Source organism: Miscanthus floridulus, unplaced genomic scaffold, assembly GCF_019320115.1.
Source record: "Miscanthus floridulus cultivar M001 unplaced genomic scaffold, ASM1932011v1 os_2477_3, whole genome shotgun sequence".
Classification (NCBI taxonomy): domain Eukaryota; kingdom Viridiplantae; phylum Streptophyta; class Magnoliopsida; order Poales; family Poaceae; genus Miscanthus; species Miscanthus floridulus.
The window spans coordinates 35,255-105,223 of NW_027098322.1; the positions used below are offsets into that span (position 1 = coordinate 35,255).

The 69,969-nt window shown below is 47.6% G+C and overlaps 5 protein-coding genes, 1 non-coding gene and 1 pseudogene across 11 annotated transcripts; 4 read left to right on the plus strand and 3 right to left on the minus strand.

Moving 5' to 3' along the window:
• Positions 1 to 1,146: 1,146 nt before the first annotated feature.
• Positions 1,147 to 12,463, minus strand: LOC136535017 (phosphoinositide phosphatase SAC3-like). 2 transcript variants are annotated; one of them, XM_066527366.1, is made up of 16 exons: positions 11,893 to 12,461; positions 10,764 to 10,968; positions 10,511 to 10,676; positions 9,822 to 10,044; positions 9,487 to 9,563; positions 9,216 to 9,397; positions 9,042 to 9,139; positions 8,803 to 8,930; positions 8,604 to 8,726; positions 8,085 to 8,490; positions 7,200 to 7,321; positions 6,959 to 7,060; positions 5,338 to 5,541; positions 2,530 to 2,658; positions 1,888 to 1,963; positions 1,147 to 1,614 (listed from the first exon to the last, which is right to left on the minus strand). In XM_066527366.1, the coding sequence occupies exons 1-16, from the start codon at positions 11,950 to 11,952 to the stop codon at positions 1,528 to 1,530; spliced, it is 2,388 nt and encodes a 795-aa protein (XP_066383463.1). In that variant the 5' UTR covers positions 11,953 to 12,461; the 3' UTR covers positions 1,147 to 1,527. The 2 variants fall into 2 exon arrangements, with proteins under 2 accessions (XP_066383463.1, XP_066383465.1); XM_066527368.1 differs by lacking the exon at positions 2,530 to 2,658 and having other exon boundaries at positions 11,893 to 12,463.
• A 14,019-nt stretch (positions 12,464 to 26,482) lies between these two features.
• On the minus strand, positions 26,483 to 27,448 carry LOC136535016 (18.6 kDa class III heat shock protein-like). The gene is made up of 2 exons (XM_066527365.1): positions 27,063 to 27,448; positions 26,483 to 26,958 (listed from the first exon to the last, which is right to left on the minus strand). The coding sequence occupies exons 1-2, from the start codon at positions 27,309 to 27,311 to the stop codon at positions 26,689 to 26,691; spliced, it is 519 nt and encodes a 172-aa protein (XP_066383462.1). The 5' UTR covers positions 27,312 to 27,448; the 3' UTR covers positions 26,483 to 26,688.
• A 7,411-nt stretch (positions 27,449 to 34,859) lies between these two features.
• LOC136535013 (uncharacterized) lies at positions 34,860 to 39,030 on the plus strand. Of its 2 annotated transcripts, none has more exons than XM_066527358.1 (6): positions 34,860 to 35,235; positions 35,636 to 35,729; positions 35,923 to 35,993; positions 36,077 to 36,139; positions 36,921 to 37,223; positions 38,678 to 39,030. In XM_066527358.1, exons 1-6 carry the CDS (start codon positions 34,891 to 34,893, stop codon positions 38,801 to 38,803), a joined length of 1,002 nt encoding a protein of 333 aa, XP_066383455.1. In that variant the 5' UTR covers positions 34,860 to 34,890; the 3' UTR covers positions 38,804 to 39,030. The 2 variants fall into 2 exon arrangements, with proteins under 2 accessions (XP_066383455.1, XP_066383458.1); XM_066527361.1 differs by having other exon boundaries at positions 36,077 to 36,127.
• Positions 39,031 to 43,207: 4,177 nt separating this feature from the next.
• Positions 43,208 to 52,121, plus strand: LOC136535015 (probable NOT transcription complex subunit VIP2; annotated as a pseudogene).
• Positions 43,909 to 43,986, minus strand: LOC136535018 (small nucleolar RNA snoR35). The gene has a single exon (XR_010778903.1). It is a non-coding gene; the product is annotated as a small nucleolar RNA snoR35 (small nucleolar RNA).
• A 79-nt stretch (positions 52,122 to 52,200) lies between the features above and the next one.
• On the plus strand, positions 52,201 to 55,249 carry LOC136535014 (alpha-1,3-arabinosyltransferase XAT3-like). 4 transcript variants are annotated; one of them, XM_066527363.1, is made up of 4 exons: positions 52,224 to 52,564; positions 52,650 to 53,013; positions 53,109 to 53,195; positions 53,829 to 55,249. In XM_066527363.1, exon 4 carries the CDS (start codon positions 54,541 to 54,543, stop codon positions 55,054 to 55,056), a length of 516 nt encoding a protein of 171 aa, XP_066383460.1. In that variant the 5' UTR covers positions 52,224 to 52,564; positions 52,650 to 53,013; positions 53,109 to 53,195; positions 53,829 to 54,540; the 3' UTR covers positions 55,057 to 55,249. The 4 variants fall into 4 exon arrangements, 3 of the variants coding, with proteins under 3 accessions (XP_066383459.1, XP_066383460.1, XP_066383461.1); XR_010778902.1 differs by lacking the exon at positions 53,829 to 55,249 and adding an exon at positions 53,322 to 53,382 and having other exon boundaries at positions 52,201 to 53,013; XM_066527362.1 differs by having other exon boundaries at positions 52,223 to 53,013.
• An 835-nt stretch (positions 55,250 to 56,084) lies between these two features.
• Positions 56,085 to 56,693, plus strand: LOC136535012 (alpha-1,3-arabinosyltransferase XAT3-like). The gene has a single exon (XM_066527357.1). It carries the CDS (start codon positions 56,085 to 56,087, stop codon positions 56,691 to 56,693), a length of 609 nt encoding a protein of 202 aa, XP_066383454.1.
• The last annotated feature ends 13,276 nt before the right edge of the window (positions 56,694 to 69,969 follow it).

Below are 69,969 nucleotides of genomic sequence, written 5' to 3' on the forward strand. Positions count from 1 at the left end.
CATACAAATGCCAAAGCTTTTGTGCATACAAATGCCAAGCTTTTGTGCATAGGAATGACCGCCGTGGTTACAAATGCAAGCTTTTGTGTACAGCTGCTCAAACATGCCTTCTTTTGTGTATAGCTGCTTAGGCATGTAAGTCTTAATCTAGCTGGAATCATGTACAAATGCCTCTGGATATGCTAAGTCGGACATGCCTTCTTTTGTGTATAGCTGCTCAGGCATGCAGGTCTTTAGTAATCTAGCTGAAATCATGTACAAATGCCTCTGTATATGCTATCAAAAATTATCTCTAGATATATTGTCAAAAATTGCCTCCAAAATGCTATTGTGTCTTCTGTCTATTTGGTGCCAAAATGAGCAGACAATGAAACTCCTGGAGGAAAATACCCATCCCTTGCCACCAAAACAAATGGCCTAGCGCCACCATGTCGTTCTCTGCCACGGTGGATTGCCACCTGAGCAAAACAGCCCCTCAAAACCACCCTAAAACCAACCAGGGGGTTAGTTAAACGGTTTAGGAAAGTTTAGGGTGTAGATTAGACAGTTTTAAACCTCAGGGGGTGGATTAACCGGGGTGCCAAACCTTAGGGGATGATCTAGACTTTTTCCAAAAACAAAACAAAACTAATCTATTATCCTACTGTTATGCACTTCTCAATGAAATCTGTACACATTCTAAGTGGCCTTGCTGACATAAAACAACTCTAGCTGTGTCTCTCCAATGGGCTCCTCGAGAGACGTTTCCGTTTTAGCTGAGGCTGAGCTGTTGAAATGTTGAAACCAGCCTAGGCTCATTTTGAAATCAGCCACAAGGCCGGTTTTCTCTACCTTGTGAGGGAACAAAAGACACCAACCTCTTTTGGTAAGAGGAGTCTTACACCTCAAGCATTTGTTTCATCGGAACAGGAGTACTAAATTTTATTACTTCAATAACACTCTTATTACACAACTTGAGCTAAGCATGCATCAGCTAGAAATAGATATAAGTATAAGCCAATGACAAAATTAAGCCTTTAACAAAGAATATGATATTTTGGGTATCAGAATATGTTCTCGTGCTAAAGGTTATGGTATAGCCGTATAGGGAATCAAACTGCATTTTTTTAAGATAATGTTTCACAAGAACACAACAAAAAAGATGTGGGGAAACAAAAGCAGTGTTTTCCTCACAACCTCCACCAAAGGCACCTCAAGCATATATATTTACACAAGAAAAATGGCATGTTCCCATGAATAATGATACAGTTTCAGGTCAACAATAATAAGCCTATCTATCTCTATTTATTTGAAAAGAAACATATCTATCTACTCACTCATAGTAAAAAAACATGTGAACCAATAATGCTTCCCTAAATGACTCTGGGATGGTGTGGAGTATCACGGGAGAAATGCATTGACTGCTGCAACATCCATAATTCCATATCACTCTCTAATCTACTACTCAGATCCATCTTAATACCACCCTGGGAAGCTGGGTCTTCTAGGTAGCTGGCGATATATCACTGAATTGCAATAATTGCGTTCTTAATACCAAAAGGTATCACTGTCATTAACCCACTGCACAAAATTCCGAGGTAGCTTCTGAGACTGCATTTCAGCAAGATGGTTTTCCTGAAAAACACCAACACAAAAATTATAGATGAGGTAGTGCATCATGAGTTCAGTCCTCAAATTTGGTGGAATGACTTCATTTCTCATACTAGTACTATTTAATATTTATTAGCTTATGAGGAATGAGGTGATGATGCAGCAACCTATTCCATTCCACAAACCAAACAAAAAAAAGTGAGGAATAAATAGATGATGGACTAAGTCATTCTCCAAACCAAACATGCTGAGAAGGATTGTTTTATACAGTACAGATTTTGGGGGCCATTTCCTCACCATGATGTCAGGAGCTATGCCACTAATGACATTCTCAGTTGATAGGTTCACATCTGGCGTGCTAGTTGCAATAGACCTGTTCCAGCATAGTTGACCAAGAAAGGTGAGAAAAGAATTTATTTCTATTGATGTCTTCAAAGCAGCAACAATAACCAAATATTGGATGAACAAAAGGCGCATGAAAATAAAATATATACAATATGGTTTTCAGCGTATAAGATCATATCAAATGTTACCAAAGGATTGTGCTAATCTGTTCTCTTTTCTTTCTTTAATATATAACCAGTAGATAACCCCCAGCAGGGGGTGTGCCCTCCTATTTCTTAAAAAAAATAAACATCCTACATGTCTTTGGTTAGTAGTACAGGGCTAGCTATGTGGTTGCAAGAGCAAGGGAACTTTGCATGCATATGGACTTATGGAACTAAGCACAACAGAAATAATAGCAGAGATAAGTTATAATTATCCTTAATCTCTCTCCTTTTCCCTTGTCAATTTTCCCAGCCCAAGTCCCAAAAGAAAGAAAGGTGCATATATATAACACAATAAAGAGATATTTCTGTTTAAGGCTTTAAGCCTACCGATGGCAAAAATGCATGAGAAGAGAGTTATATAAGATAAAGTAAAAACTGATAATTTGACCTTTCATCACTTGAGTTGCCTGAAGTGGAAAGCCATTCAAGATCCAGAAAGTTTGAATCACCAGAATCATGGCAATATTCAACTTCAGCTCTTGGGACATGAAGCACATCAGAGGCTGTGGGAGTATACCTATAACAAAATTTGGAGAACAAATAAATTGTCATATGTCATGTGGGGGCGCCAATATCAAAGGCGCTCCAAGGCTCGAGACGCAGCCAGGGCAGTCTCCAAGGGGACACCAGCTGTAGTTAATGACAATTAGTAGTCTGGGGAAAGGATATAATTAATGAGAGATTAAGGATGATTAATGGGGAGAGAACCAAGGAGCTTGTGGCTGGCGCCTAGGGGCTGGGCAGTCCTATATATACCCTGTAAACTGTAATCAGCTTATGAGAAGGAAATCAAGAAACAAGTTATCTCCTAATCTACCTCTGCTGCTCTTAATCTCATCCCCTTCATCTTAATCTCATCCCCTTCAACATAGGGCGTCCAGGGGATAAACCCCACGCCATTACCAACCCAAGCTACAAGTTTCGTAGTCAAGGGCCTGCTACCTTGAGCACCGACGCCCTTGACAACTTGGCATCAGCTAGCCGGCGATCTTCTTCCACCTCCGCCCCGCACTCCAACCCTGCTTCACCCACCGCCTCAGCAGCCTCCACATCCTTGCCAATGGCTGAGCCGTCCACCGCTGACCTGGCCAAGATGATCCAGGCCCTCACCACCACCATGAACGCCTCCATCAGTGACCTTCAACAGCAGGTCGCCGTTCTTCAGCAGGCGCAGCCACAGGCGTTCTCTGGCTCAGGATCACGCGGCTCGGGCCACGGTGACCACCACGGGGACCGTCCACCTCGATTCCAGAAGCTGGACTTTCCCAAGTTCGACGGGAAGTCTGATCCGCTCGCATTCATCAATCGCTGTGAGTCCTATTTTCACCAGCAGCGCATTGCCGTAGAGGAGCAAGTGTGGATGGCCTCCTACAATATGGAAGGGGGCGCCCAGATGTGGTTCCTCAAAGTCCAGCAGGACGAGGGCACACCTTCATGGCGCCGTTTCTCAGAGCTCCTAAACCTCCGGTTCGGGCCACCGATTCGCTCCAATCCTCTGGGCGAACTCATGGCGTGTAAGCGGACCGGCTCCGTCTCCGAATACTAGGATCGGTTTGAAGCCCTGGTGCCTCGCATGGGCACGCTGACGGAGGCACAGCGGGTGCAGGCGTTCACCGCTGGTCTACAGCCGCCGCTCAGCCTCGACGTCGAGATCCACAACCCCCAATCTCTCATCATCGCCATGAGCCTCGCCCGCAAGCTGGAGCTGTGCGAACAGTGCGCTGCTGCTGTTGCGCCGCCTTCCGCACCACTGCACGACCAGCAGTAGGGCCTCCTCGCGGTGCCTCCACCACGTCTCGCCCTACCGGCTCCGCCACCTGCCGCGATTGCTGCAGCCACCACCATCACGGTGGAGGGCCGCCCCGTCAGGTGCCTGTCAATGACCGAGATGGAAGAACGACGCCAGCTTGGCCTTTGCTTCAATTGCAACGAAAAGTTCGGGAGTGGTCACAACAAAGTGTGCCAGCGCCTGTGCTTGTTGGACCTGGCAGCGGCGGATGATGCCACTAACGCCGCCTCCGACGACCCCGCCAATCCAACACCGTCGATGTTGCTCCACGCGATCACCGACGTCCACACCAGCAACACCATGCAAGTGCGCAGCGGCGGATGATGCCACTAACGCCGCCTCCGACGACCCCGCCAATCCAACACCGTCGATGTTGCTCCACGCGATCACCGACGTCCACACCAGCAACACCATGCAAGTGCGCCTCCGGCTGGGCGACGTCAACGTCCACGCCCTCATCGACTCAGGCTCGACGCACAACCTCATCGCCGAGAAGGTTGCCAGCCGCACCGGACTCCCTATGGTCGGCTGCAGCTCTACGTCCGTCACGATGGCCAGTGGCGAGCGCGTGCCGTGCACAGGCGTGTATAGGCGGGCGCCGTTCTCCATCAATGGCAATCAATTCTCAGCCGACTTCTTCACGCTCCCCTTGTCGGGGTACGATGTGGTGTTGGGTACCCAATGGCTGGCCACACTCGGCCCAATCCTGTCGGACTTTGCGGCCTTCACCATGTCCTTTTGGCACAAGGACCATCCGGTCTTCTGGCTCGTGAAGAAGTCCGCCGGCACCCTTCCAACTGCATCAGCCACCTGGGAGGACATCGACAGCTTCATCGACCGCTCTCCAACCTTCCAGCTCGAGGACGAGCTGCTCGTCAAGGGAGGGGTAGATGTCATGTGGGTGCGCCAATATCAAAGGCGCTCCAAGGCTCGAGACGCAGCTAGGGCAGTCTCCAAGGGGACACCAGCTGTAGTTAATGAGGGGAAAGGATAGAATTAATGAGAGATTAAGGATGATTAATGGGGAGAGAACCAAGGAGCTTGTGGCTGACGCCTAGGGGCTGGGCAGTCCTATATATACCCTGTAATCAGCTTATGAGAAGGCAATCAAGAAACAAGTTATCTCCTAATCTACCTCTGCTGCTCTTAATCTCATCCCCTTCATCTTAATCTCATCCCCTTCAACATAGGGCGTCCAGGGGATAAACCCCACGCCATTACCAACCCAAGCTACGAGTTTCGTAGTCAAGGGCCTGCTACCTTGAGCACCGACGCCCTTGACACATATGTAACCAGGAAATCTCATATTAATTTTGAAACACCAAATTCTTGCAACCTCAGTATTTTTTTTCCTGCTATCAGTAAAGATAAATGAAGGTAAAAAACACTAAACAAGCATAAACAAACCTTAGGTGTGATACCCCACTTCCACAGGCTGACGAAATTTCATTTTCATGAAGTGAATCAGTTTCTGAAGTTGGGAATTGAAATCCATTCTGGACATCAGGCTGCGATGCACTCAACGGTTCATTATGGCAATGACCAGAGCCAGATATAGAAGCATTGCTTTCATGAAGAATGGTGCCATCTGATTTTACTCTTTTCAATGTACTGTGACATCAAAATAAACAGTCGATGATAAGGATATTGCTAAGTCACCACATGCATGCTTCAAGATAAAATTGGGTTCTCTTCAAATGTCCTAAGAGGTCCTCATGTCTCATGGTGTTCATTAGAGTGTTCAACATAAATAATCACAGTGCTGCAAATTCAAACATATTCTGCAAGATTTTTCGTAATACATCTAAGAACTTCAATCATCGAGAGTATTTTTAGCTGCTGCACTGCAGTACCAAGCCTATATCAAGAATTCAAGATGCCCAATTGCTGTTTGGATGGTTGTGTACAAATATTAAGACACCCTTATGTATTCCAAAGTAGCATAGCATTGTCAGCTAATTAAGTTAAAACAGGAGGAGATTTAATTTGCCATGCAAAAGATGGACTGTTCAGTCCTATCAACTAAGCTTGCCCAAGGAGGCCTCAATTTATGCTTACTGTGATCAAGAAGAATATACACAAAATGGCTGACATGGAAGTAGGATCGATAAATGGAATATCTGTCTAAGCAGGATAAACTGTAAAGAAAAGGTCTCGGTCATATGGTTCCGTAGACCCTATATCTCCAGATTGTCTAGTTCAATTTGCAAGGGAGTTTAGTGCAAGGCAAAGCCTTTTTTTGTAAAAGGAAAAGTAACTCAACCAGACAACAATGGCTACAGACAATTTTGAAAGTTTCTTTTCAAAAGAAAAAATATGAAAATTTACAATGTCATGTAATAAACTAATGAAGACACAATTTCTCTTTTTTTTAAATGAAAATGGAACATTGAAGCTCTACTTGTTAGTGACTTCATAAGTGCACATATTCAGTACAACATGAAGAAATACTGCAACATCATAAAGAAACCATACAGCCTGGAAATTTTTTTTGGATCTAGTACATTGAATACAAACATCTTTTATATAAAAAAATAACTGGACATCAGCATATGACTAGCAAATGTGCCCATGCGCTGCAATGGGACCCACTACGTCTTGATGTCGGATTCCGTACCATCGTTGCATGCAGGTCATTCTAGCTCGTATGAGCACAGGACGTGAATCTAGGTCGCATACGGAACATGGAGTACGCAAGGGTATTTTGGGAATAAAAAAGTAGATTGGAAGAAACTCTTCGCTCTTTAATATTAGGTAGAGGTAGATAGGCAGAGATGATATTAAATAATATACTATGGGTGGACAAAACACATGAAAAGGAATTACGTGAACAATAGAATGCACAAATATGAGGCGCTTAATGGATCATGTACAGCCACTATGCAGTCCTACATTTTAAGGACTTAAGAGGTTAGTATTAGACACTTCCAAGTACAATGAATGTATCAGAATGTCCTTGCAATTATCTCAAAACATGACAATATTCAACAATTGATGTACTATGTCATTAAATATATTCTTGATCTACCTTGGCTGGTCATCAAAAAGATCATTGTTATGCTCCCCAGAAGATGATTCTAATTCCCATAGTGCAGGTTTTCCCTGCTGTGGCTGGAAGTATCCCAAAAACCTGAAATACAAGAAGGCGAACACCACGTGATATATATAACAAACCAATCAAAACACCCGCTCACGTACACACTACGACAGATAAAATAAAGGAAACAGACTACTTAGCCAAACAAACAATGATATCCAGTAAAACATACAAGTTTATAGCAGCCTGTTTGTTAGCATCTATACAGGTGTTGCTGTAGTGCCGCTGAAGTGTCCTAAAGAACTCTTGTGACTGAATAAAAAGCTTCAAGTGACCTCTCTTTGCAGAGAATACCTTCAGAAAAGAACACAGCACAGAAAAAATTAGAGCAATGCTGAAACAAAAACATAGCATAGAGGAAAAAAGACAACATGCCACAAAGCAATGCAGGTTTAATCCTCATTAGAGGATTGGTAGCTTTGCTTGTTGGAGATGTGACATTTTAAATGGGCCCATTTTGTTTTAGCTTGATCATTGAACTGGTAGGTTATTAGCCTATTAGGAGATTGGAACAATGAAAAAGATTGTTCATTATGCATGACTTTTCCCACTTTGCACACAGCTATGTCCAGTGCCATGATTAGCCTTCATCAAGGTTCAGAGAACAGTAATGCATTTAAAAACTGTAGGACAATTATACAATGTGCTACCATTTTAGTGTCACCGTTCAAGTTCCAATTTTATATTTCAACCAGGAGCAGCTGCCACGGCTCACGAGAACAGTTTGTGTACAGCATCTTGGAAATCTGTCTATGGTGCAAATTGCAGATGTCACTTAAATAAATAGATCTGTAGTGCATTTTTCTTTCCTTGTATGAGATAGTAGCTCGACTTTTCAATAGAAACAAATGGTATGAAAACAAGCAAGCCCATTCATTGTCAATTCTAGTATATGCTGGAAACAGTTACTCATGAAAGAGTAAAGCACAAAGCAAGCATCTCAGTATGCTCACGTGCTACACTGCAACTTAAGCTAATGAATTAACCAGTTCTAACAACTCCCAACCAGATATATTCCCTTCCTAGCATTACAACCAAAGAACATGCCACAAATTACCTTGTTATGAGCAGCAGAACCGCTATACTGTACAGCAAGTGTGTCACCCATCCTCTCATAAAAGTGCATCAAATGATGGGCCAAGGGAGCTTCTAAACCTAGTTCAGGAGATTCTACAGAACCAAGCGCATGCAGTTGATGTCCAAGAGCAGCTAAACCATATGCATACTGAGCAACATTTGTACGATCCAGGCAATCTATACAGTTTGTCCGTAAGACACCTTTTTGGAATTTTGGTAGTTTTGGCGGTGGCAGTCCACTATTCTCAAATTTGTCTTCTGCGGTTGCATTACCAGAGGAATCAGAGCTGCCAGAGATATCCTCTTGGGATACATCACCAACAATCTCAGTGCATTCAGTGTCGTCACTATTGTTGTCATCACATAAATATGGATCAAGACCATTCCTGTAAAGCATGAATGAGAAAACAGATTAATTTTTCAAAGAAAAATAGTATCAACTCTTGAGGTAGCATGCAACAGAGAGTGAACCAAACTAGAATTGGGGAAAAAGCCTTACAATAGGGTGGGCCATTGTGTGGAAGTCTCAGAACTTGGTGCAACTTGACAATAGAAGAACTCGGTCAAATTCAGAGCCCGAAATGCCACTTTCAGAAGGACATCGAGTACATTTGTAGGTTTTCTGAAACAGAACTACATCAATAACACACACTACCAAACAAAGAGAGAGAGGAAACGTGAAATATAACAATGAATACCCTTGAGAGTTTTGATGAAGATCCCAATGTAAGAACCTCAGATGATTCTCTTCTGACAGGCTCTTGTTTATTATCTTGATCGCCTTATCAAATTCTCGGCGAAGTATAGACTCTCGCCTCTCGCGTGTCTTCCAAGTAAATAACAATGACAACCATAACAGCAGCATACAGAAAATTATCATTCATGTGCAGATACAATGACAAGACGCTGCTACTCCAGAATAAGAAGGTAAACTCACCTTAATCAAGTTTAAGATAATGATAGGGTTTCCATATCTTGCTCTAAGATTTTCAAAATGAAGCTTGGTAGCTTCATAATTATTCTGCATCTCATGCACTGACAAAATGGGGAAGTTTTACTTGTGGAGTTGATGAAAATGATGGGTGCATCATAGTAAGGTTTTCAAACTTACATATTATATTAGGTTTAAGATTCAATTTTGATGTCTCCTGTGACCAGAATAGTGGAATTGAACCCCTGTTCTGCACAACAGAACTTACTTCAGTAGGTCCAGGCACAGCTTCATAGACAATTTGCTCAGTCTCAACGTCATTTGCTACTCTTCCCTTCTCATTCACCCCCCTCTTTAGATATCTGTTCATTATCCGTTAAACTAAGTCCAAATATCGTGCCAAACTAGAAAAGGAGACAATTTATTTAACAAATAAATTTCAAGCACAAACCTGGTTCCAGCATAATGTCTCGATCGTCTAGCAATGAGTGTGAGCATAATATCCTTGCCAGATATTGAGAATTTATCCTAAACACAAGACAGAAGGGCTTTTTAGATTCAGGTGCAGAATCTAATAATGATATATTTTGCGATGACTGGGTACAGAAAAAGAGAGAACCAATGCTAAGCAATGTAATCCTGGTAGACAGAACAGCCAGACGAACCCAGTCACAGGCTCGCAGATGACTATTGTTGTGCCTCTTTTTTGGAATAAAAGCATTTGTAGTATTTTCTCCTTAATAAGTGAGTACTAATTCAAAGGAAACTAGTTTCTTAAGCATGTACCTGCTGAAAGAAACCATGGACTAATGCGACAGTCCACAAAGTATTTCTGAGACAATTACGGATCCGTCGTGTAAGATACTCATTCCAGACAAAGATAGTCTCGTATAAGGTCCATCCATCCTGTGGATCAGTCAAGTTCTTCTGAAGACTTCTCATAATGTGGTATGAGTAACTGAAAAAGAAATCCTTCCTAAGATCAAGTGCATTCAAGATCTTCCTGTATCTGCAGGATTACAAAAAGAGCTGGCTTATTGTTAAGAACTGCGCTAATGCAGTGTCAGCAGAAGAAAAGTGGGAAAGATTGTTAACAATTCATTACTTAGTTCAAAAGAAATAGTATTATACATAGTTAGCTGCAGATCTGGAGAAATTAAATTACGAATTACAAAGGAAATAAACCTCCTTTGGTATAGTTGATGACATGGATCCTTCAGACAGTGGCCTTTGAGGGCACAGCATACAAAAGAGGAATGGGGGCTAAAAGAGTTCTTAACAATGCTAGACAATAACTCATAGTTTTTCTACTGCTAGATTGTGTAAACAAAAAACGTAAAATAAATAAGCAACAATGACATTTTTCACACAATATTTTTTTCCTCGATCAGCCCAACCATTTTAAGTTAATGATGAAAGTAGTAATACAGTTTGGTACTTTTGGTAGTTTGATACTACAATGGAACTAAACAAACCTGTTCTCATCCTTGGAGTTTTGAAAAGTAGATCTTGTCTTAGAATTTGCTAATTCAACCATTGAAGTCCTAGTCACCTGGTACACTGGATGACCAAAGATTTCCCCAATTCTTTTCTGCTCGGTAATAATCAACATGTAATATGGCCCAAGGAATTTGATAAAACCTGGGAAAACAAATTCATCATCAAATATATGTATACAAATGTAATTCAGTCATGGCTTGTAAAACAAACAAGGAAAAGAACATTTACCAATTATGCCATAGAACTTTGTAACAAATTTTATTCCGCCAGTTGACCTGTGCTCTTCATCAAGACCCTTCAACAAGTCAGGATGTTCGCTTTCAGTATATACAGTAGAACACTCATCTATCACAAGCTCTGACGGCTCTGATCTATCGATCTTGAGTAATCTCCAAAGTGTTCTGTCAGAATTAGTTCCTAGAACGTAAAGTCTCTGCAAAGTAAAGCAAATCATACTTAGAACTAGGGTCAGATGTGATAAGGAATTGCATCGGTTATTGAACGGATAAATTAATCAATTCAATCAACAGTTCGATGACTGAATTGCAAACACAGTGACCAACAACAGGTTATTGTATCCTTTTGATGGAGTATTATAGATAGATACAGGGAAGTTTCACCAAGCTAAGCTTTCGCCGTTCCCACTTGATTCTACCCAGCACTGCTTAAACAATGTCCTTACCGAACTTCATAGTAGTTAACAATTTTGTATATATATTATTCAATTATTGCTAATAGTCTTACTAGGCATTTATTTGCAGACGTGATCAGAGGTGAAAACCAATCTGCTTTGTTCATGGCTTTAGAAACCAATTATCTATCATAGCTCCTAGTGCTAAGATTATCAAGATACCGAGAAAGCAAACAAAGTGGAAGGCAAATTATAACATGTGAATTATAGGGAGACCTTTCTGTTACAATCAAAGAAATTGTTAAAGTCTAAGTAGCATCTAACTTATATTTCAGCAGATCAGAGTTGGATGTGAATCCGTATATATAGTAGAACGAAAACAATCAAACGTTCTGTACGATGAACACCTCCACAACATGTTGTCATACCATGCGTGGGCTAGTATTCCGGATTAATTGTCGAAGAGGGGAGCTAAGCTATTGTCTAATCATCACAAGGGTGGATGATACGAAAATACCAAAGTTTTGCGGCGAAGACACAACAAGAGATTCGACTATAAAACGGTTGGCGCGAATCGACGCGAAATAGCAATTCGGAACAGCACGAACAACGGGGGTCGAATGCGTACTCTGGCCCATACCGAATCAATCAACCGATCCGGAGGCCTGACTGAATGGTTCCCTTCCCTCAGCACGCACCGCGCAACGCACGCATTGGTAGGCTTACCGACTCGCTCTCGTGGAGCTCGAAGCTCTGCAGGCAAGCGCGGTCCGCGTCGTGCTCCATGGCGGGCGCGCCTCCGCCGCCCGCGGCCGGCCCCAGCCGGATCGCCAGCCCGCGCCACCCTCAGGCCCCCCCGCCGCCGGATCCCCGCCGCGGCGCCCCCGGTCGGAACCCTAAATCGCCCGCCGGCAGCTTGAGGTAGAGCATTCCCCGCGGCGTCCCCCCGGCGAATCAGAGCGGCTCCCGCGCGCGCCGGGCTGTGCTGGACCGGACCCCACGCGAAACCGCGCCCCCTTCCCGCCTCGGGGCCAACGGCCAAGGGTCCGACCCGGCCCTTCGCGCCGCGACGTCACCGGAAGCTCCCTTCTCGAGCAGGGGAGGCTCGGGAGGCCAGGAGAATTCCGCAAGGCCAAGGAATCCGCTGGCGCAAGGATGGGAGGAGGAGGTTGCGGCGAATACAGCTGCACGTCTAGAGACTAGAGAAAGAGGGAGAGAGGTTAGGCCTGTGCCTGTTACGGCGTGTGGTTTTTTCCCGTTTAAATTTGGCTGGAAAAATCCGTTCTCTTCGTGCTGCTGCCCTGCTGGGACGGTAACACCAACCAGATAAGCACAGACCGGATGAGTGAGGAGGCATCTTTGGAAGGGGACGCTGGTTTTTGCAGCCTGGCGCGGCCGTGATGACTGTGAAAGACGTAATTAGGGGGGCAATTTGAGTGGTACAGGTCAGTTTCCTGTCTGCGATTCAGCGAGCAAGCAGAGTTTTGCGTGCTCCATATATATCTAATTATTAATTATTTGATTTTTATTATTACACTCCACAAAAAGAAAAAAGCTACTGCTGTAGCTAGCTACTAGGGAGCTGTGCGTTAATACACAGATGGAGGTTAATTTCTTTTTAGTAATTTATATATTGCTTATTAGTCATCTCCACAAGGCAGAAAATGTGTTTGCTTAAATGGTTACGTATATTGTGATTTGAGCTAGGAATTAGGAGAAGAGAGAGTTCCGGCAAATTGGGATTTCAAGGAGCTGTCTTTGTTACGTACTTGCTCCTACGTTCAATAGAATAGTTCTGAGACTTGAAAAACACACAATGCCAGCGCAAGGAAAGGATGCAGATTTCCCGATAGCAACAAAGAATAAATATCGTACTATCCCCTAAAGAAACCAACCGGCGACAAGTTCACATGTTCTTTTTTTTATATTTAGCAACGCCAACTCTGTGTTATAAAACTTCATAAGATTGCTTGGACATTTGTCCATGACTCACTATATCTATCCCGCGTAGTTTTCATGGCTGGTTTATAATAAGAATAATGGCAATATCATATAAATGTCTCCCTCCCAGCAAAGAAAAATAGCATACCAATGCCAGCCGGTGTCAGCTCAATAACATGCCATGAGCTAATCCATCCAGCTCAAAAAAATTATTAACCATAAACTATATATTTCCTCGTTTCCAAATTTTCTAAACTTTAAGTCGTTCTGTCTTTTCTAAGTTCATAAATTTTACTATACACCTAGATATACATAATGTCTAGATACATAAAAGAAATTATGTATTTATAAAAGTCAGAACAACTTAAAATTTGAAATTGAGGAAGTAACAAACTATCCGAGCTCGCAGTGCGTACGGTTAATTAGAAAGATGTGGAGTATTACGGGGCCAAATTGCCGAGGCGACGCCGTTCGGAAACTTAAAGCGGCCGACGATGACGAAAACTTGAATGGACGCCCCGACATCGTACTACCGCACAGTGGCGGGTTAGGCACCGAGCTGTACTCCCATCCGTCCACCACACGTGCGCGATAACAAGGATGGGCCAGCTCAGTGGTTTGGCCTTGGCGTGGCACGGCCAGCCGGCCACCGTCCAAGACAACATGACGACAAACTTTGCGTGGCCTTGCGTGCAAATGTGAAAGCGAGAGCAAGTCCACACGTGTGCGGCGAACGCGTGGTTTCAGCAGTGGTGTACATGCAAGTTCCTAGCATGATAATCCAAGGCCGTGGTAAGAAAGCAAATGAAGGCCACGGTACCATGCAAGCCTGTGCGTGCAAAGCCGACATATACACAAGTCACAAGCTAGTTTAAAAGTATTGCTCAGCTAATTGATGGCCCAAAATGACTCTCAGCCCATTCACGCCACAGCTCAAGAAGGCCTGAAACCCGAGTACAACACTAGCAAATAATTCTAAATGCCATCAAAGCGCTCGAGTACACGCGAGTCGCGTGCCAGGCGTGGCAACAGCGGTGTGGTCTGGGCAGTGGTGCGTGCGGGCATGCGTTCTATAGCATTTTCGTTTAATAAAAATTCGTTTAGGACACCAAGATACAACGTGACATGCAATGTAACATCCATTTCGTGTTTCAAATGAACGTTTCAAGTTCCATTTATTGATTTATACCCTATATTACATACATGTACACACAAGTAAAATGTTCATACAGTGTTTTAGCAAAAAGCTGTACAATGTAACACCGAGGGTGTTACAACCATGCCCTGCACGCATGTAGGAAGGTACCGTCAGGATACGATGGAACGGGCGCTTTAAGCCCTTTTCGACCTAACAAGTGCTCGAATAGTATTGTAGGCGCCGACTTTTGTCCCACAGTATTGTAGGCGCCGCCATCAGCCATTGGGCATGGATACTAACACAGGCATACGACAACCGCTACAATCCAAGGAAGAACTCACATCATCTATAGTGACAGGCGTATAGTCATTACCCCGTCTACTCCCTGCAGAGTCATGGCTTGGGGCCCTAACGCACCGCACTGCACCATCCGCCGGGGGAGGATGGGACATGACCACTTGCTAAAACAAAGTCAGAGCCCGACCCTATTAGGATCGGCAGAACATGCTATCCCTGGCGTGGTCTGCCATGTCAGTAGGGCAGGCTCAAGGGAAAAGGAAGACCCAGTGCCCTCGAAGGATTTTCTCTGCCTTTGGTTTTTTTCCTCTTTCCATCATCTGTAACCCCTGCTCCCTACTTGGCCTATAAAAGGGAGGGCAAGACACCCCACGAAAGAGAGATTAGTTCGACATATCACACACAGCCCAGTAGTGACCGAGCTCTTGGCGTCCTTTAGACCATTCTATCAGAGACTTGGGACCTTCCTCTCTCTCGACCGTTTGTACCCCTACTACGAACCTTTTTCGGTACTGATAACACGGGCAGCAGCAGACTGGACGTAGGGACATTTAGCCTAAACTAGTATAAACCTTGTGTCCTTTAGTGCACCATCTGGGCCTAATGCGCAACAATTATAAATTTACTAGCCGATGTTTGTTCGAAACACCGACAGTTGGCGCTCCCGGACAGGGAGGCTCATCTCCCTTATCACCGAGGGCGCGACAACAGAGCTGTCCCTCTCTATCGATACCTCGGGCATGGTGGCAAATCCACCTGCCCCCATTAGCTCATGGGGCACGGCAGCAGAGCCGCCCCCCTCCGTCAGCACCTCGGGGGTGGTGGCAGATCCGCCTCCCCCCGTCCATCGATCCTCTGCCGGCACCCCAGGTGTAGCGACGGATCCACCGGCTCCCACCAGCCTTGAGGACGGTTCGATGGTTTGGCCCGCCTCCACCGCCTCACAGACTCACTCCCCCCCACGTGGAACGGGAAGGGTCCCTGCGTGGATAATTGGGTGCCTGTCAGCGAATCTTCGCCCTCTAGGACATCCCAATCCACGTTGGCAACTACCTCGTCAAACTCGTCATCGTCGTCACTTCCTGTCTCCTCTCCTCGATCCCGTGCTTGCTGCTTCCATAGTATCTCCTTCTTCTTGAGCTCCCTCGTCCTCTTATCCCATGCGGCCGCGGTACGATTCGCTGCCGCCAGGATCTGGTCCTTCGGCAGTGGAGCCGGGCTATCCCTGAGGACGAGTCTCTTCGGCTGATCCCGCTATCCTGAGGTCAGCGTTAAGGGGTCAGAAATTCAAGTAAAGAAAAGGCATGGGAAAGGGGAACTTACGAAATCAATGAACCCCGGTTCCAGCCGCATTGGAGGATGTCCCGACACTGGATATACGAAGTCAAGGACAACACCGGTGGTGTCCTTCCAAGGCTCCATCGCCGCCTTGATCCACTGTGCCACTTCGATGGGGGGAGTGCTTCATCGGTGAGCATCGTTCCTTTAGGCAACGTCTCGGGCGCCATCAGGTATAGGGGGAGCGCGCGGCTCATCAGCGACGCCACCCTCCACATGTGGTAGGCGCCGATGATCTCTGATCCCTTAACACCCCTCTCCTTTAGAATTTGGAGGGCGATGAGATGGTCCTTGATCCTTTTCTTGTCCTTGTCTAGGACACCCCACTTCCACAACCCTGGGGTATCTTCGATGAGGCGCCCGGAGTACGCCGGCAAGGGGGCGGCCATGTCGTCCTTGACGTAAAACCACTGCGAATGCCACTCCTGTTGGAGGTCGATAGACGCATCAACGGGTAGTCATTCGCCCGGTTGTTGCGCAGGTAAATGCTGGCATATTCCATCGGCACGCTTAGCTCCTGCTTCTCGACCCGCTTCTTCGATAGGTTGACAGCAAAGAAATACCACCATAGATCAAAGTGGGAACTAGTCCCCAGGAATCCCTCACACAGGGCGACAAACGCCGCAATATGCTGGATCCCATTGGGATTAAGGTGCTACAGCACCACCTGGTAGTACTCCAGCAGCCACCGAAGGAACTTATGAGCAGGTACGGCGAATCCCTGCTCGTGGAAGAGAGCAAAGGACACGACATACCATTCGGGCGGTGATGGCTTGTCCTCATGACCAGGCAGCCGCCACTCCTTGACGACAAACAACGGGCGAAGGAGGCCATGGCGGACGAGGCCCTCTAGGCGCTGATTGGTAATGTTGGATCTGCACCATGGCTCCATTGAAAACGATGAGAAAGGGGGTGGACGCGAGCTCGACGGTGGCTGCGATGCGAAAGCGAGCTAGACAACGGCAGCAATATGGGTGCGGAAGGCTCAGGCGATTGGCGGCGAAAACTATAGATGCAAAGGCAAGGAGGCGAAGTACGAAACCCTAGAGGCAAACCCCATGGTTTTATAGGGGCGACAGATGCGAGAAGGGCAACCATCCGCCTCGATCTCCAAACCTACCACAACACACCGCCACGTCATGTCATGGGATACGCGCACACGATCCCTGTCCTTTCCCACCAGAATCGCACCAGACGGTTCGCCTTCCTGAGCGGACCGGACTCTTTTCCCACAGAGGGGATATGAGTCAAAAAGCTTCTTCTTCGGGCCACCTGGGCCCAGGAGTCTAAGGGCCAACCCAACAGTCTCGACGGCCTCCCCAACGAGGGATGGACCCACGAGCGACCAGGACTCAGGTACATGAGCATCAGGGGAGCCTCGTTCCACAATCGAGTCCTAGCCAGGCTGACCCTGGACGAGATCCCCGCGAACAGAATACCAGGGTTCCCTTAAAACTATCCAGCTGACAAAAACCGAATCTCATAGCCTTACTCGCGAAGGGTTTGAAATTACTCCCTAGGCGATTCTATCCGAATCACCCAGGAGCTTGGGGGCTACACCCGTCGGGTGCGCTCGCGCGCAACCTTTGGCAAGTCAAAATACCCCTCGGGCGATTCTATCCGAATCAACCGAGGGCTCAAGTGCTACTGTCGAGAACCTAATATGGGGATACCCAATGAGGTGGAACTAATAACCATCGAGCATTGATGCTTTCGGTCAGACAAGAATGCTACTACGCTTCTAGCCTGAACGACGGAAGATTGGTTCAGCCTCGCCCGACCCCCGAGGGCTAGACTCCGCCTCGCCCGACGTCGGCGTCCGAGGGTGAGCTTCGCCTCGCCCGACCTCTGAGGACAGGCGCCGCCCCGCCCGATGGCTGAGGGCTAGCTCCGCCCCACCCAACGTCTGAGGGCTAGTTTTGACCCGCCCGACGTCCGAGGGTGGGCTCCACCTTGCCCGACAACTGAGGGCTGGCTCCGCCTCGCCCGATGATTACACCCTACTCCTTCATGCTGACAAATGCATGGTACGACAAGACATTCGAGTCAACCGCAGTACCGAGGACCTTGCCCTGCATGCCTGCAGGAAGGTACCATCAGGATACAATAGGACGGGCGCTTTAAGCCCTTTCCGACCTAACAAGTGCTCGAATAGTGTTTTAGGCGTCGACTTTTGTCCCACAGCGTTGTAGGCGCCACCATCAGCCCTCGGGCACGGATACTAACACAAGCATACGACAACCGCTATAATCCAAGGAGGAACTCACATCATCTACAGTGACAGGCGTATAGTTATTTCCTCATCTACTCCCCGTAGAGTCATGGCTCGGGGCCCTGACGTACCGCACCTCACCATCAGTCGGGGGAGGATGGGACATGACCACTCGCTGAAACAAAGTCAAAGCCCGGCCCTACCAGGATCGGCGGAACATGCTATCCCTGGCGTGGTCTGCCATGTCAGCAGGGCAGGCTCAAGGAAAAAGGAAGACCTGACACTCTTGAAGGACTTTCTCTGTCTTTGGTTTTTTCCTCTTTCTATCATCTGTAACCCCTGCTCCCCCCTTGGTCTATAAAAGGGGGGGCAAGACACCCCACGAAAGGGAGATCAGTTCGACACATCACACACACAGTCAAGCAGCGTCCGAGCTCTTGGCGTCCTTTCGACCATTCCATCAGAGACTTGGGACCTTTCCCTCTCTCGATCGTTTGTACCTCCTACTGCGAACCTTTTTCGGTACTGATAACACGAGCAGCAGCAGACTGGACGTAGGGATATTCAGTCCAAACCAGTATAAACCTTGTGTCCTTTAGTGCATCATCCGGGCCTAACACACAACAATTATAAATTTACTAGCCGGTGTTTTTTCGAAACACCGACAATACGTGTATAGGATTACAACATGTGCAACATCTTAATCTACTTTTACAACATCCAAATGAAACACATGCAACATACGTCAGAAATAGTTAAAACACTTGCAAAACACCTGAAAACACTTCAAAGCCATTGCAAACATATACAACATCTACATAAAAACACTTGTAACATATGTGTGAAACATATGCAACATCCAGATAAACATACTTGCAACATACGTCTGAAAAATAAATGAAACATTGGGAACAGATACTTTCAACATACGTGTATGCAACATCCCGATCTGGTTTTGCAATATACGTATGAAACAATTGAAACATACCTCTGAAACACTTAAAACATAGGCTTGCAAAATGTTTGAAAACGCTTGAAACACTTAAACACAGCGTCACCGGTGGCCATGGCCTACCTGGTGGGGAACTGGGGTAGCCAACACGCTCGAGTCAGGAGGACATCGAGAACAATGGCTCAGCGTACACCTCCGCTACATGCATGACTTCTCTTCCTGTCGTGGTGTCTTCGACTAGGCACATGAGGCGATGTTCTGGCCAGCGACGACCTCCTACTGGTGGCATCGGGTTGGTAGCGGCCTAGTGACGCCACAGTCGCGACGAGTGAGGTGGGTTGGGGCGCAGCAGGGGATGGGGCACGGTGCAGTCGGCGATGGGGTGTGGCACGATGGGTGAAGCGCATGGCGCGGGGAGGGACGGGCGCGGTGGGGGGAGGGGGCGCGCAAGGTGGAATGTGGCAGGCAGGTACGAGTATGAAGAAGAGGCAGAGCAGGAGGCGGTGTTAGTGGAGGCTGAGAAATGAGTGGATAAGAATTAATGTAGAGAATGAGTGGTTGAGATGGGTCTAGAGTCCGTCTGATATTTTCGGGAGGGTCGTTCGCTCGGGTTGAAGCGTTTCCAATAAATTATATCTAGATATACAATAAAAATAATGTATCTATAAAAAAATAAAATATCTTATAATTTAGAACGGAGGGAGAGAGAACTTCGAGTATCCTTTCATTTTTGGCGTCACCGTTGATATTCCATTTTTGACAACAACGCAACGAAACTTCCTGCACAAAGGAAAACTTGCTGGACAAGCTGGGCCTTGTTTAGTTACCATCAAAATTTCAAGTTTTTTCACTCTTTCTTCCTCACATCAATTTTTGGACGCTTGCATGCAGTATTAAATGTAGGTAAAAAAAAACTAATTATACAGTTTAGTTGAAAATCACGAGATGAATCTTTTGAACCTAGTTGGTCCACGATTAAATAATATTTATCAAATAAGATGAAAATGATACTATTCATTAGGTTGAAAAAACTTTCGATCTAAACGAGGCCCTGGCCAGATTTGCGAGACATACGGTCAGGTCAACTCGGCGGGTAGGGTGCTAGGGGCGAGAGAGAAGGCGCCTGCAGGTTGACCCGTGGAAGTGCCCAGTTGGGGGTCCTCTCGGAGCTTGCGTGCCGGGGGCGCTTCAATGATTGTGGGCCCTCCATGGGGGGGAGCACCGGCCGGCCAAGGCACACGTTGCACGCACCACACACTTTGGAGCCTTCCGTAGGGCCAACCGGCCCTTTGCCTACAAAAGGACCACACGACCTTGCGTTTCGGCTTAATTTACTGTTGTACCAAATCCAACACAGTCCCTTAAAAAAAACTCAGAGTGATAGTGCCAGCTTAATTTACTGTTGTACTAGTGTTTTACTTTTGCTACTAGGAGATTATATTTTAGAGAGAATTCTGTATTTGGCACCGAAACAAATCACCCTTCTGTATTTAGCACTGGAAATTTTAAACTTCCTTATCTAGCATTAACTTGAAAATTCCTTCCGTATATAGCACTTCCGTCCATTTGATGTAGTAACGGTGTCAAATGCCACCTAAAATGACATGTATACCCTTACCAGCAACGTGTTGGCAATGACCAGCACTGGCTCCTCATCGTCCGTCCGCCACGGCAGCCTCCGGCCGTCGGCCTGCTCGATGACGATGGCGTCGTCCGCTGCCTCGGCCCACGGGGCCCCACCCGGGCACCACAGCCCACCGCGCCCACGGCTTGTCTACCTCCACAATGCCAAGGTCCACGTCCGTCTTGGTCCGCCTGGGCGTCGACTCCATGGCCGCGACGCCGTCCGTCTCCCTGAGCACCGGCAGCATGAAGACGGTGGTCGCCTCGGCGACCTCGCCGTACTGGAGCCGCACCACCGTGACGCCGGGCCGCGAGGCGGCAGGGTCCTCCTCCTCCCCCTCCACCTCCCTGGCCGCCTTCTTCCTGGCGCGCTCCAGCTCGAGCTCCACGTGCGCCCTGCCGGACTCGGTCTCCACCACCTGCATCGCGGCGTACTGCAGCCGCACCACCGTGACGCCGGGCCGCGAGGCGGCAGGGTCCTCCTCCTCCCCCTCCACCTCCCCGGCTGCCTTCTTCCTGGCGCGCTCCAGCTCAAGCTCCACGCGCGCCCTGCCGGACTCGGTCTCCACCACCTGCAGCGCGCGCTCTAGCTCCGCGATGCAGTCCTCCACGTCGATGCCCTCCCGCGACTGGCGGAACCGCGCGTAGGCGAGGCAGTCAGCGGGGGAGTCCCTCCCGAAGGCCTCCCAGCCCTCCTCCCCGCGCCAGCGCGGGAAGCTCTTCATGGCGCGAAGTACGGGAGCAGATCGGGCGGGAACGCGGCGACCTTGTCGTCGAGGAGCGAGTCGCGGACCTGGGACGCGACGACGAGGCAGTTCTGCTCGACGCCCGAGATGCCCGTGGCCTCCTGGATGGAGGACGGGTTGAAGCCGTCCCGGGAGAGCGAGGAGACGAGGGGCGCGTACTCATGCCACAGGCCCATCCTGTCGCGGAGGATCTGGAGGCGCTGGGTGAGGTCGAGGTTGCGGAGGCTAGGCGGCAGAGGGGACGGCGACGGGTGGAACGGCTGGTAGAGCTGGCCCGGCGGAGGAGGTGAGCATCCTTGGTTGAATCCGACTCGAATCCCCCAGCCCTTGCGTTGCCTTCCCTCCCCTTTATATATCGAGAAGCAGCACACGATCAGAGCCATCGAGGCATCGAACAAATCGGTAGCTCTCAACCGTCGGCACAGTTTGCTAAGAGACGACACCAGCTCACGCAAGCCGTCCTCCGGGCACAATGAAGAAGGCCACGTACGCGTACGACACCGACGTCGTCATGCCCATGGACGACGGCGGCACCGTAGTGATCCACACGCGACGGTCACGAACTCAGGCGACGCCGTGAAGCACTTCCTCCAAGAGGTCCGCGAGACGACCGGTGGCAGCAAGGGCGAGCCCCGCCTGATCGTGGGCCTCGACACCGAGTGGCACATCGTCTTCCACGACAACGGGTATCGCGACAACAGGATGGTGGTCCTGTAGATGTAGTCGCAGTACAGGCGCTAGACGTCGCCGTCGACCGAGATGCCGATGAAGCGGTGCTTGGGGCTGGCGAGGAAGGCCTTCAGGGTGACCGGGACGTAGTTGGCGTGGACGATCTGGAAGACGAGGCAGCGGCGGCCCACGCACATCTGCAGGACCACCATCCTGTTGTCGCGATACCCGTCGTCGTGGAAGACGACGTGCCACTCGGTGTCGAGGCCCACGATCAGGCCGGGCTCGCCCTTGCTGCCACCGGGGCGAGATCGTTCCAGCGGCGGCGGCCACATCTTCTAGTTCTAACGCGCGCTGACTGGTAAGCAGCAGCCGGCCAATCTCGTAGGACACGAAGGCGTCGATGGCGGCGTACCGGACTTGCTCCGGCGACAGGGGCCTTCTCCACTTGCTCATGGTCACGTGCTTGGGCTTCTCCATCAGCACGCCCATCACCTCGCACGCGAGGGTCTTGAGCCCCGCCCTCGCGAGCTCCGGCCGGGACAGCACCTCCGCGGCCACGGGGTTGGCGACCAGGATCTTGCGGCAGCACCGGCGACGGCGCGGGGCGTGCGCTGGTGTGTGTGTGGGGTGGGGGGCGGGGGGTTGAGTGACAGCATTTTGGTCCTTATCAACAAAAACTGACGTGGTCGATGACGTCAACAACCGGATGGATGGCCAAATTGGACGGAAGTGCTATATACGGAAGGAATTTTTAAGTTGATGCTAGATAAGGAAGTTCAAAATTTCCAATGCTAAATACAGAAGAGTGGTTTGTTTTGGTGCCAAATACAGAATTCTCTCTATATTTTATTACCTAGTACGTGGTTAATTGGTGGGTCACACTAGTACAAAAGAAAGGATGAAAAACACAGTAAACCTGTGAATAATTGGATGTCATTAAATCATAGACTCTTGACGTGACGTCAACATGAAAATGCTCTTGGTAGCAACGCGCTCATCTCTGTATCAGTTACGTGGATTACCAATTTGCCATTATAAATGCATATACACACGGTACACGTATAGGTTTGGTATAAAATTCGGATCTGTCTACCTATCATTCGGTTGATTTGGCCTATCCTATATATCATTTGGTTGATGGATGATGCCAAATCAACCGAATTCTACAAGGAGCCATAATCATTTGATCAAACACAGAAAAACATATGAATTTAAGACCCTCTGATCTACATCCAACGATGACTCATACAAAACAAACAAATAAACAATTACAAATTAACAATTAAATCTGACAATTATAAAATCAAGCCAAATTAATAAAAAAAACTTCAAATACAAATAACTAACAAAACCATAAGGGACCTTGCACTAAATTTACATCACCCAGACACCAAAAATACACTGCACAGTTTAGTGTACATATGCAAATATGAAATTATAAATACAATTCAACAAAAATGTGAATCCAAAGACTAGTTAGCCATCAATCAATTTGACCACTGCATGCAAATGATCAAACGAAAATGAAAAACATAAAAAAAAAAGAAACACATATAGGAACATGAAGCAACAGTTGTACCTTCAAGTCAGCAACAGTTACTGCCTCTCTGTGATAAAACCAGAGATTCTCCACTACTAAAGTGAGCAAACAGGATTCCTAAAGAATAGCAAACATTTTCAAACATTACCTGTCAGCTAAAACACTAAAAAACCCATGAAAAGAAGCATGGCATAATGCCAAAAGACGGAAACCAGGCTCTAACCAAAGAGGAGGGTCTTCAAGATCCAAGGTGATGTCACTGAGATTCCAGTGGCCGTCCATGCTATCATACTTCATCATGTACATCTACAGAAGATAGGGAGTACATGAACCATGAAGGCAAACAGAAAAATAAATGCCAAATTCTTCACAAACAAACTCCAAACTCTTCAGGAAACAAAATTACCAAATTTTATCTACGCATGCAAAAAAAAGTAAACTTCAGAATCAAGAAAATTTTGGCCTCAGCTTTCGAATTCGCTGCCACAATCCATATAAGTTTAACAGAATTGCTACATGTCAACCGAATGATAGTTAGACAGATTCAATTTTAATCATAAGACTGCAAAGCAGTATAAACCAAAATATCATGCCTGCCATAGAACCCTTGTGCCCATCCATTCTCTGCCATCAACCTAGTATGAAACTAGAGTTGCTGGAGAAAGGATGGCTCAGAAGGATTTGACGACAATCATGGAAAACAGCTGCAACAATGAACGAACGTGGAGCAAACATCTCATCTTTTGCATCATAGGCAACAAAACAAGAGAAGGAGCACACAAATAAGGAAAAAGAACACATGTACACAATGTCAAGAATAACAGCAAATAATACTCACCAACAATGGAGAAAGACCATTGTGAATACAGAAAAATCCAGATGCCACTAATATGACCTATTAACTACATGAATAGAGCAAACGAAATTATCCAGAGCACAAAGCTACAAGCAATACTCACCAAGAACACAGAAAGACATGACAAATACTTCAAAAATACAAATTTCCAATTTTTTTTCTATGGGAGCCAAATGGCAAAGATAGATAGGACAAATACTTCACAAATTTCCAAAATTTTTCTATGGAAGCCAAATAGCAAAGATATATATGACGAATACTTCACAAATTCTCAATTTTCCAAAAATTTTCTATCGAAGCCAAAGAGCAAAGATAAACATGACAAATACTTCACAAAAGCAAAACAAATTCCTTCAAAAAAATAAAAAAGGAAACGTACACAAATTGAGAACAGCTGAATACAATCTACCTTATACCCAGCTTACATCAACCTGACATAGAAATTACACTAAACAAATTTACTGTAAATATAAAATTTTTTATAAAAATAGTTACTAGACAATGTAAACCAATCACATGTCACTCATTGTACCTACTAAGTACATGGACAAGTAAAAAAAAAAGTAGAGCACAAATCAATGAAATTTGTTTTGCTCGGGCACAAGGGCCAGGAGGAAGATGGGCGGTCACGACGAGGAGGAGGCGCGATGAAGAGATAGGAAGGCGAACGGACACGCTCGGGCACAGTGGTAGATGCTGGCCGGCGAGCCCCTGTACTACATGGAGAACACCGAGACGGCGCGACAAAGCACGGTCAAGACGCTACCGTGGTTTTTTTAGAAAATACGTGACGGGAGAGCCTTCTAGACGTGCAGTTAAGATAGGATCGAAGAGGGTCTTTGGGCTCACAGTCCACAACAGAACATTCGTGGGCCGCGGGCGTGGTGCGGCAGTCGCACGCAGCAAGTCAAATCGGAATCGGAATCGGAATCGGAATCGGAATCGGAACGGAGTGTCCTTCCTCCGGCCGACACATTGCTCGGTCACTCGAGCCGTGTAGAGCAGTGTGTAGGCTAGGCGCCTAGCTCCCAACCACACGAACGAAAGAAGAAAACGAGGCCAGCGTCGGGTGTCCATGTCCTGTGGGAATTGGGATGGGACCCGTCAAGCGATAACGGTGGTCAGGCGAATTCTACAGGGTCAGTGGGTTCTTGGTCGCTGTCGATGTCCGTCGAGCAGGCCAGGGTACACGATGGTGAATTATTGGAGGAAGAAAGAAGAATCAAGAATGGTGACGCCCAAGACGAAGCTAGCCAAGCACACTCGCCCACACAGAGTGTAATTGAAGGGGAAAAGCACGCCCGCATCCGTGTGTGGCCGCACCAGCTATCTCGGCAACACCAATCTTGATGCATCTTTCTCTTTCTCTTCTCTCATGTGCCAATACGGAGTCACCGCCGCCGCCCATCTCTTCGTAACCCGGCAACTGCAGCTCCGGCCGGCACCGCCCGCACCCCGTCAGCTACAGGTCCGGCCTGCGGCAGCCCCCACCGACGCATGCGGCCCCGGCCGGCATCGCCCCGCACCCCGGCACCTCCAGCTCCGGCCATCGCGCCGCCCACCTAGGCACCTACAGCTCCGGCCGGCATTGCGGGGAAACCGCAAAACAAACCACGAAGGGAGGCAAGGCAAACAGACGGCAAGCGATAGGAACGAACCAAGAGAAGCCTTTCCAGGTGTCGCCCTCCCCTTCTTTCCCTGCTCCGTCACAAGGTGGTTTGCGTGCGACGCGTCATTGAGATTGTGCACCAGCGACGTTCCCTGTCTGAACTCCGCCGGACGGACGTCGACGTTGTCGCGCTGTGGATCAAGGTACAGAACGCTTAAATTCCGTAACTATAATGACGATGGTAATCGCCTCGTCACAGTTCGGAATTCTTGAGACTGAAACCAAATTTGACCCAAGTTTTAGTAGAGACTAGAGACCAAGAAATGGCAACGAGACGACGATCAATTTGGACCGCAGACACGGACACGAGACGAAATAGATACTAGAGTACGTAATACTTGGAATCTTGCAGGTTTCACTAAGCACTTGGAGACGATTCCATTTCATTCCATTCACAAAAGAAGCACGGTCGCGCACACCCCTCAGCTTCACCATCAGCAGAAACATGAACAATAGAGCACCCAACATGCCACTACGTACGTACCACTACGATTCTACTGCTACTCTGCCACTGCCAGTGCCGAACGACTGCGGACTTCTAGGCGATGGTGACCTGCACGGACTTGGTCTTCTTCTCCGGCGGCGGCAGCTTCTTCGCGGTGACGGTGAGCACGCCGTTCTCGCAGCGCGCCGCGACGCCGCCCGTGTCCGCGTCCTCCGGCAGCCGGAACTTGCGCGCGAACGACCGCGGTGCCGCGCCGCGCTCCAGCCGGATGTACCGGCACCCCTCGCCTTCCTCCTCTTCCTCGCGCTTCCGCTTCCCGCTGCCACCCTTCATCACAAGCACCCGGTCCTCCTCCAGCGTCACCTGAAACGACGCGCACGGCGGATGGGGTCAGTTTGCTCAGTCTGGTCATCAGCGAGGATGGCCAACGAGGATGGATGGCGAAACCGCACGGCGCGGGAGCGTACCTGGATGTCGGACTTGGAGAGGCCGGGCACGTCGACCACGAACGCGTACTCACCGGGGGTCTCCACGATGTCCACCGGCGCGCCGCCGCCGTAACCGCCGCCGCCGAGCCCATGGACGCGGGCGTGCCCGTGCTGGTGCGCCGCGTGGTGGCCTCCCGAGCGCCGGTCGCCGTCCGCGGCGGCGAGGCGGTCCAGCACCTCCGGCAGGTGGAGGAGGCTGGTCACGGCCGTGTCGAACAGCTCCGTCATGGCTCCCTCCCTCCCTCTCTCTCTCTCTCTCTATCGCACTAAACACTACGCGGCTCGCTTGATCCAACTGTGTTCGAGTGGTGAGATCTGCGGTGGCTTCCCTTGCTCTGAGCTCTGCGATGTGGCGAGGTGAAAAGGAAGGGGATGGGGCTATAAAGTGGGCGGCAACGAAAGTTCGAGATGTTTCAGAGGTGGTGTGCTGTCGCGTCCGGAAGGTCCTGGAGCCACTTGGAAGAACGCAGTGACTGGCCTACGCCCTACGGCCCTACGGGGAGCAGCTGCTTCAGTAAAATGCTCTTGGGCCGCAGTTAGGCCGATTTTTCGTGGGCCGGTTGGGCTCCTGCCTACAAACCCGCGGCACTTCGCAGATGCACGAGATCCATGTAGTAGGTCTGGCGTGAGGCCTCAGTGCCTGACTGAAGGATGGGGGCCTGCAACCTCTGTCTAGGTAGGTCCCATTTGGATGTGCTTACTTTAGCGTACTGATTTTTAGCACCAAGTTTCACCTTGCTATTTTTTTTTTGCGAGACCAAGTTGTTTCACCTTGCTAATTAATTTTTCTAGCACAACTTTTCGCACTTGCCTGTTTAGATATACTCTAACTCATATATCATTCTACTCGTGTCTCCTTAGATAGGTTTTACTTCTACATATAGTTGGCCATACAGCCCGAGGCACGACGGCACGACACGAAGCCCGCTTTTTTAGCCCGACACGAGCACGGCACGGGCCGGTAACATACGGGCCCGGGCTGGCCCGGCCCGGCCCGAGGGAGCAAGCCGTGCCTGGGCCGCTGCTCAGGCCCGTGGGCTGGCACGGCACGGCCCGACCTACGTCAGTCGGCCCGGCAGCGGCCCGGCCACCCCCCTCCTCACTCCACTTCCCCCCCCCGCGGCCCAGCTGGCCGGCCCACCATCCCCCGAACCCTAAGTTCCTAACTCCCTTCCCCTCCCCCTCCCCGCGCAGCATTCCCCTTCTCTCTGTCTCGCGCGGCCGCACCCGCACCCCTCCTCTCCCCCACGCCGTTGCGCATCCGCACCCCTCCTCCTCGCGCACAAGCTGCAGAACGCCACGGCGGCCATCCGCAACCTGCCTCGGGCTCCTCTCCTCCCGTCCCTCCACGAGGCCGCGCCTTGGGTGCGAGCGCGGCGTGCTCGAGCTCCTGCTTCCCCGCGGCTCGCCGAATCCCCTCCATCCCCTTCTCTTCTCGTGGGATCCAACGTCGAGCGCCGCCATCGCCTCCCGCAGTCCCGCTTCGGCCGCCGCGGGAACGAGCTCGCTGGCCCCAAGCTCCGCCCCGACGCCAGATCCGGCCACGAGCTCCGCCTCGACGCCACGATCTCCGGCTGCTCGCCGTCAGGGCCTCCGCCACGCTCTCCTCCCGGGCCGCCTCGGCCACAGCGCCCAGCCTACTCTCTCTCCCTTCCCCTGCTGATGTGGGCCTCGGGCCGGCCTGGCCTGTTAAAAAGGCCGTGCTTTCTGGGCCGGCCCAACACGGAAAGTGGCCCGACGGGCCGTGCCTGGGCCGTCGGCGAGGCACGGTGGACTGGGACGGCACGGCCCGGCGGCCCGTCGTGATCTACCGTACCATGCCCTACCGGGCCGTGCCTGGCATGGGCCCGTGCCGGACCGGGCCGGGCAGCCTGAATGGCCAGCTATACTTCTACACTTATCGTTCCTCCTGTCTCCTTGCCATGGGCTTCACCATGTCAATAGACTAGGTCTTGTTTGATCGTAGTATGTAACAGCTAGTATTAATAAGCTAAAATTAACAAAGATAGATCTAAATAAGTTGTGCAGCTAAGCCAACTTTTCACATAGGGATCGTTTGGATTTTTTTCATTCCGAGAAATTAAAATATGTTTAATAGATTAGGCTATTTGGCTTGGAATTGAACATTCCATCACTTCTCAAAGTTCACATATAAGCCTATCTCAAATTCATAGAGTGGAATATGAAAATAGACTCTATAAATCACCATTCTATGTTTTTACTCCGCAACTTATAACACACTCCCCTATGGTAGAAATGCAACACATGGAATCTCTCGTATAACCAACAATAATATATTAATATAATCCATATACAATCAGATTATCTTAATTAATGTGTGTCTAAATTATGATTATTAAAATGAATTCAATTCTAAGGATCCAAACATATTATATTAACAAAATCTATTAACAAGAAGCAGCCTGTTCGTTTGGCTGTGGCTTGTCGTAAACGATCGTAAATTTTCAGCCGGAATAGTATTTTTCTCTCACAAAGTGGTCAGTAATACTTCTTCATGAACCAGCAACGATACGAACCAGCCAACCGAACAGGCCGAAGGAGGCTAGCAAACGCTAAAAATTAGCATATAATAGAACTAGTCATCCAAACACGCTACATGCCACTGTAATGAGCGAGCATACCTATCATACATTTTACATCTACGGTTGAAAATGAACGAGTAAAATCCTGTCCAAACACGCTACAGGCCGCCGTTGTATATTTTATCTGTCGATGTATTTTACTACTTTTTTAGAAACAAAATCCAAAAACAGGACGACACACACGGGACAAGATGTTGGGGACAAGGATAGAAACAGGAACGGGTTTGACCCGTCCATTTTCTCAAGATACCGCATTTAGCTACAAAAGTCCTGTATTTGATCCGTTTTTTTTTCTCAAATTCAAAATTGAAAATACTATGGGTAAGGTGTCCAGTCATCCTCGTGGGCCTCGACGCCGCACAAACGGCCCAACATTGCCACTCGTCTGGACACTATCTCCCGTTGCTTAATAAAAAAAACTCCGCTCTTCACTTTCCTCTCGAACCCACTATCAAATCGCCGCTGTGCTCCACCGCCGCGCTCTCCGCCGTGCTCGATCGACCACCATCCTTCCTCTCCACCATGCCCGAGCGCTGCCGCCCGCCTTTCTCCCTCTCCACCGCTCTCATCGTTCGTCATGCGACATCCGTTCTGCATCGCGCCCAGCCGGTCGCTTTTGTCCCTTTCCAGCGGCGGCTCGTGCCAGGAGCGGCGACCAGTAGGCCTTTCCTCGACCCTCTCTCTCTTTCTCCACCAGAGTGACCCGCCGCAGCCTTCTTTACCGGAGTGACGATCTTCACGCTACCGGCGAGCTCTACACCGGTGAACTCCACACGCCGACGATGCTCTATTCTTCCACGCAACAAGGAGATGTTGCGCTGAAACCGCATGTTGCAAACGTAAGTTTCAAGTGTTTCAGAGGTATGTTGCAAATGTTTCGTATGGTTGTTGCAAAAGTAGATCGGGATGTTGCATATGTTGCAATGGTTGTACACATATATTGCAAACGTCTGTTCCTAATGTTTCATCTATTTTTTATACGTATGTTACATATGTTTCACACATGTTGCGTTGTTTATCTGGATGTTGCGTTGTTTTACAATGGTTTTCAAATGTTTTTAGGTGTGTTTTGCAAGTGTTTTAGACGCATGTTTCAAGTATTTAATCTGTCTTCAGACATATGTTGCAAGTGTTGCATCTGAATATTTCAAAATTAGATCGGGTGTTGCACATGTTGTAATGTGACCGACTTGCCACAACCCCTGGTGCTGCTGAGGAGCCGTAGTGGGTCACCGTGCGGGCGCCTGAGGCCGGCAGACGCCTCCGCAGCGCGCATACGCAGGTGGGGTGAGGCAGGCGCGGCAGGCGCACTCATGTTTGTCAACGCCGTAGGGTTACGGGTGCGCTTATGTTACGGGGATGGATGGGATGGGGTGCGCTTCTATTTCGTGGGGACGGGATGCAGCGGATATGCTCCAACGGAAGCATCGTCCGAACGCCTCTTGCTGCTGGACGTCCCGGCACTCAGCCTGTTCGTTTGGCTGTGGCTTGTCGTAAACGATCGTAAATTTTCAGCTGGAACAGTATTTTTCTCTCACACAAACCAGCCAGCAGTACTTCTTCACGAACCAGCAACGATACGAACCAGCCAACCGAACAAGCTGACTATCCCTTTCGATTCAAGATAGACCCAACAGGAATAACCTAAGGCCCAACAGCTGAAAGCTTTCCACAGTAGCCCAACAAAACCAAATTCCCTCTCTCTCTCTCTCTCTTTTATCTCAACAAAACCAAATCCTACCTTGTCTGCACTCCATCTGCGCTCTCATTCTCATCGCAGTGACCAAAACGTCCAACACGGCACGATCCTTCTGCATGCTATCTCTGAAAACAGATCATGCTTTGCACTACCCATATCAAGAAAAATATAATCGCTCCATCAAAACGAAATATAAATCTTGCTTTTTTCCTCAATTGACTAACTAGGTTTATAGAAAAGGAATTAACTCCCAATAGGTTTATTAACAAGTTTCTGTAGCTACAGCCACATTTCCCCTCGGCGAATTATCGTAGTAGGACACCAACAGTGCGGCAGCGCGCATGCGAACTACCACTACTTTTGTGGGTTGGATCAACTACCCAATTGCAGCCTGTTCGGCTGGGGCTGAAACGATCGTATATGATCATGGATTATTACTGTTGATTGATTTAGTACGAGAGAAAAATACTGTTCTGACTGAAAATTTACAATCATTTACGACCGAGCGAACAGCCTTTTTTGATCGATACGATTCATTCCCATCCTAGGTGGAATGTTCTGGGTAAAAGTGAAACCAAAGAAATAAATAATCTGAGTTTAGAAAAAGAAGAGAACACGACAACTGCGACTTTTTGTGTGAAGGAGTGAAACAGTGAGATGTACTTTTTAAAGGGTTTATAGGGGTAGTAATGTTATTTGCTATATTTACTATCGTTCCTCGTTTTTTTTACACTTACTATTGTTCCTCCTTTAAATCCAAGACTGAGGGAGTGCATTGTTTTCGAAGCACTCGGACAAGAAAACCAAACCACGTTCTCGCTCGGCGAAGCATAGTATCGAGCGAAACAACCAAGAGCGAAACAACCAAGAAAAATCTCTCTCCCACCGTAGAGCATAGACTCGGCTTATCTAAAATCCAAACAGATTTTTTTCTTGGTGACCTAGGCAAGGCGAAGAAACATCTAATAAAAGAACCATAAAGTTCACGATGATTCCAAAAGGGCCGCGTCATTATAATATCAAATAAAAAAAAAGCTCAGCGTCCCGTCCCCATCCAACGCCCGTCCACCTCCTACTCGCCTCGTCGCCGGCGCTTTACCTGCGCGGAGAGAGCAGCGCTCCTCGCCGTGCACCGGCTCCACAGTGGACCGGGGCGTGACCGAACTTCCTGGGCCCCTGGCCGCTGCGACCCGATCCGCCGTCGTGAGCCATGCGCACGGCGCTCTGCGTGGAATGGCGCGTGGCCGACTGTCCCCTGGGCCAGTGCCCGTAGTGCGTAGTCCCAGCCCAGCAGCAGCGGCCTGTTGGTCCGCGCAGCGAAGGGGGTGGCGCGTGGGACCCACGAGGCACAACGCCCGGGCCCCGGGGAACAGCCGCACGCCTGCGCAGTACTGGGAACCTTCTGGAGGCGCGCCTCCGAAAATATCTCCGTCCCCGCGGGCCTATCCCGGCCGTTCCGTCTCAGCGCCATCCGCAGCCAACGGCCCAGATCGCACGCCGGCGCGTGGGCACGACCGGCAGCGTGCTCGGTTGCTCGTATAGGATCGTGCATTATACGATTGGACAGTATTTGTTTCTCACACCAGTCACCAGTCTGCTGTGGTACTTCGCAACTGTTGGCAGTGGGGCCCACTGGCTTCTCGAGGCTTCCTGTACGATGTTGCGCTGATGCTGGGTGTGCTGATGGGCCCATGGCCACAGTTTGAGCAATACCGTCGCTGGCCCCTGTTTGCAGCAAACGGGCAAACTGGTATTCAGATGTCCGTTGACTGTTATCTTATTAGTTAACGTCTTGTTAAACCATTTAGTTTAACCATGCTTTCCCGTCGAAATTTGACCCACGGATCAGGTTGTTCTTGTTCAGCTTGTTAGAGATTAGAGGGGTTCAAAGAGATTAAATCTCTTACAAACCAAGGGGTTGTTTGGTTGCTTGCCAACGTTTGCCTCGCCTCAACTACAGTTGCGACAGAAACTTGGCTGGTGTTTGGTTTGTTAGTCAGTTGTGGCAGCCATAAGATTTCATTCGTTAAATTTGGCCACACCTGCCGCGGCCGTTTCCTCCGCCTAAAGTTTGGCGTCGCCACAACGCCGGTGGCTGGTGTTGGTTGTAGACCAAACAGCCTCCAAAATTACGAACGGAAATGGGTAGAAAAACTCATCTCCCATTTTCGTTTCTATATTTTTAGCGTAAACGGAATCAGGTTCGGAAAAAAGCGAAATTAAAAACGGATGGGGATATACGAAAATAGACAAATACGGACGGAGAGCCAGAAAATTATTTTAGAATAACATGATCAAATATTCTAGAGTATACAGGAACAAAGTTACAAAATAATATACACGTACGAAGTTATCGGTCCAATATTCACTAGCATGCCATTCTTTAACATATTAACATGCATAATTGGTGATTAGTAGGTTTATGAACATATCAATCCTAGACATATCTCACATAGATTGAAAACGGGATGAAAAAGGAACAAATACGGGTCAATTCCGGATGAAAATGGGATCCGACGGAAATGGATGGAAAACCCCTCTCCTGTTTTGGTAGGATCTCACAAATACGGGAACGGACGGAACAAAGTAGAAAACGGAACCGGTCGAAACTGGATTTTTTCGTCCGTTTTCAACGCTAATGACTGTCCAATTATCACTGGTGGATGCTTCAAAAAGAACAAAAGCGCGGTAACGACCTTGGAAGATTATCTTTAAACGAGCTATTAATCAAACTTTACCTTTATATATACTAAAATAAAAGACGTTTAACACAAGCTAAGTAGTTAAAATAATAATTTGAGTGGTATTTTTTTCTTTACCGGGCAGTTATACTGTAGGTAACGTTCAATATATACTGTCAGTGAGAATCAACAAATGCATGCTTCGCTGGTTGATGGAGTCGACCCTACAAAGCTAACCTTTGATTGCCACTTGATTCGAAGCCATATGTAGATCACATATACTTCCGTATATATGTGTGTGTGTGAGTTGACGATCTTAAAAGGGTTCCCTTCTAAATAAAAAAGTACTGTACTATGTAAAGAGGTACTAGGACACTGAAGGAGAGGGACCATGATCATATGAGTTCTGGACTGAAAAGATCCCTTCAAGATTTCAGCCACGACTGGAAGCCTTTTTAGATTCAGTTTGGAACATAGAAATTTTACAAATTTGCATCAATGTTTTACAGAAAAACAGTTCAATTTCGTAGGAAGAGTGGGAAAATTCTACGCCGTTGCAAACGGGGTGAGCGAGTTATAGCACCCTGTTCGTTTATGCTGAAATTTGATTTATGCGATATTTATGCTGGGACGATGTGAATGGTATTTTACGATGACAATTAATTAACACGCACAGTAGCATCTGGAAACAGGGCCCACGCCCAAAAGAGCAAACCGCCAAAAAAGCTCGGAATTTCCTACGGGGAGAGAGAGCCAAATATTTAACGGGCAAGTGGGCATCATGGCCGTGTTTCTGGAGGCTTCCTGCGGGCTGCGGCGCGTGGATGCAGAGGGAGAGGAGGGGGAAAGAACGGAGAAGCAGCAGCAGCAGCAGCCGCGCCATCCGCTTGCTTGCTTCCTTCCCCTTCTCTCCCTCCTCCCCCACCGCCGGCGTTGGCTCTTCCGTTGCGCGCCCCGCGTCGCACCCGTGGGTACCTATCAACCTGCGTGCTGCCGGGGGAGCTACACGTCTCCTCTCGCCTCGCGGCATGGACGCCGGGGGAGACAAGTGTGGCGACGCGGCGGCGGCGGAGGGCGGTGAGGGCGGCGGCGACCTCTACTCCGTCCTTGGGCTCAAGAAGGAGTGCTCCGACGCCGACCTCAAGGTCGCTTACCGGAAGCTCGCCAAGGTGAGAGGCAGCAATTCGGTTCCTGATTCCGCGCCGTCTCTCCGCTCCTGGTTGCTTGCTGCTGCATATCGTTGTTGATTTAACTATCTAGCATCGCGCGTGCCTTTCTGGCGTCGTTGTAATTTGTCGAGAGAGAGAGAAAAACAAACCTTCTCCGCCGGTGATTCGAGTTTGCAGGCAGATACATTGGCGCCAAGTTCCCCAAGGTGATTTTTTAAAACCAAATTCGTAGGTGGAATCCTTTTTGTTGTGTGCGTCAATGTTTTGTCCTACTAATCAGACACACTGAATCCCAATGCATGCCAACACATGTATGCCGTTATATTCTGTTCCAATTTTAAAACATATTCATTGGAGAGGATCCCTAATGAAGTAATGATTCTGTCCAATTGCTGTGCAGAAGTGGCACCCGGACAAATGCTCCTCCTCCAGCAGCGTGAAGCACATGGAGGAAGCCAAGGAGAAGTTCCAAGAGATCCAGGGCGCCTATTCTGGTCTCAATCTTCCTTCTCTAAGCACTCTGCCCCTGCCCCACTGCTCTGTTCCATACTCGCAAACCACCCCTCACCTGTTACAACGACTGACCAACAACTAATAAACTGAACACCAGCAAACAGAACCTATCTAGCCTGTTGGTAAACTCATTGCGTGGAGCCCTTGTGCTCCCATCCCATTGTTCTTGTGCAGTACTCTCCGACGCCAATAAACGGCTCCTCTACGATGTGGGAGTATATGATGATGAGGATGACGAGGCTAGCGTATGCGTCTCTAACTGAACTGTTCTTTGTGTTGCATAATTCTAGATATAACAGTAGGGTGACGTTTTCTGCTGTTGCTGCAGATACAGGGGATGGGGGACTTCATTGGTGAGATGGCCCAAATGATGAGCCAGGTGCGGCCGACTGTAAGAGCTCATATCACTATTGGTCCTAGTTCCAGATGCTTCTTTGTAGTATCATCAAGGCCATGATTAGCTGGAGCAGACATATTTAGATTTGGTTGTCACACGCATGCTGCTTTAGCATGAAAATTCCAGCTAGCACTCATTGTTTGTCATTAGAGCTATGCTTACAAGTACAGACACTCTCGGTTTTACCACTTCCTTTTCGCATAATCCTAGGTGGGGCCACAAGTATATGTTTTCTCAACAAACTTATAACAAAATGTGTTATTCTAAACAGACCTAACATGTACAGACTTTTCTACATTGTGGTCCCTATGCTGTGTATCATATAGTTTTTTTATCTTTCTCAGAAATCATTTATTCTTATTCTGGGAAAATGAAGTCGCAAGGAAATAAGATGTTGAAACCTTTTGTGCGAACATGATCTTTTGTATCCTAAAATGTGTCAGGGTATTTTTGTAGAGGAAATATATGTTAGGGTATTAAAATTGCATGGGAGTGAGTTCCCAAGGCCTTGCTTTGGTTTACCCAAAGCAACTTATACGACCTTCAATATCTTTGTATGTTTCATGTTCATACGTCCACAGGCTTAAAAAAGAAGGAATTGCTATGAAAGCTCCGTATCCTCCATGGTTTTTAGTGGATACTAAAAGCTGAACTTTTAGGTGATTTTTTTTTCCAGAAAATAGCTGGAAATCGGCATAATTTTCCTGGACATGATGTATCCAAAAATTAAATATGAGAATGACAGCACAATAACCTTTGACTGTTGGATTTGTAGAGGCAGGAAAGCTTTGAGGAGCTGCAGCAGCTTTTTGTGGACATGTTCCAGTCTGATATTGATTCAGGATTCTGCAATGGGACTGCTAAGGGCCATCAAGTTCAGGGGCAAGCCAAAAGTAGAACATGCTCGACCTCACCTTCATCATCACCGTCCCCTCCTACTACTACTATAGTAAAGGAGGCAGAGGTGCCATCATGTAATGGCTTCAATAAGCGGGGCTCATCTGCAATGGACTCAGGGAAGCCTCCAAGGCCTGTTGAAGGTGGTGCAGGTCACAGCCAGGCTGGATTTTGTTTTGGGGTAAGTGCACTTGTCATTATCAATTTACTCTGCTTGATAATGATGCAACATGGCAGGAGCCATAGTTATGTTTTTTTAGATAAGTGTGGTCTTATTACAATTTGGTTCTGACGAAGGTCATGCAATTGGCCACACATCTAAAACAAAAGCAAGTGTGATGTAGGAGATTGTTGTTATATAAATGGTGACTTTTGCGCCCACTTTGACATTTTGTTTTATGCTTTCCTTTTTTTGTGGAAAAAATGATTGTGGTGCTATGTGAGTGCCTTTTTCTCATCATAATTCCAGGCACCTGTAGATTCACTTGAGAAGTATGAAGTCCCTAGGTGGTTATGAAAAGGATTGTGAAGCTATGTAAAATTAGCTACAATGCTAGTCTTTAAGTGCTGATATCGCTTGATAGTATGCTCATATGTGTTCACGTCATCTGCCTTGGTCTTGGATGTTGCTTTCACTGTTACCTCTTCCTATGCTATGTTATGGAATGTGTTATTTTGCCCTGGTGTATTTGGTATTTATAAGGTTTATGAAGAAACAGAAATTCAGCATGGCTGCACGTTTTATAAATATATATTTTTTTATCTAGCCTTTTGGTTTATCATTTTATTCATTTGCCAAGGGATGTTAGTCCTAGGTCGATTGCTGGGCCCCATTCTATCTTTGTACCTAAGCCCTTCGGGGCGTTTAGTAGTCATAATAATGATCACATGATAGTCCAATAAACTGTTAAGGTCTCTGCTGAAACTTTTTTATATTGATTGGGTCCCATGGGGGCTACGAAAAGCTACACCACTAGATGCATGCTTGACATGAAGACTTGCTTAGCATACGACTGGATAAGGCTTTTCGATGACAGGTACACGTTGCTGTTGGTGTGGTCCATATGTTGGAACAGTCCGCTGTACCACTTTTCCCAATATAGCTGTGTGAAAGTGGTTTTTTCATATCCTTATGATGTGACATGTCTCATATTCCATGTCATTTTGGTTACATATTCTGTCATTTTGGGTGGTAGCAATGTTTTAATTTTTGTTGAGTTTATTACCAGTTTGGCATCTGAATAGATAGATCGGCCACATGTCATTTTCTGCTTTACAGATATCACTTTCTTGGATAATGGGATTGCTACATTGTGTTGTGCCTTTGCTGACTTGCCCGCACTCTTTTCTTGGAACACTGTTCATGGTCCTCCTAGTCGTACTTTAAATTGCCATTCAGCTGGGTGCCTGATGATAAGCCTGAATCTATGCTCTGATGCTCCATATTTGTTCTTTTCCTTGAGAACCCCATGAAACAAGTGGTGTGCTGGTTTCTTTTCCTTGGGAACCTATGCTCTGGTGTACGAATGAAATATGGCTGTTGCTCTTAAGCTCCTCCTTGGCTAGACTAATTCAAGGGAATAGAATCTTCTGCATTTGATGGTGGCCTTTTATTTTTTATCTTGTCTTCTGCAGGTGAGCGACACGAAACAAGCGGCAAAGCCGCGAGGTCCAAACACCAGCCGGAGGAGGAACGGCCGGAAACAGAAGCTGTCATCCAAGCACGATGTTTCATCTGAAGATGAAACTGCCGGTTCCTAGCACCAGCAGCTATGGTAGCAGTTTGACCCTTGGGTTTGGTGATATCATTCGTTGGCCCTTGGATGTGCGGAGGGCCCTAGTAGCCAGCAGCAGCAGGGAGGGCACAGCATGTCGCCTCTGCTAGCTGCTGTGATCTGAAGAGGCGTTTAGCTTATCATATGCCTTACCTTTAGGCCTGTGAGGGACTTCCATTGAAACTCGTCGATGATACTGCATTTTTCTTTCTCCATCTGTGTCGGTTGTGTTGTACCAATACATTGAGTGACTTCTAATCGATTCGCTTTTTATCATTAATCAACATCTGGTATACGTTGCCGGCTATTGTTAACAGGCAAAGATGGTTAGCCTGTTGTAAAGGATCTTAACATCGGAGGGAGAAATGATGGGACGTAGCTCATATGGTAGAGCGCTCGCTTCGCATGCGAGAGGCACGGGATTCGATTCCCCGCGTTCTCCACATCTCTCAATTTGCAATTTGTGTTCTTTTTCTAGCGTCTGTCTCTCATTTTGCAATTTGTTTTCTTTTCTAGTGTCAGTGAGGATCATCTGTGAATACGGTGAAGGAGAATACAATCTGTTTTCCTTTTCTGCAATTTGTTTTCTTTTTCTAGTGTCAGTCTCTCATTTTGCAATTTATTTTCTTTTTCTAGTGTCAGTGAGGATCATCTGTGAATACGGTGAAGGTGAATACAAACTGTTTTTCTTTTCTAGTGTCAGTGAGGATCATCGGTGAATACAATCTGTTTTCTTTTTCTAGTGTCAGTGAAGATCATCTGTGAATACCGTTTAAGTATAAAAAACCACCCAACGGATCACATCAAGGTTAGGAACCACCCAACAATCACATCGGCCCCGTTCGGATGGTATGGTTCTGAAGGAATTTGGATAGTTTGGAGGAATTCTAGAGGAATTTATGAGAGGAAAACACTGTTTCGGATGAAAAAAAAAGAAGCGGATCAAGTCGGGTTTAAGGGCACGCGAACAGGGCCATCAAAGTTAGGACAAACATGTGAAGTTTATTCCCGTATATCATCGTGAGCTGGAGTGCCAGAGGTCGTTGTGACCGTTCGGTGAAGGTGTGGTGACCTCCCTCATTTTTTGTATGGAGTGGCATCGTATTGGTGTGCGGGGACGAGAAGATCCTCTCCGTTTTGGAGAAGCTCCATAGTGTGCACGACATCAAGATGACCGAAAGAGCTAGGTTGCGCTAACGAGACTGTGATTCACGCTACCGGAAGATTTAGGTGGCGCTAGCGAGATTTTGTGATTCATGCAACTAGCTTTTGGTTGACGAAAGTCTTGTGTGGTAAATCCAACACCGTGATTGGGAGTGTAATTTGGTGGAGCTTTACTATTTGGCAATCCATACCACGTGACAGTGGCAGAGCAACCGCCCGGCTACCCCATGCGACTGTCTAGGCTTGTTGACGAAGTTTAAAAGGAAATTTTTATAAAAAAGAACACTGCAATTTGTTAGGTAAATATTTTTGTATAATGATGATCGTTCAGGCTCCTAAAAGCTTTTGGCCTTTGCCACTGCCACGTGATGTATCATGTTTTTGGAAGTTTGCCCTCTTGATCTCTTTACTTAAAGGGGCAAAGGATGATAACTTTTGCTTGAAAAATGCGGTTATTAATTTCAATAAGATTGCCTTTCTCAACCACCGCCCACCTTTTCTTGACGATTCGAGGTCGTGTTAGAGAGTGAAGAAGGAGGAGAGCATTTTCTATGTGGGTGAGGCGAGGAATCAACTCACTAATACAGCGTGATCCAGGGAGTTGAGGCAAAAGCAGTAGGGGACTGTTTGGTTGGAGCTCTGGTGCCATACAACTTGGTTAGGCATTTATCTTAGATCTAGATCATCAGAATCCAACACTTGAGAATATTACTTGGCCTAGGCAACCTAGCTGCCTAGGGCGAAGCCTTCACTGTCTAGATGTATAGCATAGGTGTTTCCATGTGGGCAGCGGACTGTGCCCCATGATCATCGGTTGTAGGACCATGACATCGAGTACCAACAAAGGCAAGTTAACATATCGACAACCAAGAGAATGCAAACTTAGAATAATGGCAACTAAGAGAAGTTGAAAATTTCAATAGCATGGGTCCGTTTGGATCCTTGAAATTGAATTCATTCTAATAATTACAATTTATATATAGATTAATTAAGCTAATATAGTTGTATATGGAATATATTTGTATATTTATTGTTAGATATATAAGGGACATACTTATATGTTGCATTTCTATTGTAGGGAAGTGAGTTAAAGAGTGTGCTATAAGTTGAATAATAGAATTATAGCATAGTGATCTATATAATCCATTTTCATCTCCCACCCTATGAATTTAAGATAGGCTTATTTGTGAGCTTGAGAATGTTATGGAATGTCAAATTCAAGCCAAATAGCCTAATCTATTATATAGATTTCAATTCTTCTAAATTGAAAGGATCCAAACGGCCCCTAAGGAAATTCCATATAAATTCTAGTGACAATGAAGTAATTTACTCAAAAGAAAAGAACAGATGCCCTCCACTCTCATCCAATCGATTGCAGATGGGACATACTGTATCGATTCTCATGCCTCTCCCATTTATTCTTAGAGCTACAGTGTCATGCGTCATTTTCCACATAAAGTGCTTCATTTTATTTAGGATGACATTAAACCTACTCTACTAGTACCTATTACGTAGCCATTATCCCAATTCGTTATGTGCACCTATCAAAACAATATGAGGCTCCCTTTGACACAAAGGAAAAGCATAAGAATGTTAGTTGATTTTAATATTACAAGAAAATTAGGTATATACCTTTAGAACAAATGATTATAAACCTTATACAATTCCTTTGGATTCCTATGAAATGTATAAAATCATATACATTTTGAAGGAAAACTAGTATGTTTCCTCTGTGTCTATCTCTCCGAATTCTTGCAATTTTTTTTGTGTTGCATCCAAAGTACAAAATGGTAATTTTCCTGTATTTTGAATTTCTGTAGGATTGTAAGTTATATGTAACTCTAATCATACATTTTTTTTATTTCTATATGTTTGAGAATCATACATTTCAAAGTGGCCTGAAATAAAAAATGTTTTACCGAGAGCCGTCCAGATCAGGCCCATTTTATCCCTCGACCCCAGCCTCGAAAGAAATCCAATACCGGCCCACTCAGCCCGCGCAGACCATCCTCCAACCAGATCCATTTCATCTGTAACGGACCAAAACCCACCTCCTCCTGCCCCTCCTAAAGTGCCTTTCTCCTCCCCTCCGCTCCCCCCCCCTCCCCGTCGTCTCTCCGTGTCAGTTTCGATTCCTCTCGCCGTCGCCGACGGCCAGACGCAGCGCGTCTCGCCCTCTCGCGAGTCGCGACGCTCTCCACATCCCCCCTGGATCCGCCGAGCGCGTCCGCCACCCGCCGCCCCGCCGCGCCGCGAACCCGATCATCTCCGCCTCCCGCGTGACAGCTCGGCCTCCCCTCGGTAAGCATGCCCCGTGCCCCGGTTTGCCCTAATTCCCCGACACAGACCCCGCGATTCCGCTCCCATCCGACTCCCTTACCGGCCTTTTGCGTCCTTCGATCCGTTTCTACGTGTGTTTCTGTTCGTCCATCCGGCGATTGCCGATGTGGAGTGGGATCGTGTTATATGTTCGCCGGAATTTTTCTTCTTGCTTTTTTCCTTCCTTGCTTTGATGTATGCGTGTGTTAGGTTGCGGAGATTTGTGTGCTCGTACCTCGGAGAAGGATTGAGTGTGTGGGATTATTCTATGGTTCAGCAGTTTCAGTGTCAGCTCTCATATGCAATGTTGCTGCTGTCATGTTTTGAGCTGATCAGGTTATTCTGGAATGCACTAGTCTAACCCAGTAACCCAGTAGTTTATGGCACAATAACCCTTCTACATGTTTCGAGGTGTTTAGGAAAATCGGCATGTTTTCATATTGTGCTGGCACATGGTCTGCTTTATATTGGAAGGTTGGCCTGACCAATCTTTTAGTGTTCAAAATTTCTGCAGTTATTGTGATAATTGTAGTTATTTAGTTTTCGAATGATTTTCTTATAGCTTACTCTTTCCAGTCGTTTCAAGTGATCCTTTTATATTTTTTTATGACTTTCCTTTTTGTTGATGGTTTGCATGGTTTTCATCTCAGCCTTCCCCATTTGCCCGGGATTTAACAGCTTTGTTGTTGTCATGGCATTTCACTGAATGACAGATATGTAAAAACCAACTGATCTAGGGACAAACTTGAATTTGGTGTCTGTCTTTCAGTTTCATTGCTGTACTTGTTATATGTTGTTCACATTGTTTTAATATAAGGTATTTTCCTTGTTCAAAGGATTCCCTTATTGTACTGACTACTTATAAATGTATCCTCTTTCTGTTTCAGGTTGGAAGGGTTCGCTGCGTCTGCATTTTCTGCGGATAATCTTCATTTGCCCTTGAGTCTTCGTTTCTTTTGGTGTCTTCAAAATGTCGGGCTTGCTGAATGTACGTACTTGCACAATACTTGCCTTTGGATTTTCTTGCTATCATTATGGATTCATGTTCTTTCTATTTGTTTACTACATTGGGTCCAATGGATGATATTCTTGAATGAAAGTCAAACTTTTATATAACTTCAATCATCACCAGGCAAATCTTTTTAGAGATATCATGCAAGAGTTATATGAATGGAATCATCATCAAAAGTACTTCATTGTGTCACAACAATATTTTTAATGTTCGATATACGGTACTTATATTAGGTGATAGTTAAACATTGTGAGACAGCGATATTTTTAATGTTTGATATACGGTACTTGTATTAGGTGATAGTCAAATTTGTGCACTTTGAGACTATCAGCAGGTAAATCAGGGCAGAGGTATTGTTACGTTGTGATCTGGTAGGTCATTTGCTTGTTTGTTTACACCCTTTTTTATGTTTTTTTTGTGGACAACAAATGAGTATTTCATCTTGAACTCTTTGATGACTATCTCCTACTCAAACTTCTTTAGGGGCCTGCTTATCTCAATATGGTTTGCAGGCTTACTCAATATTATGTTTATTTTTTTATTAACTCAGTTTTTCTTTCCTTGGCAGTCAAACCTTAATAGTTCAGCATCAAATCTTCCAGACTCAGCTGGAAGGCCATTTACATCATCCTTTTCGGGTCAATCTGGATCAATTCCAGGTTTCCATCATTCTGGTGAGCATATATATAATACAAAAAACTTTGGTTAGTCCATTTATACTACATGACAGGCATTAAGTAAGGTTTCTTTTCCTGATATTTTCAAAGGCTTGCATAACACTCATGGAAGTTACAACCTTCCAAGTATGCCTGGATCACTTGCACAAAGGAATGCTGCCATGAGTGGCCTTCGTCCTCTGGGTTCAACAACCTGGAGGTAGCATTCCTGGGAGATTCCCTTCAAACAACCTTCCGGTTGCCATGTCTCAGGTTCTAATGCTCACCTTTATTCATATATATTGCAATTCATTTTCTTATTTGGTGGTAAGCATACATGTTCACTTTAATGCTTATGGGATCCGAGGACCAACTTTTATAGTTCAAATGTCTGTTTCTCTGTCTGTGCATCCATGTGGAAGCAAGATATTTATTGTGTGGTCCCTTTGCAGATTCCTCATGCACATTCAGGTGTCAGTGGTAGAGGGATGAATTTTGGCGGAGGTCCGGCATTTAGTAGCAGCATGAATATTGGTGGTAACATCCAAGGCTTATCCGGTGGTAGTCGCAATTCTGTTCCTGGGATGTCAGTATCTCCATCTTTAGGAAACTGGGTCCACGGATCACAAGTTCTGTAGGAAATATTGTAAGTGGAAGCAATATTGGAAGAAATATAAGCACTGGTGGTTTGTCCGTCCCAAGTATTGCATCACGGATGAATCTGAGTGGCAATGCTGGGAGTGGTAGTCTGAATGTGCAAGGATCTAGTCGAATGATGAATGGCTTGCTTCATCAACAAGGTAATTGATTACGTGTACCCATAAACAAGTGAAATGTTATATTTTTTTAATTTAATAGATTTAACTGGACTCCATGTGTCATGGTTGGCTGGCTTGTTTCTGGTCAGTTGTAGCCTCAACTCTTTAACATGTTATGTTGGTTGTCCACTTGCTTCATTTCTTGCTCCAAGGTTCAAGCTGAGCACCCACCTTTCAACTTTTTCTTGGCATTAAAATTTGGCAATGAGAAACAAGCAGCCCACTGCCCCCATATAATGTATTATCTTTGTAGCCTGTTGAATCAGCATGTATGTATTGCTATTTTTGCTTTGTGGGAATAGGTAGTGCTAGAGAGTAAATTGCAAGCGAGTTTGTGTAATTGTGAGCGAGACAGGAAAGTAGCACCTCATGAAAGATTCCCCAGTTATACCAAGTTCTTAACATTTCCTGTTTTTATATTCTCATGTAATGCGGTTCAACTCATGATCCCAGATGTATATAGCATAATAGTACCTGATCCTGATATAAGCTTGTACATTTTTTATTTGTATAATTGTGAAACAAGTCTCCAAAAATTTTAATGGTTAAGAAGTGTGCTGTTTATTACTTATCTGTTTATCAGAGTTCATGTCTCATCCAGCCTTTTTTAATCTCTGAAACCAGCATCTCCTCAGTTGATAAATATGCTTGGAAGTTCATATCCAACATCTGGAGGTTCATTATCACAGAACCAAATTCAAGTAGGAAATAATTCTCTTAGTTCTATGGGGATGTTGCATGATGCCAGTGACACTGCTCCATTTGACATAATGATTTTCCCCAATTGTCTGGCCGGCCTAGTTCTGCTGGTGGTCCGCAAGGACAATATGGTAAGAGTGCTGGAAACTAATATATTTCTTAATTATTATTTGGATATTGATTTTGCTAATTTCTTTAAATTGCAGGGTCACTGCACAAGCAAGGAGTTGGTGTTAACACCATTGTGCAACAAAACCAGGAATTCAGCATTCAAAATGAAGACTTCCCGGCTTTGCCTGGATATAAAGGTTGTTCTAGTCAAATTGTTACTATAAATTGTCAGTTGATTTAGTGGGATTTCCTCATTTTGCCATCTGTGGTGCCGATCTGTTTGATTGTGTATATATATATTTTTTGAAACGAATTGTGTTACTGATCTTGACCTTCCAATATCAGTTGTGTATCTTCTACAGTTTGTTATAAACTGGCCCTTGTTACTCTGTATTTGTTGAGTACTTGAGCTTAGCATTTGAACTGTTTAGTTTTCAACAGTATGACCCTGGCTTGTGTTGTGAGCTCCATCTTTCAATTTACTATTTATCTTTTCCTCAAGTTAATCAGAGGTTATTACACTTTCATAGGTTTAATGTGAAATCTTTTTGTTTCTCTTGTTGCAATTGGCTTTTTCCTTGGCAACAGTAAGGCCCCTATCGTTAGATTCTCTTGTACTCTCTCCCATTCCCAAATTATAAGATGTTTTAGCTTTTCTAGATATAACTTTTGCTATACACTTAGATATACACTATGTCTAGATACATAGTTAAACTAATGTATCTAAAAAGCCAAAATGTCTTATAATTTGGAATGGAGGGAGTAGCATATACTGTCCCATCTTTGACAATCCCTGCGTCAAGTAGAAATACACGACTAGTATCCAGATGAGCATTTGCAAACCTGCCAAAGGTATAACATGATGTGAACAGTTCTTAACGGCGAACTCGTCATCTTGCCACTCTTATAAAGTGGTCTGCCTTACTACATTGGATATTGGCAACAAAGATCCAGAAGGCCAACACAAGTTTGTGGGTGATCATACCCATAGGACACGATGGAGCTATAGATGGATTGTCTAATCATCCTAAGCCTTGGCTATATTTGTGGTTGTTATTGATATCCAACGCGGTGGATACACTTTTAGACTAGGCCCATAGCCACACTTTTAGACTGGCCCATAGCCACAAAGTTTCCTGTGTCAATGGGGTTGAGGAATGGAGTCGATGAATGTGGTACGCTATTGGGAGAGGTTTTGACGCAATGGTCGAAAATGATCCTGGCATACCCGGGTTGGGCGACATTCCCGGGTCGAGGGTCGATGCCTTTGACCCTGTTTTATGTGACTATGACTAGGCTAAAGATGGGAAGAGGTGATAGAGAGAAGAATCTATCTACGTAAAAATCTTGTCTTTTGGATGTGTTATCCATCTTCTAGCTCTTTGGTGACCGACAACAAAAGTGGTCTTCAAAGTAACAAAAAAGCCCGACAACAATAATGAAGAAACCCGTCACTGAGCCTATAATAACAAAAAGGAATCAATAGAAGACCTGGCCCTGTACCAGCATATCGGTGGGTTTTTCCCCTTTTTGTAGGAATGAAGGGCCAATATTGGGATTATTCATCAAACCGCTGGCCAACTAGAATTATCATGGACCATTATTTGATGGTCGATAAGGGGAGATTCGGAAAATGTGCGTGTAGCGCAGTGGTTGGGGGAGCTGTTGTGTGACCTACAGGTCGCGAGTTCGACTCTCTTTTCTCACAAAAAAGGGCCACTCTCTGTGCTATTTAATAGCCACGGTTTGTGGCCTTTTCTTGACCCTGTGGTTGAGACTTCTTCTTATGAAATATTTTGGTTAATAGTTTTTTTTTGTTTTTTTTTTTGTTTTTGTTTTTGTAATAGGTGAGATTCGTAACATAAACAAAAGGTCCAATTATAACTTGCATGCTTGTGTGAACATGGCAACCAGCCTGTAATCCTTCTGTCAGCATTCTAGTAACCAAAACCAAAAGTGAGCACACAGCCCTTGAGTTTTTCCCGTATGATGTTGTGGAATCATCTTTCAACAATTCGTACAGAGAATTTGTTGTATGATCTTGTGATGTTGTGCTTGTATATGGAAACAACACAAGTACACTACTACAATCCATATAAGACATGGAAGGTAAATTGGCCTTTATGAGGTAGCACCTGAACCATCCAGAGATGTTCAAGCCCTTAGGATTTCTCATGAGACCTGACCATTTCAACCAAAATAGATAAAAAAAACCCTCCTAATTATGAGATGCAATTGCTACTGAGGTACGATGTTGCGACCCTTTCGGCTGGACATAGCGTACCCTGAGCACTGTACTGTATGAAGCTTCACATCCCTTTTCGTTTCTTGCGTCTTTTGTGATACACCAAAATGAAACAAGTTTGCAATAGGAAACAAAGTTTTGCAATAAGGTCATACTTTTGAGCCATTATTACATCCTTTTTCCTTCTTTACAAAGGAAAAACTAGCATTGCCCTTGGATGAATTGCGTCTAATCTTCGCTGCTGAATCATTTTTCTATAAAGAGGTCAATTTTTTTCCTTAGTTGTGTTACAAATCTTGAATCATTGTTATCTTTTTACCTGCCTTTTGAACCGATTCTTTCCTCTGTTGTGAAGTATTAGTGGATTGCCCACCTCTTCCCAATCGCTTAAGCTTTGGGTTCATTGGTTGGTGCATGAAACCTAAACATCCTCATTGGATTGGAGTATCACTCCTTCATAAACCCACACAAAAAAATAGAATCTTATGTTTTATTGATGCTTGACATTCTCTTTATGGACATTTCACTAGTTAATGCATTTATTCTTGTTAACTCTATTTTAACAACTTGGAAAATTTAATAATCTCTTGTGTTATCAGGTAACCCTTCGGATTATAATGCTATGGAGTTGCATCATAAGGAACAACTCCACGAGAATGTACCTGTAATGCAATCGCAGCAGTATCCTGTGAGTTAATTTTCTGTAGTTTGAATAATCATCCCCTTGAGTCGTTGTCTTTTTTTTTTGACATAATATGCACACATACACAGATGGCAAGGTCAGGCTTTAACTTAGGAAGTAGCTACCTACCTAATCGTCAACAACACCAGCAAGGTGCTAATTCAGTAAGTACCCCATGATTTTCCCAAACCAACCATCCAATTAATCTTTCCAGAGGGATGTATCACTTTGATGTTTATATTGCCCCTTTGATTGAACGATGGTAGTAATCTCAATTATGTTCTATCAGGTCCAGAATGCCGGATCCCACAATATTTACTGAGACCACCCAGTCAAACTTCTGGTTTGGGATCATATGATCAATTTCTGCCGCAATACCAGCAGCCGCAGCCTCAAAATCATTTCAGGTTTCAGCAGATGTCTTCAGCTGTACATTCATATCGGGACCAGATTCAAAAGATTCAGGCGGGACCAACACCACCTGATCCATATGGCTTGTTAGGATTGCTGGGAGTTATAAGGATGAATGATGCTGATTTAGCATCTCTTGCTTTAGGAATAGATTTGACAACATTGGGTTTGAACTTGAACTCACCAGATAATCTATACAAGACATTTGGCTCACCCTGGTCGAATGACCCAGCAGAAGGAGATACTGATTTTCGAATTCCAGCTTGTTACTTCTCTGAGCAAACTCCACCGCTACAGGTAAGCACCCCGTAACTGTAGGCTACTTTCGATAATGAGATTTTTAAAACCACCAGAATTTTATCTTGATGTGTCTGGTTCATATTACATTTTAACAAATTCTGTCTTGTTGCAGCCCTTACTTTTTCAGAAGTTTCACATACTAATACTATTTTACATCTTCTATAGGTACTTCCACAGTTCTACCATAATATTTTACTTCATTAGGCTTGTCATTTACTCACCATAGTTTAATCTGATTATATTTTTCTTCTTGCAGCATGCCAAGGGATGAAGCTCAGCTGTATGCTGCCAATGAAACTGTGAGTACATTGAGGCCATTTCTTTAGCATATCTTGGTGCTATTTATCTGAGTTTTCATGCTCCTTGCTTTTTATGTTTCTAGACTTTTTTGTAGTACTGTATTAAGTGTTACGATCACATATCAGCAATATCCGTGGCAAAGATTAATATCCTTGTTAATGCTGTAAAACTTGTTCATAAACCAGCTGCCAGCGTAACGATGGGTTAATGATGCCAGTTTCCACTTATTAGAAGCAAATGTAACCTGCATATATGAACCTAATTCAGTGAATGTTGAACCAGCCGAGCTTTTGTGTTATATAATTTGGCACTTCTTCTGTTTTTTTTGAAAGATTATGTTACTTGTACACACTAAGAACCTATGCATGGATTGTTGTTTGGGTCAGTAAAGCCTTGAACTGCTGCTCTAAGCAGCTAGACTACTTGACCACAAGTGTTTTCAAATTTACTCTTTACTTCTCATTTTAGTTAATGAAGTTTCAGTCCATTACAATATTTGTTTGTTGGTAGTTTGCTAACTTTGATGAGTGTTTGTGTCGCATTGCTGCGTGTCCCTTGAGTCTTCTTCTAGGCTTAGCCATTTTTCAAGATATTGCCATGAACTCTCTTTCATTCTGTCTACTATTGAATGACAGCAATAGTATCTAACTATATTTGTCAAAAGCTACCTTTTCACATGTACCACACTTGACAACCTAGCGCAGCATAGCTAAACCAAACAGAGATTAAACTGGTTTTTATTTTTCTTTATGTATATTAACCTTAATAAACCCTATAGTGTATTTGATTTTGTCTTCTCAGGTATAATCGGGGATGGTTTTACCATAAAGAAGTGCGCTTATGGTTCACAAGAACTGCAAATGTGGAACCTCTAGTCAAAACTCACTTCTATGAACGTGGATCTTACCTTTGCTTTGACCCAGAGATCTGGGATTCAGTCCGTAAGGTTTGGTCCTGTTGACCTATATACTGGAAAAAAATATGTGGCATCTCTTGTACACTTGAAAGTTACATTATCCTGTGTTTACTGCAGGACAACTTTGTTCTCCACTATGAGCTGGTAGAGAAAAGGCCAGCCCTGCCTTCAATAGCACAAAACGTTAGATGAAAAGAAAATCTGGGTAAGGCTCTTCCCAGTAACCTAGTTTTATTTGATCTTCCTTCTGTAGTAGACAATGATTCCATTGTTATTTTCAATGCAATATTTAATTTCATCAGGTACCTCCTTAGTCCTGACTCATATTTTCCCTGTTGGATGGGACTAAGAAGTTCATATTCACATTATGCCATCATTGCCTAACTTTTAAGGTAGGTATTTTTTGTCAGACAAATACTACTTGCAATGCTGTTTGGACTGCAGTTCATTGTTTCAGATTTGGTGAGATCTAAGGTGACTTGGATCCTGCAAATCCCAGTGTCGTGTATTTATTTGGGTTTAGTTTTGCTTTGGGGATTTAGCACTGGGGGTGAGGACATACCTGATTCAGGCATGTTTGGAGGTCACCTGAGAGGGAGGCTGGCTTGGTAAAGTAGGTGGTGTCATGGCAATGTGGACGCTGTCCGCCGCGGTGTGGTGGGGTCTAGGGGCAATTGACGGGTTGTTCTCGTTGAAGATGGGTTAGCTGATAGCGGATTTGACAGCATGAAATCGCATGAGAGGGAGGAGGGCAGAGCAGTGAAGCCCTGCTTCTGAAGGCGGCGGTCGTGATGGCCTCGGGAGGGCGAGGGAATCGGTTGTGGCATCGAGATGGACAGTCAGATTAAGAGAGAAAATCTGGCTGATCAATCCAACGGGTACGAGAAGTAGTCCTTTAGAAAGGAAATTGGGCTTCAACAGAACCTTGCTCTCTTCTATGTTTCATTGCATTACTTTTTTTTTCTTTCTTAAAAGGTGCGGTATCACGTGGTATCTTATTTCACAAATAAGGGATCAGGATGCATTTGGTTTTGTGTTTCCTATTAAAAGATACAGCGTCCAGTGCCATATTGTTTCGCAAAAAAGATTGTGATTTATTCCCATTATGTGTAAACAAACTTAATAATGCATTGCAATGTATCCAATCATGATTTATCCATTGTTTTTTAGATAAGTGAGCTGATTGTAGTTAATTTTGCTGTAATTTGAGCATAACTTCTTCCCTGGTTTCACATGGGCAGGACTAGGAGAGAGACTCAGAAACATCTAACGATCTGCAGGGAGGAGGAAGCTGCAGAACAGAAGTGGGGAATGTCCAGTTGACACCCCGTGTAATTATACTAAAACAGTGGGAGCGAATGTTTGCATTTTCCTTCGATCCCCTTAAAACTGCCTAATGTTCAGGATTAGTTTCTCTGCACAGTTACCTCACCAGCTTCAAATGACAACGCATAGCTGGTTTTAATGTCTTACCCTCTGTCGACTGTCGAATCATATCATGTCGAGGCTTCAGCGAAAGATAAACTGTCTTGTTGTAGAACTGTAGTATCCTAAGGAGGTTTTGGGGAGCGGCGTGCACACTTAGCGTCACTGTGTGCACATCCCGCCACATCGTCGAGTGTTCGAGTATGACTACTTGCGAACAGGCGAAGATGTCTAGTCGTTGCCTTGCAGCTTGTTTTAATGTCGTGACCCCGTCCGGGCCGTGACGCTTGAGGCAAAGATGTTTTTTCTACCTGACTCTAACGGGCAAACGTGCGTCATTCAGGTGCAACCACTGTTTTTCCTCAAAAAAAAAAAGGTTCAACCACTGTTGTTGATATAGGCTGACAAAGTGGTCTATTTCTACGTTGTGAATGCACACAAAGAAGAAAAGGATGAATTTGCATGTCCGGTACCTATCCTTTACCCCCCCTGAACTGAAAGTATAGTTTCTACCCTGCCAGATCCAGCAGCCATACTCGAATTCCACAGGCAATGCACAGTCACCATTTATTGTACTCCCCCCCTCTGCCCCCAATAGCAACCAATTTCGAGCAAGCAGCCTACTAAAAACGTACGAGTGGAGCAGCCCAAACGACTGAAAACAAGACGTGTACTGCAACATAGGCTATGTTTGCTTATCTTATAATCTGTTTTTTCAGCTTGTTTTTTTAACCAGAACAGTGTTTTTTTCTCACAACAAATCAGCCGAAACAGTGTTTCGGTTTGTTTTTTCAGTGAACCGAACGGGGCAACAGAACCATGCCGTATTGCCTCTGACTCATAACGTGAAGCGAAGACCTGAAATGCAGAATTCCATGGGGTGTGTGAGAGTCATGGAACGCAGAATTCCCTGACAAAAGCGGCTTTTTAAGGAGGAGAAACGGGAGTGTCCTGGCTGGACTACTACTGCTCTTGCAACTGCCGGTTCCGGTTTCAGTCCAAATGAAGAAGACCCTGAACAAGTTATGGCCGGCGCTCGCGGAGAGCAGACTCGCCGTCGCGCTGTTCGCCGGCCTCTTCGTCGCGGCGGTGATCTTTCTCTCCGTGCCGACGCAGTTCGCAGTCCGTGGCACAAACGGTGAGCCGATCTTATATACGAATTACACGTGTCAAACCTACGGTTTCGTTCTCACTCACGGTCACGGACTTGTTTTGCGTTGTCGTCAAAGCTAGCTCTCTTGCGGGGCTCGTCGGGAGACGGCGGTGCAGGTTTGCCGGCGCCGGGGGAGGAGACTAGTGGTCATGCACTGCCACCGCTAGGTGAGCTACCTTGCAGTCCAGTCGAGTTCATCATGCATGACACCGCACACAAGTCTCGGTATTCGTTTCTTCCCAATTCACCATCTAAAGATCGATCGCTGGCAAATTTGACCCAACATTTTGCAGCCGATAGGACAGCAGAACCTCCGGTGTTCACAGAGCAGGCCCAGAAAAAAGATGCCACGAGCAAGGTTTTCATTATCGGAAATAAGAGTTTATCGGAGGTCATGGATAAATAGGATAAGCAAGATATATCGGAAATATCGGATCAAATTAAAAAAATTCAAATTGTTTTGAAAAAATTCCGTAGAATTTGACTCGAAACTATTCCTAAGCTATTAAACATCACTTGTTCACAGATAAAACAAGAATAAAACATTATAGTGTGGGTTTGTCGCACGGCTGAATTTGGGTTGACTAAGAAGGGAAAAATTTGGCCGATGTCAAATTTTATCGGACCTGTGGATAGAAAGGAAATTTCAGAAATTTTCGTGAATTTCGGCCGATAAAAAAAAACCTTGGCCACGAGTTCTCCGAAAAAAAATCACTGGTTCACTCTCCATCGTCTCACCAGCAAGTTCAGATTCCTAGGCATTACAGCTAAATTTCTCAGTTTTTTTCCTCCGTTTGCAGGTGAAGAAATTGCACCGGCGACGGCGATGGCAACCTCTGTTGCGCAAGTGCATCCTCCTCTGGAGCCGATCTGCGACCTCTCCGACCGGCGCTACGACGGGTGCGAGATGTGGGGCGACGCGCGCACGGTGAGTGGCGCCAACAATTCGGTGGTCTACTTCATCCCGCCGCCGCCGCAGCTGGTCAACGCTGCAGCGGCCACCTAGAGCATCCGCTCCCAGTCCCGCAAGATCGTCGACGTCCGCGAGGTGACCGTCTGGTCCCTGGACGCGTCCAGTCTCCACGAGGCGCCCCGCTGCACGGTCCGCCGGGGCGTGCCGGCCGTGGTGTTCGCGCTCGGCGGCCTGACGTCCAACTACAGGCACGCCTTCAGCTACGTGCTGGGGCCGCTCTTCACGACGGCGTGGGCCTTCGGGGGCGACGTCGAGCTCCTCGCCACCGGCGCCGGCGCTCTCGCGGCAAGTACGGCCGCGTCTTCCGCGCGCTCTCGCGGTACGACGTGGTGGACCTCGACGCGGACGGCGACGTCGTGTGGTGCTACGCCCACCTCGTCGTCGGCCTCCGCGCCCACCACCGCGACTTCGACATCGACCCAGCGTGCGCCCCGAATGGGTACGACATGCTCGCGTTCCGCGAGTTCGTCTGAGCCGCCTACCCCCTGCCGCCACCAGGTGCCAGCGTCGCGCTACCGTGCAAGTCTGGTGGTGGCGGAATGAGGCCGCGGCTCATGCTCATCCTCCGGGGACGCACGCGGCGGTTCGTGAACGAGGGCGCGATCATGGACGCGATCGAGCGCGCGGGCTTCGAGGTGGCGCGCATGGACAAGGCGGTGTCCTGGGCGGACGTGGGTGCGGTAGCGCGCGAGGTGGACGCGTGCGACGTGCTCGTGGGCGCGCACGGCGCCGGGCTGACCAACATGGTGTTCCTGCGAGCGGGCGCCGTGGTGGTGCAGGTCATCCCATGGGGGAAGATGGAGCCCTACGGGGAAGGGTTCTTCGGTGCCCCAGCGGCGCACATGGGGCTCTGCCACGTCGTGTACAACATCACCGCTGAGGAGAGCACGCCGTACGACAGGTACGGCAAGGACCACCCGGTGATCGCCGACCCCGACGTGTTCTACAGGAACGGCAGCAACGCGAAATTCTACAGGCGGGAGCAGAACATCCGGCTCAACACCACCAGGTTCGCGCCGACGCTGCAGATGGTGAAGCGGATGCGGCGCGAGTGACCCTGTTACACATGCTCGCTCTTAATGCACTAAGCACACTGCACACGCATCATTACATTTGCAGTTTTGTACCCCAAAACATCTTAGTAATATATCTCTTAAAAATGTATGGATATTATCCACTCCATTATTCAGATAAGTTTTAGAGTCATGATTTTCTTTTTGAGAATTTAGAGTCATGATTTTCGGCCTACGACCCGACCCAACCAAAAAAAAAATCCAATAAATAGCCTGATTCAACCTGACAATGTGTTGGGCCAGGCTTGAGCCAAAGATTTTGACGTGATATTTTTTCTCGGTCTGATCCAAACCCGACCCAACCCTGCATTTGATCAGATCCAACTGGATCAGCAAGAAAGAGTCAAGTTGAAGTTTGTGGTATCCAAAATTGACAGCATACAAGCATTAACTAGGAGTAGTTTGCTGATACGATTTGCTTGTTGGTTGCATCACTGTTAGGAATCTTTGAATCGGTTTGGTGTACTTGGCTCAAGTAGGCATCACCACTGGCATCACTGTCATAGGTGGTGGAGCTCTTATGTAATGACAAATGCAAGCCAGGAAGAGCCAAGGGTATTAGCACTAGGGTTTGAATTCTTCATTTCCATCAAGGTGCATGCCAAGCAATTAAACAAATGGAGGTACAATTGATGGTTTTCATGGAGGTGACAGCAAGCTGGAAGGCCACGAGACGATAGGCAAAAGTGGCAGCTGCACGAGGCATGTCGGCCAATGGAGGGCCAACAAGTCTAGTCAGCCTGTGGTGTTCGCGCTCGGCGGCCTGACGTCCAACTACAGGCACGCCTTCAGCGACGTGCTGGGGCCACTCTTCACGACGGCACGGGCCTTCGGGAGCGACGTCGAGCTCCTCGCCACCGGCGCCGGTGCTCTCGCGGCAAGTACGACCACGTCTTCCGCGCGCTCTCGCGGTTCGACGTGGTGGACCTCGACGTGGACGGCGACGTCATGCGGTGCTACGCCCACCTCGTCGTCGGCCTCCGCGCCCACCACCGCGACTTCGACACGACATGCTCGCGTTCCGCGAGTTCGTCCGAGCCGCCTACCCCCTGCTGTCGCCAGGAGCCAGCATCACGCTACCGTGCAAGTCTGGTGGTGGCGGAATGAGGCCGTGGCTCATGCTCATCCTCCGGGGACGCACGCGGCAGTTCGTGAACGAGGGCGCGATCATGGACACGATAGAGCGCGCGGGCTTCGAGGTGGCATGTATGGATGAGGTGGCGTCCTGGGCGGACGTGGGCGCGGTGGCGCGCGAGGTGGACGCGTGCGACGTGCTCGTGGGCGCGCACGGCTCCGGGCTTACCAACATGGTGTTCCTACGCGCGGGCGCCGTGGTGGTGCAGGTCATCCCATGGGGGAAGATGGAGCCTTACGGGGAAGGGTTCTCCGGCGCCCTAGCGGCACACATGGGGCTCCGCCACGTCATGTACAGCATCGCCGCCGAGGAGAGCACGATGTACAACAGGTACGGCGAGGACCACCCGGTGATCACCGACCCCGACGTGTTCTACAGGAATGGCAGCAACGCGAAGTTCTACTGGCGGGAGCAGAACATCTGGCTCAACACCACCAGGTTCGCGCCGACGCTGCAGATGGTGAAGCGGATGCGGCGCGAGTGACCCTGTTACACGTGCTCACTCTTAATGCACTAAGCACACTGCACATGCATCATTACATTTGCAGTTTTGTACCCAAAACATCTTAGTAATATATCTCTTAAAAAATGTATGGATATTATCCACTCCATTATTCAGATAAGTTATAGAGTCATGATTTTCTTTTTGAGAATTTAGAGTCATGATTTTCGGCCTAAGACTCGACCCAACCCAAAAAAAAAATCCAATAAATAGCCTGATTCAACTTGACAATGTGTTGGGCCAGGCTTGAGCTAAAGATTTAGACGTGACATTTTTGCTCGGGCTGATCCAAACCCGACCTGATTATATACAAAATTAGAAGTTGTTATAAAAAAAATGACATATACAAGCCTGTCGGCAGCTCACCAGCCGATAGGCATACGAGCATGTAGTAGACCCCTTTTTAGTACATTGTGTTCGTTAATTGATGAAAATATGCATCATATTGACGATGTACAGTGTTCGTTAACATGTGTCATCTATTTATGTCTTTCGGAGCTGCTGTGCATAACATCAATTTTGAATGCAAAACTTATCAATGTGTTCTGCTGGTCTTCTTCTGTAATTCTGTGTCAAACTCATCAGCAAAATAATTGTATATATATTTGTAAACTCAACTTCTAAGCTCTACTGCTATAGAGTAAATTGGAGAAGTATCTTCCCCTGCACCATCGAGCCTGTTTATGTGAGCCTGATTCAGTGTCATCAATCTTAGTTGTGCCACAATCCACATAGGCTGCTTTAGGAAGCATTCCTTATGACTGAGTTGAGTGTGCACAGTTTACAGATTCTTATTTATGATTTAACATTGGTTAGCTAACTACTTTAATTGCCACAAGAGGTCATCAAATGAATTCAGAGACCGGACAAAACCACTGGTTTGCATCTGAATATTCGACACATCTAGAGCCAGTGACTCTGGACACAATGCTAGTTTGTATGCATTTAACAGCACGGAAATGCTTATATTCTTGGCTTATTGCATGTTTACACTTGCACCATTCCAAAAAACTGAGCAATCTACAGTTACCTTCACCTTGACATGCTTCTCTAATGCTAGTCTTTGGTAAACTGCAATTGGATGTGCACTGAAGTCAATTAGTTTACAGGTTCACCATTGGCTTGGTATTTTATTTTTGGTACAGATTATTCAGCTACTTATTAGTGCAAATTATAGAGAACAAATTCAGCTTCACATGATGCTTAAGCATAGTCACTGAATCTCTTATATACTTATCATATCTGGTGAATGAAATTTATTTTTCACAGCAGCCTTCAGAGATGAATCTAGTGTTGAATATATCTAATTGTGGGCAAAAAGTTTCTATAAAATAAATCCTAATATATCATTAGTTCTAATCTGCCATTAATTCGTGAGATATGCATGCTGTACAAGTTGAGAACGTGAGATAGGAATTGATTATAGGTTTAAATGAAATACATTTGGGTTGACTGGTTCCATTAGGATTATATCCCAAACAAATTCACATGTACAGAGAGCTGCTGCATGTTGCCCTTCTTTCTGAATTCTGAACATTGTTAGGTGGAAACCTTATTGCTTAGTATTCTCTGTTGTTGGCACTTCTATTTTTGTACTTTGGTTTATAATGGTTTTTGCAGGATCTCAAGAATAGCTCTTATACCCAATGTAGTTACAGCTTTTGTACTATTAGAAATCTTCTCTGTTGCTGCTCATGTATTATTAGAAATCTTCTAGGCTGCAGTTCTTTGAGCAGATACTTTGTAGCTTAAGTTGTATCTGATGTTTGTATAGAATTTGATTGCTGAAATTGATGCTTTGTAGCTTAAGTTGTATCTGATGTTTGTATAGAATTTGATTGCTGAAATGGATGAAACATGTGTAATGCATAAAGGACCATAGTAGAGATTTTCCTTTTTTTTGTTTTTGTAAATTGTCATTAGTGAAGCGTTTAGCCAAAATGCGTCGCTGCTGAGATCCACATCAGTGATGTGTTTTGTCTGGACACGTCGCTGCTGAAGGGTCATCCATGACGCGTCCTAGCTGAACGCGTCGTGGCTGGAGGTCATCAGTGACGCATCCTAGCTGAACGCGTCGCGGATGAAGGTCATCAGACGCAATGTAAGTGACGCGTTTTTTCCACGTCAGTAATGACAGTCTAGACGCGTCTCTAATGTGAAAATCTGGCATAGTGTCCACTGCATGTTGCAGAGACGCACTACGTACAAAAGATAGGATGCATTATTTATTCTACTGCTTTTGAACGAAATATTTAGGCATAAGTATGGATGAAAAATACATAAAAATCAATAATTGATACATTATGAAAACTGAATATTAGACTATAGAGTACCTATTACAGCTATTATTTTACAACATTAGTGTCTTTTAAGATTCTAGCCCGTGCTCGCACGGGCTGATGCATGATGCATTTGTCTTAATTAATTATCTAGTCTTCTTGTGATGTTGACCACTATTGACCTGTTTGCACGACCCAAACGTTTTGGTTTGAAGAATCGGCGCCAAATTAACGCATCTGCCTCAAAACGTTTCTCCCTCGGAACGTTTCTATCGATTCCGACTTTTTAGCCTGCGCGAGCCAAACGTCCTTGGGCTGGTTTCGTTGGTTTCTGTTTCTCCTCTCTCACATGCACTAGCAATAGATTTCTTTTGTACTTGTCCTTTTTTAAAAATGGGGTGCATTTAGGTTGTTATTAGCCCACAAAAAAGATCAAAAAAAATTTGAAGCATATTTTTTTACAAAAAAAAAGATTTTGCATGTGGGGATCGATTGCTTCAAAAAAAAATTATTAGGGATAAGTTATATTGGTGATGTGCAAAAGCATATTTCCCAATAATCCAAAAATTACCATCTTATCAGGGAGGTTGTGTTTGGGATCTCCTGCAGATGCTCTAAAGGATACCAACACAGCCAAAAAAAAGATAGCTATCCAAGGTTAAAAAAAAAACATTGACGTGTGTTCCTCACGTTTCCGGTTCTAGCTAGTTTCCAATAGTTAGATATTTCTGAAACATTAGGACTGTTTGTATACCGGTACTAATTGTTGGTCATTTAAAGTTTTTTTTACGGCACTCAAATATATAGGTGAATTAATGGATTGATTTAGTTTTTAGTCCACACACAACCTAGCAAGAAACTAGTTCATTAATCGGTATGAGAGTGCTAAAAGAGACTAATAGCTGTTAGTCTATCAAACAATGTAGGTTAAACTTTACTCGCCTATTAATTAGCCATAGTAACGAGTGGACTAATAACTGCTTGTAATTATGGACGAATTCACGCTTTCAGTTCATAGCCGAGGAAGGAACGTGACCCCGACCCCGATCCCGAAACCCTAGCCCCACTGGCGGGCCCCTTCGCGCCGCAGCCGCCGACCGCCGCCCCCGACGTCGGTGCCCGCACCTGCCACCCCCTCCCCTCCCTCCCCCCACCTCCCCACCACCCTCTGAGCCGCACCCTCGCGGAGGTCCGGGTTCTGGGCGCGCCACAAGGCACCCCCATCCCACGGCCGGTGGTGGCGCCAGCACCGACCGCCCCCTCCCCTCCCTCCCCACCTCCCTCTAAGCCGCATCCTCGCACGGTTCCAGGTGCTAGGGCACGCGACGAGGCGCCCTGGGCGCCCCCATCCCCGCCATCGACCGGCGGCCGTGCGTCTCCACGGCGTGGACGGGTGACTGCCGGCGCCCCTCCGCCCTCTATGCCACAGGTGGAAGACGCTACCACCACAGGCACCCCGTGGCCTCACAAGGGGCCTAGATCTGGAGCGCCCCCGCCCCCTCCACCGTCGGGACCGGCCCCGCAGTCGACGCGGCCTCCCATGGGGCCTCAAGGTTGCTGGACGGCGTAGGGAGCGCTGCCTCCACCGCCGACGACCACTCCACACAGTCTAAGCCCAAGACTGGTCCTTCTAGGTCTGTGGGCATCGGTGGCCCAAGTCAGGACCCCGTGGTGCCTCCGAGCACCCCTAGCTCGCCCACCCTCTCACCGGACGTAGCTCTGTTCTACCCTAGCGGCACCGTGGGAGGGCGCATGGAGTCCGACAACAACCACCCCGCCACCTACCTGGATGTCGCTCGTCGTCTGGCAAAGCCGATCACTATGCGCCCAGGCTCATTCATTCCAGATTTTGGGCTATGGGAAAGCGGAGGCGAGCCGACAGGGTTCCGGGCAAAGGCAGAGGAAGCACAGTCGGCCATTGCCCACATCTGGTGTGTGGCCTGCCTGCTCGGCTAGTGGATGGCCGCATTCCTGCCCGCCAGCACCTTGGCTGCCGCGGACAGGTCTCCACCCCCAACGTCGATGGGTGGCGGGAGATCCTCCCCCGGCAAGAGGTATGACCTGCGGCCGCCTCAGCTAAGCCTCGTCGTGGCACAAAGAAGCCTCTGCAGACCCGAAAGGTCCCCGTGGAACTTCACGACAAATGCTTCAACTGCCTTTCCTACTCACACTGAGTAACAACCTGCCGGTTGCCACGGCATTGCCTGCACTGCCACGGTTTCCACCACCTCGCTAAGGACTGCAAGCAACACAGGCATGCTTCAGCATCGGCGGCGAAGGGTGGTGACCGAGCGGCACCCTGCTCATGGCAACAACCCACCAGCCTCCCAGCACGCACCCTGCGGCGGTTCACCGAGCTTGGACGGGGCTGTGCTGGGTGCCGCGGTGGGCGCCAGCGGACCCGATGACGGCGGTGGCGACGCCGGAGTAAACTGGCAAGGGATGACAGCTTGGGCGCGCATGCCAACTACGATGATAGTGCCACTACCTCTACTGCTGCACACTGCTTTCTCGAGCCAGATCTGTTGGCGTTGGAGCCGTGTGCGTGTACGGGGCCTCCCGCGTGGGTCGACCCAATGCTGGAGGAGCTCGTCGCCTCGCTTGTCGTGAGCTCCTCAGCACGAGTGCCAGCGCCTGGATGCTCGCCTGCTGCTGTGGCGGCCCTCTTAGGTGGGCGCGTCGCTGGAGGACTCCCGCTCCCAGGCGAAGACTGCCCAGTGGACGATGAACTTGCCTCCGTTGTCGCCTGTGCAGGGCCCACCATAGGTCACGTCGCCACGGAGGGGACAACCCAGCGTCGTGGATGCCGAGGCGCGCCCTGACCTAGCGTTGGTCGGGGCAGCCACCCAAGGAGACCTGACGGATGGGGCTGCCACAGACGTCGTCAACCACACTCTGTCTCCTCAGATGACCTTTGCCAACAGAAGTCTCAAGCGCTTCATCGAGCGAGTCACAAAGGCGAGGCAGCCGCCACTCCTGGAGCTTCCTGGAGGCGATACGACCAACGCCGGACGTACACCGCCCACGCTTCCAAAGAAGAGCAGGCAAATAGCGGCGCAGAGCATATCACATATCCCGGCGTCCAAGCAAGGTGAGCACCTTGTGCTCAAGCGTTTGGGGCTAACCAGTGGAATGCCATCGACGTCGACGTTGGCCCTAAAGGCATACGATGAAATCTTCAGCGTTGACCCCGGTAATATGATGGCACTACGTGAGTTGTTCCCACCGGACGGCGACGTGGGTGCACCTAAGTGGCGCCGCCGCCGCTTGGCTGCCAGGGCATAGGCCTCATAGCCAATGTCGCTGGTCGGGTTGATCAGTGTCCAATGTAATAGCATAGCTTTCAGTACTCTAGGGAGGGTCTGAGCGTCCATGTACTGCACTTATGATCACCTAGGGTGCCGCTAAGACGTGTTGCAGTAAACTTTTTCTTTACCTTACAAAGACGCGCAAATCTTTTGCATGATTGAGGAAAAAAACTACTCGTAATTATAATTTATCCAAATAGTTTTGTATATATTTTTTTTGTCCTATACTAATGTCAATGATTTAGGCTTTTAGGAAATAATATTAGCATTCATATATTTAACTTATGCCTTCCTTGATGAAACTATTTTGATGTTTGTAGGTGTTAGTAATTTTTTTAGAAAAAAAGTTTACTTAGAGTTAGAGAAAATTTATTGACAAACTAAACTAACGTGTGCTTGCAACCGTAGTAGCAAGAAAGAGAGTTCATATGTCGCTCGCTCGGAGACAGGACACTGCGCTCATGCAATGCATCCGACGGGGTGGGATGGGAATGGACCTCTCTCTTCTCCCTTTAGCAACAGTGCTAACGTAAAAAATCTGTAGACAGACCTTGTCCTCTTCTCTCCACTCCCTCTCTCCCTTCCTTTACTCCATCGGCCGCTGCCCGTTCTGTTGTATCGCACAGGAGGCACGTTGATGGCCATTGCCCATTCTTTAGGGAGAGACGAGAGGAAACCGCACAAACCCAGCAGCTGCCTTCGCTTGCTTCTGCATTGCCCGTCTCGTTCCCTTTCCCCTCCCCCTCTCTCCCCCATTGTGAGCTTCGGAGCTTTCTCTCCCCCATTGTGATCTTCGGAGCTTCATCAGCTAGCTGAGAGCCGAGCATGGGCCTCGGACAACTGAAGGACGCCGCGCTCAGGGAGGGTCGCCGTCGTCTTCTTGGCGCGGACATGGCGGCGGCGGTGAGGTGTCCACGTCGTGCTCAGCTCGGTGCGCTCGTCGACGCAGAACGGCAAACACATAGCCACCTTGCTGCCGTAAGTGTGTGCTTGCTTCTTGCTTCCATATATATGTGTTCTACTGTTGTTGAAGGGAAGTCAAACTGTTTAAATCGTGGGGGTCTTTTTTTTTGTCTATTTCTTTTTCAGACTGCTACAGGTGATGAAGAAACAAGAACATTGGAGACTCCGAGGACGGGTCGCCCCACAAATGCTCACCTTGCTGCCGTAAGTGCGCTTGCTTCTTGCTTCCATATATGTGTTCTACTGTTGTTGAAGGGAAGACAAGCTGTTTTAATCATGGGGTCCTTTTTTGTTTGCTTCTTTTTCAGACCGTTGCAAGTGAAGAAAAAAGATGATTGGAGACTCTGGTGATGGGTCGCCCCACAAATCCTCTGCATACCTCGCCAACAGTAGCGGGGAAATTCACGATGGAGGCCCCGTGCAAGCTCGGCAACATGTTAGATGCGAGCCCGATTCACCATTCCTGCGGGATGCACGACCCAGTGGAGGTCGAGGGACTCCTCTGCTCCAATGCCCCTTCTGAGATCCGTCCTCATGCCCAGCTCACTGGTGCGGCACTCATCGATGGAGAACGGCGAACCCATCGCTGCGCTGCCGTAAGTGCCTGCTCACTTAGTGCTTACTCCTTTCTATGAGATCTGTATGTATCCCGGTTTTTTCATGAAAAAATTTAAGCTGTTTTCGTAGATCCTCCCCTGCTTTTAAAGTTGATATTTTTTATTTAAAGAGAGTAGAAAATTAGTTCAGTAAGTATTGAGTTGACTGCTACAGCATATATTAACAGGAAAAAGAACCCTTTTTTTTTTGCAATTTCAACTCTGTGCTTAGTTTTGAACATCCTCAATTTTCCTTGAAGGGAAAATCCACAGAATGAATTCTAATATGATAAAACCAAGAACTGATTCCATCATATTATCATATTTCAGTCGATGTCACAGTCATACATCGTAAGATTACAAGAATACAAGATATTACATCACTGGGGAACACACCTATTATAGAGCTAATCTTGCGGAAGACTATCGAGTGAAGGCTCCTCCTTCACGGGCATCATCAGAGTTGGCGTAGTGCAGCGTAGATTCCATCTCCGAACCAAACTTGAACGTAGGCACGAGACCTCCTAATCCTTCTAAAGTCAGCATCTCTGAGAAGCAGGAAATCTGCACACCGCCAGATGTGTGCAGGCCATGGTCAGCACCGATGAGCTTTAGTGGAAAAGATAAACAAGAGGATCTGGCGATCCTAACATTTGGCTGTGGTTTACATCCTTAGCGCATGAGAAGTAAGTAACAGTAGTGTTGTAATAGTAATATCCAGTTTTTAACACATTCCCAGCCACACATCCACATTCATCCATATCCATCCACCAACCCATCCCAACATAACCACACCACCATCACCACATCTCATCTCACACACTCAGGTCGATAGGCCGATTCCCTCTCGGCACTTGTCTCAACGGCCCGCAGCCCCTGGCTCACGACCGAAAATACCCCAACCCTGGAGGGAGAAAAGAAGGGCTCATCTCCTATCTAGTTTTAAGCGAAATCCAGGAAAGGTCCATAGCCGACAGGTCGGCATATGTATCGATCGATCAACCAAACACTCTGCAGAGGTTTTACATACTCACAAGATAGCCATCCTCGACGGTGCCCCGTCTAGGCAGTTCTGGCCGCTTGCTAGCCTAGAACGATGCCACCCCTACCTCTCAGCCCTAGAACATCCCAAGTCTAGTCTGGGATGGCTGATACTGTGAGTCGTAGACAGAGCCGGGGCCCACCGGATGTCAAGAGCCGGGTCCATAAGGCCTCCTAAAGTCTCGGAAGGGTGTGGGGGAACCGCGCGCCCCGTACCTCCTTGCACACGTTCGCCTAGCAGTAGTGGCATTGTTCTACCAAGTAGTCCAACCGTCCCGCACCATATAGGGCGAGTGGGATGTAAAGGATTCCCGGTGAGTCTGAGTACTAGTAAGTCCTTAGGGATTGACCAAGCTAGAATGTCTTCATCAGGGTTTCTATTTTACGTGCCACCACAGCACCTCTACCCCCAGGCTCCACCTCTCCGAGGTTCACACCCAAGGACACCCTCCAATTACCATTTACCCGCCACAGGTATCCCATATCCAAGTGCCCAGGTAGCACCACATGGCAAGACTCGCCCAGGCTCGTCGTTATTCTAGCTCGGTCGACACAATCCTCACTCTCCACGCACCCAAGACACACGCAGCACGCTCACACACCACCAAGTCCGGCACCCCTAGCCAAACCATTCCCAGGGGGTTCACCACCAGCATCACATCCCCAATATAATGCGAAGTTGAGTTAATAATAAGTATAGTGGTGTAATATGCAAGCAAGCAGGCAAGTAAGCATATATAAGCGAGCGAATGCGCAAAGCAGGGTGACGTGGTAGAGTGGGTTGCATCAGGGTAATAATGGCTTAGGTAGTAGCATGCATCAAAGTACTATCAAAGGAATAATTATAAAGCACTAGCAGTTCTAGATATTATGCAATGTCTAATAGGATTCTCTAAAAGAGGGTGCTTGCCATGACACCTGCGATGTAGAGGTAGTAGTGGTACAATTCTGCATTCGTTGGTGTTCCATTAGCGGGGTCACCTCCTCCTGCGTTGACTCCATTTCATAGTCCTTGTCGTCGTCCACGTTCTCTTGGTCCAATCGTCAGCTACTTCGCGAAGCGACACGCAAGGCAAGAGAGCACTCAACACTCGAAAAGATGACAAGACGCAGGAAAATCCAATAACACCAGCGAGGCAATAAGAGATACACGGCTTAGCCCTCTCGGCGGTTGTCCGATTTCCTCGGGCCAAATAATCACAAGTGGTAGTTTGCTAAGCACAAGCTTAAGTCATGGCCAAACCAGTATGGCTTTAGGATAGATAGTTTAAGCCAAGGCTTATCTATAGCAACACCACGGCTCACGTCCTTCGATCCGGGCGTCATGAAAAGGACGGGAATCGGGGGACGGGCCCAATGAAGGAAAAACGACGGGGTTCAGCTCTTATAGTCTTATCCCATAAGTCACTATTGGATACAAGAAGCAGACAAGAACGAATAACACTATTGTAACTTGGCTCCAACGTTCTTCGGCTCGCCCGCTATGGTAGAAAGCGGTAGCGCAAAGAGATTGGACATCAACGGTTTCCCTCGATCCACACGACACAATAACGTCGGGAGCCGAGAAGACAGTCGTTCAAACACGGCAAATGCAGCGTGGTTAGCTAGGCATGTCCATGTTATGTTCCTAGACACATCTTCGGGGAAGATGTTTTTAGACGGTCGATCGGGTCAACACACACGGGTCTGAGGTACGACATAGACCATAGCTTCACTAACAAAGGGAATAGTCCGGTCTTTGATCCAATCGTCATGGCAAGACGGGATCGAGCAGAGCAGGCTACGGGGCAATAAGAGCAGAAACAACCAAGAGCAAGGTCCACTTCTTATAACGCACACGCTACGACAAAGTCGGGGCATCGGAAGGAGCGACAAGAACACCAAGTGCGCAAGCCACTCGTAGGGTACCCGACCTGGTGCACTGGCACTGAGTTATCTCTCGGATTCGAAGCGGTGCGGTTGTCACCGCGAGAATCAGAGAAACGTGATGGTCAAACGGGGTACAAGCATACAAGGGATTGAGCATGAAGAAGCAACTAAAAGCAAAAGAGAGGCGTAGCTCCATGGTCATGGCGAGGTGAACTCGTGGCCACGAACTATGCCAACGAGTTGGCATCCATCGTTCCACGATTGTTTACTCCCAGGTTACCTCCCACAGAACTTGGTCACGAAGGGCTCAAAATGTGCAGGTAATATCCGCATCGATATCGCCATCAATATTGAATCCATCATGACCATGTTCTAGGGCCAAAGACAGGTGCTAACACTCGTGGTACTATGAAGTCAACTAAAATGCGAGGGGTCGAGTTACACTCGGCATCACGGTCATGGCGAGACAGATCCCGCGATCGTAACGTCCGGACGAGGTACGATCCCTCAGCCGGCTCGAAGGCTCGGCACACAGTCAACAACACCAACAACCAGCGATAAGAACCAGACATGACCGAAAGACGTAGCAACTCGACATGACTACGGAGTAGCACATTCCATAGCTGGGTGATGGATAGATCCTGTAAGATAGTCATGGACAGATAGGTCGTAAGAATAGAGCCCAACAAGGTAGATATGCGTATACGGAGAGATGCGGGATGGGGCTTTCCATGGTCTCGGTAAGACATACGGCTCGTAGTAGGTGGGGTCATGGTGGTCTCGGCAAGCGAGGCCATGTGGTCTCGGCCAGCGAGGCCCTGTGGTCTCGGCCAGCGAGGCCATGTGGTCTCGGCAACGGTGGTCTTGGCACGGTGGTCTCGGCAACGGTGGTCTCGGCAACGGTGGTCTCGGCATGGTGGTCTCGGCAACGGTGGTCTTGGCAACGGTGGTCTCGGCACGATGGTCTCTGGCAACGGCGGTCTTGGCAATGGTGGTCTCGGCAACGGTGGTCTTGGCAACGGTGGTCTCGGCACGGTGCTAGGTCATGCGGTGTATACCAGGGGCTTTGTCCGTGAGTTGTGCAATGTGACTACCTCAACAGGCCTTTAGTGCGATGGCTAAGCGAAGCGGAAGCCACGGCGTGTGCGGTGGCACCGGGTCACGGGGTGCACGCAAAGGCGGAGCCTTGGCCGCGAAGTGGCGAGACAAGCATGGTATGGTGGTGCCGTCTGTAGGGTCAGGCCAGATGGCGAAGGCGGCGGCGGGTAGAGTGCAGCTTGTGGCCGTGATGGTCGGTCTGTGACCCAGGGTGGCCATCGGCGACATGCGTGCCCGGTGCCTGTGCAGGTGCTCGACGGAAGGCCGGTGCGGCTCACTGAAGCGTTTGGCTCACGTCTCGGTAGTCAGACAGAGGAAGGTGGTCAAGCAGCCGGTCTCCTACGCTCTTCGTTGGGCTAAGCGACGTGAAGGAGGGCAGGGCAGCAGTGGTGGCCGCCGACGCGGTGCACGGCACAACCATGCGGCCAGCGTCGATAGTGGGCTCCGGTTGGGGTACCTCTGTTCCGGCGGCGGCAAGGCAGTGTCCAGTCCACTGCCATGCGTGTGCGCCACAGCAAGGATGGGGCAGGGCACAGGGCTCGTGCAAGGCCGTGCGGTGATGTACGTGTGTCCGGGTGCTCTGATGACGTCTTCAGCCATGGGCGTGGTGGTGGCTTGTGCTGGTCTCAGGCTTCACTTCTCTACTTGGTAGAACAGGGAACTGGGGACGAACGCCTCAGCGTTCCTGGCGCAACCGCGCGCGTGCACGAGACGGCGAGTCCGACGACCGGTGGTGTCGCCGGTGACGGCACGCGTCTTTGGGTCTTAGGTCGGTGGTCAGGGTCGCGAGTGCGACAGCGGAACCAAAAGCCACGGGGGTGCAGGGGCCCGGCCATATGGCGTCCGCGTTCAGGTGCTATTGGACGTGCGTACGCGACGGCGGCTAGGAGGCTGCACTCGAGTGCTCGGACGCCGACGTGTGCCGTGTGCGTGGTGTCCGTGCATGTCCCAACACTAGGACTAGGCAGGGAGCTCACGAAAAGGAGACGGCTTTGGGTCTGTGCAGGGCAAGGTCACGGTCATGGCTATGGCCGTGGGCTCCGTGCTGCTGAAAACGTGCTCTTGCGGGTGGACTGCAAAACAGCGGCCAAGCTGCTGCTGTGCGGTGCAGGCAGCAGAACAAGCTGGCTTGAAGACTGGGACAGGCAACGACACTAAGCAAGCACAGGAAAAGGTTGGGCCTTCAGGGTGCTCACCGGAGGGCCCACCGGCGGAGGATCGCGTGGCGCGGGCCGGGTCTGGTGCGAGCAGGGCGCCGGCGAGGTCGGTTCATCGACGCGGCCGTGGTGATCGCACGCGACGTCCACCGAGGTTGCAGACGATGACGTGAGGTGGAGTTTGGTGGCGCGGACGGGCTCCGAGGCGGGCGGCTGCAAGTTCAGAAACTTGGCACAAACGCCGGTGTCAGGAACGACACAACGGCGGGGAAGAAGAAAGGCAGGGGCTTTGGCGAGGATGATGCTCACCAACAGGCAGGTTGCTCGACGCAGAGAGGATCGGGGCCGAGATGGCTCGGCGTGGCGACGAGGTCGCGTAAGGGCGGCGCGGGTGGCTCCGGCTAGCGGGCACCGCGACCGCGTACTAGCGCGTCACGGCGAGGGAGCAGAGGGAGGCAGGGATGAAGGTGAGGCAGACCCAGCTATTCCTCGACGGCCTCGAGTCGCTACGACGGCCGACGTGCACGCCGCGGCAGCTGCCGTCGTGCAACGCGCAGCGAGGCATGGAGAGGCAGCGAGATGGAGGGGGCTTCTGTGGAGGTGAACAGGAGGGAGTGGGTGAGGGCGACTGGGCGAGTGCGGCTGAGGGGTTCTTATAGCCCGCAAGCTAGGGTTCCACGAGGGGCGCCGGCGTCCGTGCCGCTGATTCGACGGTCGGCGCGACGTGGCGCGCATCCAAGGCGGGCAGGTGAGCGACGAGAGAACGGAGAAACTTCGAGAAGGGGCGTCCAGGCTCGGTGCGGTCGCTTCCGCAATTCATGGCGCGAGGCGCGGCTCAGCTGGGCCCGCAGCTGGGGTCTCGCAGGGGCATCCAAGGTCAGACGCCGTGGCTGCTGACGAAAAGCAGAGGAGGGGGCTGGTACGGAGAAACAAGGAGACGGCGTGGG

What these genes read in the sequence shown, in the direction of transcription:
- LOC136535017 (XM_066527366.1), bottom strand. Translation starts at nt 11,952, where the DNA reads ATGGAGCACGACGCGGACCGCGCTTGCCTGCAGAGCTTCGAGCTCCAC. An exon ending in TCTTAAACCTAATATAATAT is followed by an intron (nt 9,140 to 9,215) that starts GTAAGTTTGAAA and finishes CCATTTTGTCAG; the next exon opens with TGCATGAGATGCAGAATAAT. An exon ending in AGTGGGGTATCACACCTAAG is followed by an intron (nt 2,659 to 5,337) that starts GTTTGTTTATGC and finishes ATTTTGTTATAG; the next exon opens with GTATACTCCCACAGCCTCTG.
- LOC136535016 (XM_066527365.1), bottom strand. Translation starts at nt 27,311, where the DNA reads ATGACGGAGCTGTTCGACACGGCCGTGACCAGCCTCCTCCACCTGCCG. An exon ending in TCTCCAAGTCCGACATCCAG is followed by an intron (nt 26,959 to 27,062) that starts GTACGCTCCCGC and finishes GCGTCGTTTCAG; the next exon opens with GTGACGCTGGAGGAGGACCG.
- LOC136535013 (XM_066527358.1), top strand. Translation starts at nt 34,891, where the DNA reads ATGCAGAGGGAGAGGAGGGGGAAAGAACGGAGAAGCAGCAGCAGCAGC. An exon ending in CTTACCGGAAGCTCGCCAAG is followed by an intron (nt 35,236 to 35,635) that starts GTGAGAGGCAGC and finishes ATTGCTGTGCAG; the next exon opens with AAGTGGCACCCGGACAAATG. An exon ending in AGGCTGGATTTTGTTTTGGG is followed by an intron (nt 37,224 to 38,677) that starts GTAAGTGCACTT and finishes TGTCTTCTGCAG; the next exon opens with GTGAGCGACACGAAACAAGC.
- LOC136535014 (XM_066527362.1), top strand. Translation starts at nt 54,541, where the DNA reads ATGAGGCCGCGGCTCATGCTCATCCTCCGGGGACGCACGCGGCGGTTC.
- LOC136535012 (XM_066527357.1), top strand. Translation starts at nt 56,085, where the DNA reads ATGCTCGCGTTCCGCGAGTTCGTCCGAGCCGCCTACCCCCTGCTGTCG.